At 35.8% G+C, this 72,089-nt stretch overlaps 1 protein-coding gene across 2 annotated transcripts; it reads left to right on the forward strand.

The window, feature by feature from the left end:
- Window positions 1-10,261: 10,261 nt before the first annotated feature.
- On the forward strand, window positions 10,262-37,963 carry gabrg2 (gamma-aminobutyric acid type A receptor subunit gamma2). Of its 2 annotated transcripts, XM_041266493.1 has the most exons (10): window positions 10,267-10,846; window positions 17,182-17,330; window positions 18,618-18,685; window positions 20,323-20,543; window positions 21,217-21,299; window positions 22,445-22,582; window positions 31,497-31,649; window positions 32,630-32,832; window positions 34,245-34,268; window positions 37,157-37,963. In XM_041266493.1, exons 1-10 carry the CDS (start codon window positions 10,731-10,733, stop codon window positions 37,433-37,435), a joined length of 1,434 nt encoding a protein of 477 aa, XP_041122427.1. In that variant the 5' UTR covers window positions 10,267-10,730; the 3' UTR covers window positions 37,436-37,963. The 2 variants fall into 2 exon arrangements, with proteins under 2 accessions (XP_041122429.1, XP_041122427.1); XM_041266495.1 differs by lacking the exon at window positions 34,245-34,268 and having other exon boundaries at window positions 10,262-10,846.
- Window positions 37,964-72,089: the final 34,126 nt, after the last annotated feature.

The following is a 72,089-nucleotide window of genomic DNA, read 5'->3' on the forward strand; positions in this document are numbered from 1 at the left end:
AGGCAGACATATCCCATGTTCCTTCTGAATATGATTCATTTAAGCAATCTGCAATGTTAGTCTTTTTAAATATTTATCTTAACGTCACTTTTAAATGTAATGCCAGTAAGCACTGAACTTTAATCGAAAATAGCCTACATTACATTCAACCCTATATAAGAAATAACACTGCATGGATTCCTTAATGTATTACCTTATCTCATCTCAAAATCTCCATTAGGGGGTGCTCTTGCAATATTTGGCAGTGTACTGGCTGAGCCTTTAAAGGAACAGAGAAATAAAGCTATGAACCTCGTCTGTTCTGTTTTCAGAGCCGTAGCTCAGTGGAAGTGCTTTATGGTAAATTAGCAATCCATTTTCCAGTCTGAAATTTGCAAATACTGGACACCTCTGTGGTACAGACTTCAGTGGCTGTCTCTGCATTGAAGAGCATATAAGTTGTGAACTATATGGAAAATAATTTTTAAAAATGTTTTTAAAAATGTTTTTTTTAATGACATGTCTATTGAGAAAGGGCAGCATGCAGTGTAGATGATGGGTATAGAAAAAGAAAAGAGCAGAGCTACACAAAATTGTTTTTAACATTGAAGCAATATTACATAATGTACAGGGTTCTAGTTAGAAGACATGCTTAAGCTGTAATAGGCCTGCTCCCTTCTTGTGTCTCAAGCAATTCCATTAGGAACAAATATGGTGCCACCTGTGTCAGTTATTATAGAATTGCTTAGCAAAGAATGCTCCTGATTACAATCCCCCAGTTGCACAAAATGCTGCCACAGATTCTTTAATATGACATGCAGATTTAGAGATGAGGGACCCAAGTTTCTCCTGTTAGCAAAATGCTCATATCTTAAATTCACTGTGAAAAAAGACCATTTACCTTCAGTGGAAATATTCCATGTCATTAGCACCACCCTACTGTTGGAGAAAACCAAAAATCCAAAGCCCATGTGGTGTTCAGTTATCTGACACAATTCAAGTGCTGTGTTCAGGCATAACAACTGCATATAATGTAGCTGGTTTGATGTTACCCAGTGCTCCTGGTTCACAATACAGCAACACTCATTTCAAAAAGCATCTTTCATGACATTTTAAGTTTAAAGGTCCTGTTTAACTTCTGAATAAGGAGTCAGAATCACAAGCCCTCCTTAGGCAATGAGTTTTACAGTCAGGGTGTATATAAAGGTATTGGAGCTGTGCTCACTCACTGCAATATGGAAAGAGGATAAATCAAGAATCACAGTACGGGAACCTCAAGGTGTGTCCAGCTACATAATCGATGGCCAGATCACTGAGATCTGCCGGAGGTATGCCAGAGTAATGTTAACCTTATAAGATAAAAACATTGTGTTAACATAATTTGTAGCAAGCAGCCTATTCCAGGATTGGATTAGATTAAGCATAGTCATACTCTTCAAGTATGTAAGACCTCATGGTGGTGTGTTTTTTACAGGACTATTTTGTTCTTCTTCTTACTGAAAAAGTAAGCAGCAGGGTTGTGTGCCGATAATGTAAGGATTACTGCCCACATTGTCAAACAGGTAACAGCAAGAACAATCCATTATGTGGTGATGTGTTTTGTTTTGTTTATATTGCTCTTCCTGCAGTGATTATGAAGATAGATCTCAAACCCCCAGTGCGCTAGAGCAGACATTTTGACAGAGCTTTGTGAAGAGAAGGAGATGTGATACCTTTTATTGGACTAACTAAACAAAAATTAACCACAAGTTTTCAAGTTATTCCATTAAAAGGTTTCACCTCTCCTTCTTTTTCTGTATCATCTCTGCACTAATACGGCTACCATTTCATCTATCAATGAAAAGAGTTTTGAAACAGACTTTAATGTTATAAGTGCAAAAAGTTGACAGGTACGTTATTTAAACAGTTGTATCATCACATGGGGAGGTATAACACCCTATTTTTTGGGCCCCTTGACTTACACATGTTGTCAAAGCTTTGAGTGTTTTACACCAGATAATTAAACTCCATTTAAGTTTCCAGTGATCAACTCATACATCTATTAAACAATTGTTAATTGCGATATTTTAAATGAGACAGGCAGCTTTTAAACTGAGCCACAGTCCTACACCACTGCCTTGTGGCTGCAATCATATACTAAAGCCTACCACAAGGTATGTTAAACACGACAAGCATTAAGACGTGTTTCTGAAGAACCAGGTACAGTGTACAGTATACTGTGGTAAGACCGAGTTGCCTTGTGTTGTATAGAATGCTTGGGATGGCTTCCAAACCTTTAGTCTCAGGGTTTTTCATATAGTGGCAGAACTCATGCATATTGTATACATACAAATAGTGCCCTTGACCTTTTCAAACATTTTGTGGGTCTGTTTTGGTTCAGTAAACTAGCCCTGACACCATGCATTGTTAGAATGTAGCAGCTTAGGTGGCTAATGTGCACCCAAACGGACCTGTAAAGTAATGGCATATGACTTTTGATGCAACTGGAGACATTTCCAGATTTAGAATAAACAAGCTTACAATGTCAGGTAAATAGGACTGTTCTGACATGATGCAGCATGCTAGCTTTGCACACACTCTCGGGAGTTGTACTTCTATTCGCTTATGAAAAATTGTTAAAAATGCCAGGCATGTTCAATGTGACTCGGCCGCTTTCTGACTCCTCTATTGATTACACCTAACACTGTAACAACAGAACATTGATTCTCTGCCAACAAGAATGCTAACCTCAAGGGAAAGTCAGTGGGGAAATTTGTCATAGCAACTGTGCTCTTCGAACTATTAGACGCAGAAGCTTCCTCTGCAAGCCTTCTACTAATGGAGTTACTGTGACAATATGTGTTACCTTTTTAACAACTCCCTCCGAGGTTCTAATGCACCCATTGTTAAATCAGAAACACAAACTTTCACAGATTTCACTCTGGCTTTCATTTATCATTTGGAGCATCGCTAAACTTGATCTGTTGTTTTTCCTTTATAAGAAATACTGAAGTTCCTATTTAGCAACTATGTGCACAGCCACTGTCGCTAGGGCAAAAAATGAATGCGTTTGTGAAATGCTGCGATAGCACATGAAAACTTGATTTAGAAGTCGGGTCTCATGCGTGGGCTAACACATATCAAATAGCGAATCATGTGCCCAGCCAATCAAAGCACAGTGGGGGGAGTAAACTTACAACCAATAAGGATTCAACATTCCCTTTAAGAGGATCTGTGCGTCTGCGATAGTGGGAGGAAATTTAGAAACCAAAAAAAAAAAAGAAAGACACAAGCGCCTCAACAAGGCTACATTTTTTTAGTAGTCTGGGGGTGGGAAAGTGAATGCTTACAAAATAAAAAAGTGATCTATAATTTAGTTGCATAAATATTTTTTACTGTTTCACTTGCTGAGAGAGCGAGCAACAGGGTCGGGGTCGGGGTCGGGGTCGGGGTCAGGGTCTGGGGGTGGGGGCAAACATTTTTTAATCAAGAATCTTCCTTAAGTTAGGCATGTATACCTTTGAACCATGAGCACCGTCGCTACCTTTATTATAAATGCTTTCCTGTTAAAAAATATACTGACGGTAGGCCGATGTATTTGCATCTACAACAATAACAACTTTTTTTTATTGGTCCGCATGCGTACCTGTGAACCCCTGTCTAAAAGACTTTGTCTGACCTGCCTGCCACCTGCAACCTCCAACACTGGTGCTTCAGGTTCAGCATCTGCTTGCTTCAAAACCTGTAATCTTTCTCTGTAAGTTCAACATCCATTACTGGTAGCTATGGTAGTGTTCCTCCATAGACATCCAAACATCGGAATCACATTCTGAGGATTCCAAATGTTCGCTCAATTACATTACGAGCACATTTAATGGTACGATTACACCTTCAGCAGTGGTCGTAAGGTTGAGCAATGGTGTCAGTAGCCACCGCTTCAGTGGATACTCGTTGTCCCCTATGAAACAGCTTCTCAGACTGTCATACCACTGAAACACAGCTGCCACCTGTGAATTAGCGAGGATAAATATATATTTTTGTGTTCTGTAAAATAATTTAAATATTTTCAAATAATATTTGACTTTGCGCAATTAATATTTGAAAAAAAAGATTGATTTAGTTGAGTATGTATTTAAATATTTCAACCATTAAAATAGTTGGTGTTTACAAATAAAATATCAAATACAACTATATTTGTCCCAGGTCTGCTCTGAAGGTACTGTTATTTCCAGATACAGTACTGTATCTGATGTCTGTGGCTCAGTGGACATACAAAAACCCAGCTGATCGTTTAGATTTGACTGCTGATTAGTCACAATAAAAAACACATTTACATATTCTGCTGAATACTGCAGCAGCTACCTGTGTTAGCCTCTGCACTGTGGATTTAGCTATGCTAAATTAGTTTCCAGTTGCTTTGAGTACCACTGGTATGGAAAATACAATTCTGCCCTTACTTGCATTCTAGAAATAGAGAGAATGGTATCTACTTCTTGCCTCATTTTTCATTTTCCAAACTAGCTGAAAAATATCCCCTGGCAACTCACAGCTGTATTACTTTTCTATCTTCTGCCAAAGTAATATTAACAAGAAACAGTTATAACTGCATTTTAAGTACTGAAATAAGCTACTTTATGTCATGTCATGTTGTCGCTTATATTTGCCAAGAGTTTACTTCGGTACATTTGCTATTCCAAATGGTTAAATCTGCCACAATGGACATTGGAGTCATACTGCAACCCCTAAAGACCAGTATATATCATCACAGTTAACGTAGGGTGGGCACTGTAACAAAAGGAAACATCTTGTATCTCTTATTTTTATTGCTGTTTGACAACATTTTTACACTTCAGTTTTATCATGCTGACAAGGAGGCAGTGAGGACCCAGTGGCATATTGATATTGTTTATATAGTACTAGGCTGTGACATCTGCTATGCTCCTTCACAAAGCTTGGATTTATGATGTGATGCAGGCACTAGCAAAAGAGCTACACCTGTGCTTCAGTAATGATGAAAGTCTTTTATTGCTGAATAACTGGGAAGAGTGTTGTGGCTACCAGTGTCTTTATTCATTTGCTGTATGGTATTTTCTTTTCACTGAACTGGTTGGAAAAGGTAACCATTTTGTTATGAACTTGTCTATTTCTCTAGTGACCAACACTATCAGTTTGCACCCACAGGTTTATTAATAAGGTCTGTGCATGCACTTTTCACACCCAGGACCATACAAGTGAACATATTCATTCCAACTGTATAGTTATTCCTCAGAAGTAACCAATGTGCACATGCTCTCAGGTATTCTGCGAGTTATGTTAATTGTAATAATTTAAATACAAAAAATATCATTGAAATTGTACACTATGAAAATGTCTGCAAATGTCAAGACTCCTTTTTGCTGTGTGGAATTTGCAATAAACCAGCATGTAAAAGTAAATTACACCCACCTCCCCCCCTCCCCGCAGTTTATTCAAACACTAGAGACAGACAATTCTTTTATTTTTAGGAAGAACTTTTCTTTCATGGTTTAAAAACTCATGCTTAATTTATTATTTATTATAGTAATTCTTAGAGCCATATTTCCATTAATAAAATGCTACAAGGCACATAAGCCTTTGTTAAACACATGGCTCAAAGTTCACCAGTTTAGAGCAGTTCTGTTTTTTTTTTCCTAATACTTTCATGTACCTTAATATGCAGTACTAAAAAAAAAAACATTACTGTCTTATTAAAACTGGGGTCATATGGTCATCCTACACATCCTTTTTTTAATAAGGGAACGGGGAAATTATTTACATCAGAACCAAAGAATTAGTTTAACTGAAGTAATTAAAGTGTAACTGTATGTAATCCTTGAAACCAATCTGTGGCCATACAAATGATGCAAACTGAAATGAATGCGTTCATAGGTTCTCCTGCATGTGTTTATAAAAACAGAGATGCATGTCAGCTGAAGAGCCCATATTCTATTTTAAAGGTGTCAGCAACTCATTTTTCAATGTGACAGATTGACGCTCAGTGGGTTGTACTGTTCTGGTTTTTCAAAGACTTGAAATAAATGTATAGAAAGAACACTCTGCTGTAAGCAACATTTAATCATCCCTAAAAATAGTGCATTCCGGACATTTTCAAAAACTCTTGTGCATATAAAAAACTTGTGCCAGAAAATAAACATCTGGTGACTGTATGTGTGACAAACACAAGAAAGGAGGCAGAAAGCTGAAATAGATGTCGTGAGTATTTTCACAGGAAAACAAAAATGTGCTACAGTTGTAGTCTTCCTTGGTAAACAGAATAACTTAATAATCTGCCTCCCCAAGAGAATATATAGGAAGGGAATCCACTTCTCTTTTTTATAGAAATACATTTTTGCTTTCACACACATGCACACACACACACACCTTACTGTCTTAATACCTTTCTTTCTTAACTCCATTGTCGTCAAGAGCACAAATTTCACTTTTGGATCAAGGGGGGTGACATTTATGGTGAGAGTGAAGAATTTAGAGACTAGAATCTTTTTAATGCCAATAAGATACAATGCACACAGACTACTTCTTACTAAACATATTTGCTATAATATTATACATTTAAATAACAGTGACTGTAACATGCATTAAGTACAGTTATCCCTGTGAGTCAGAATAATAAATTGACCCCAGTTTTTTCTTCTGTGTGCTGCTCTAATCCCAGTATCAGATGGTGAGATCTTTGTGCCAAATTGCTCACCAGCCTTGGGTAATCAGAAGTCTTACACAGCTGTCACGGTTGGTCACATTCAACAAATGGATGGCAACTAAGGCAATTGATCAATTGGACACCAGCCCTTCTGTAAGGGAAAATACAGCAAGCTATGTGTTACTAGGATTGCTCTTGACACTGTCCTTTTATATTATGACATGGGTTTACACAAAATTCTAAGGGGCGTGTCAGTGGATGTCATTTTATGGTAATTAGGAGGGGCTGTGTGTGTGTGTGTGTGTGTGTGTGTGTGTGTGTGTGTGTGTGTTTGTGTGTGTGTGTGTGTGTGTGTGTGTGTGTGTGTGTGTGTGTGTGTATGCACACACACACACACACACACACACACACACACAGTATAAAGAGATTAACCTGTTTTGAGATTATTCAGAGCTGGCTGAGAATATTTGAAAGCCTCACTTCAATTCACCCACTATCTGACAATTGGCAGTACAAAGAATGTTTGTGTGAAGTGCAGTCTTGGAAAAGCCAACTTTTTTCCTTCTAAAATGTTGGTTTCTATGAGATGGTTTTGTCTTTCTGCTCTGCCGTGAAAAAAAAGTAAACTTTTTCCAACAACCTGGCCATGCTGAAATGGATGGCTGCTCTTATCTTTTGTGGAGAAAAATCTACATGCATTGAAAATATAATACTGAGAGCTGTAGGAGTATAATCATAACCGATTAAATGGGGTTAGCACTTTAGCATTCTAGACAGTCATTATTATTTTATGCAATCAATATTATGATAAGAAAACAAACAATGGCCTTTCCAGGAAAATAACAACGCCTGCCTAGCTTAGAGTCAATTAATGCGCGCTCATGGAGGGAGCATGGAGTTAGGAATGATTAGGCCTAGAGGTCCTCCTCAGATGCAATGGAGTCACTCTTGTGAAGAGGTGAGGTGTGACTTAAGCCTCCCCACCCCCAGTGGAACATTGCAAATATGGTGGGGTGGGGTGGGGGGCAGCATAGGAGCAAAGTAACACAGGCAAAAATGGCCATGGCTTTTGCTAGGGTTAAATAGAGAGCCTGATTGAATCAGTGTTCCAACTTCAGCAACATTACCTGGAAGATTCTAATACTTGGTGTCCAATGTGGTAATATGGAGATGGATGTTCTTTGTTTTAGCCTTTTCAGAATGAACTTTAGACTTGAAAGTTCAACTACACAATGTGAAAGGGGTAACCGTGGAAATGGTACTGAACCTAAGAAAGGGTAGGAAATTGATTTTAAAACCTTAGGGACTGAGCATTTAAGACTCATTAACATTAGCAATGGAGCAAAATCTATATAATTATGTATCATGTTCTGCAGCATTCCTTTGGGTCACTTGATATCCGCTAAAATATAGATGTATTAAATTATATGTCCAAATAGATTTTAATTTGTAAAGCTGTAATAGCATTTTGACTGCCAAAATTATAAAGCTGTAACATAAGTTTTCTTCAACCATTATCTCATACAAATATTCGATTTTTATGAAAGTCAGATAATATATTAAAAACTTTTAGGGTCCACCCAATGTTAAATACCACTCCGACGACCTGGCCCTTTAAATCTTTTTACTAAGGCACTGTGCGATACTGTGCTTGCATAATTGGAAAGAGGATATTCAGGCCTTTAAAACAAGGTTCTACTTGTGTATATCCAGTAGATGACGATATTAGGAGATAGTCTTGAATTTGAGAGCTTTGGAATGTTTCTGCTGGCCTGAAGACAGACCTACCTCGATGCAGGAAACAAACATTTTCACACTAAATCTTTACAAAATAATGGCAATATCATAGTTTAAGTATTCTTGAATATAAGAGATATATAGATATATATATATATATATATATATATATATATATATATATATATTTATGGATCTGATACATATATATATAGACATCTGATGCATGAGACCAGAGCTGTTTAGGGTTATGTTGCCCTGGTCCACATCTTGCTGGCTACTCAAGCCACAGTGAACAGACCCGTCTTGGGTGCCCGGGACGAATAATTTGAATGTTTTTTCTTCTTTTTTTCTTCTTCTTTTCTTTTACATATTTATATTTGATCTTTTTTTTTTTTTTTTTTTTTTGGTTGGTTTTGGTCTCTTTTGTGTATATGGCCATAATTTTTTTTTTTATCCAAGTTGTTCAGTTTCTTCCAGGTTCCCATGATTTGAGTTGGCCATGCTAGAATATTTTTTACAAACAATAAATGTTTTTTTTTTTCTAAAAAGCGTCTCTCTTTTTCAATGGTTTTTCCATGGTGAAATGGTGAAACTCAAAGTACTGCAAGAACTGAGCAACAACAAGTAGCAGCTCTTCAATCAAGAGTATTTCTATTCAAACAGTGTCCCCTAAAATGGATGGATTTTGTCCAGAACGTTTGATAAAGTTTGAAATAATAACCTTCTAGTTTTATGAGCAACCAGGCTAAACTGAACTTTTACTGAGGCTCAATGGTTTGTTTTGTTTAAAAACATAAATCAATCTTCTGTATAGCTATTTAATCTCTTATGTATGAATGTATGTATGTATGTATGTATGTATGTATGTATTTATTTATTTAAGTTTTCACAAAACAGAAATCGGCTCAGCTAGTATAAATGTTGTGAATGCTTTCTTTTCATTCAATGAATTTTCATCTGTAGAATAAATCAAAATTTAACAAACTGCTACCAGAAAGTGGTTTGTAATATAGACCCTGGTTTTCTGGCAAAAAGGGTACATTGCTGAGTTGTTCTCCACTGTACTGAAGCTGCCTCTGTCTAACAGAAATTTCCATGGTCCCGCACAACTTGACAGAAGAGAAGTTTAAAACAGATAACACACAGTCTAGAACCACCCAGATTTTCTGATCTGTGGACGCCTGAACTACGTGGCAGTTGATTGGTTTTGCTAAATTTCAATGCAGTCTGAAAGCTTTCATTTGCAGCAGGTGAAGAGTGTCAATTGTGTGTCAACAAGGATTTGCACTTTTAGTGACATGGGATGCACATCCTATCAACACCAGTGATTCTGCAAACAATGGGCATATTACTGTGCAAAGTAGCAAAATGATTGATTATTGTATCAGAATTGTTTTCCACCTCAGAAATGGCATATGTATAATGTACATTCAGTGTTGTATATTTGGTTTAGCTTAATTAAATTGACAGCAATTCCTGTATGTATATGTGTAATAAATATAAACTAAGGAATATATACAGTACCCTCATAATATTAAAATACACCAACAGCCATTCCACTGGGTATTACATGTAGGCCCAATGGAGCTTATGAAGACCATCATTGTTTTTCTAACCAACATGAACTTAATAAATATAATGAATATTGTTACAATGCTAACTTTGATATGCATATCAGTATAAGTAAGGAGTGACTAACGCTGCTTTGCAAAACACACTGGTTTGGCCTTTTTGAGCAAATTCTACCATTCTATAATCCTGAAATCCACTACTGCTTTACATCACAGAGTACTTTGCCTGTGCTGTAGTTGTCATGCTTTTCCGTCGACAAATCAGAATTTTGTGGTACACATACTGTCTGAATGAACATCGTATATCACTCTCGCGGCTTGGTACGTAAGGATATCAGAAACGCCGCTGTATATTTTGGCCAATTTAACTATAAATGCAATCTAGCTATGGTCAGGTATTAAAAATAGAAGGTTTATTTATTTATTTATGTATTGTCTCTGTGTGCGGTGAAACCACGCATGTGTTGATCTGTGCTGCAGCAATGTGTATCAGTTCCTCTTTGACCCTAGAGATAATCTGCATTCAGACAGAAGCTCCGAGATATTTGCTAGCTGCTGGATTTTAAGGTTTTCCTGGGCTGCTACATTTATGTCATTTGTGTAATGATTTCTTAAGATCTGAGAAGCTTGCTTTGATTTGATGAGTTCTGATTGCACCAGTGCTGCAGATCTTATTTCGAGCCCAGAATACTAATACGACCTGCTATGTGTGTAACGTATCACAGTGAGGGTACACAGTAAATACAGGAAAACATCCATATGCAATAAAAAAGGGGGAAAAGAAGATGGTGACCATGGTTCTTCTAAATTTAGCATCCAAATGCTCGACTGCGATGGCGAAGCCTGCTTATTCTTTAAGAATGATTCTGTGGTCCTTTTTAATTGCTAGTCTTCCTACAAGGTAAGCAGAAAACGTATTCATCTGTTATTTCATTCCATGGTGTGCATCCATTCTTTCGCTCACCCGTTCGTATATATTTTTAACACTTTTTTCTCTGAATTGTTGTTTTGTCATTTCTTACCGATAAACAGCTATATGTTGCTAAATATTGCTACACCATTTATAAGATTACCTTTGACAAAAACCTACCGTCCAACTACTAAGATTTTGAATATATTTTTCGATTAAAAAAAAAAAAAAAAAAAAAAAAAAAAAGAACGGGCTGTAATAAAAAAAGCTTTCGGAAAAATTTTACGAAAGCCTTTTTGTGGTAATGTTATCAGTACCTACCTATATGTAGTGAAATAGATGAGTCCGAAACAACAATAACACAGATCGATAAATTTGGAATACGAAAGATTTGTCTCCCCGTTTGGAAATAATCTAACAGTCCACACACATAACGTAACCAAAGCACAAAGATAACATTTGAGTACTTAAAACTTAATAATTTTAATATATAAAATATATATATATATATATATATATATATATATATATATATATATATATATATATATTATATATAACACACACACAACCTTCTCTAAATATGCAGAACAAGGGCTCTGTTTCCAAATGTATTGATGAGTTTGCACTTCCTGGTAAACTCAAATGGAATGCCACTGCAGTGAACCTAGCGAATCTATAGTTAGAATCGGTATATATGTATCAAATCTAGAACAGAATACTCGTATTTATTGTATCATTGATGAGTTTTTGATTTATTGATAAAGGTATATCATGAAGTATGTGACCTCCTAACATGTATCTCAGGGTTTTGGACTTGGGCATTTTTACCCTAACAATAGGAACTTATAAAAGCAGAACATAAATATATTCCATATAAATATAGATAGAACAATAATATTATCAAACTTTTGCTGTGGGCATGATATAATTACAAAGATCATTGTGTTTCCTTTTAAACATGCACAAAATAATATTATCTCAAGGTTTTCCCTACATAAGTCTGGTGGTGCCTTAATGGTAAAAATAGATAATGATGGATCAGATGTTTATTCCCTTTTATTCAGGCTAACATAGTGGAAAATGCTGCCATACTGAAACATGGCCACACATACAAAAAAAAAAAAAATAGCATAATATAAATGTTAATATTAAACATACTAACACTAGCTACCAACCAAATAGTATTTTCATTCACAGGTCATGTTTTATCTTTAAAATTTCTAATACTATTGATTGATATGGTTTTATTTAGTTAGACCATGCATTATTCAAGAATGGTGTGGCCCAACTAACACACCATGAGTGAAGATGTAATCATATTTCTTATTCCTTAAGCAAAATATCCCCAAATCAGTTTTAGCAACATTCTAAAATGAAATGCTGTTTTTGTAACCCCTTTGATCAACATGTATTATAATATGTTGTCTTTCTTTCTCTGTCTATTTCTTTGTGTCATTTTATTACTTTAGAAACAACACAGTGTTACTAGTCCATCTTTGATGTTCATTTGCATACTGCTGGATGCTATTTTTAATCAAATACACATTAAAAACATTACATACAGTAAGTGATATTGTTTGTCAACTGTGATTGGAGGCTGTTACTGTTCACTAAAGCTGGTTGAATTTTTATTTTATTTTGGATAACAAAAGCTGTGTTTACTGGGTTTCATTTTTGAAAATATATGCTTTGGTTCTGTATTGTGTAATCTGAAACACATCGCCTGTGACTAATCACCCTTATTGTTTCCCTCCACTCTGCTTTTGCATTAATTTAATAGATCCAGTAAAGGAAATATGACAATTTACAATGACACTGATGTACAATTTCAGTTGTGATATATTTTGTTTACTCCTAACTGGTGATGGATAACTCATATATTTAAAACACGGTCCTTGGTTTGATTTGTGTTGGTCACCAGCCAGTTAAACCCTAAAGTAGACTTCTGCACATGTCTTGCAGCCACAAATGTTCAGTCGCTTCAGTTTTTGTTGTATCTGTAAGAAGGGGCGATTTCAGCTCATCCATGATTGAGAATGAGTTTTCCAAATCCATCAAGTAGCACAAAGGATTTTGATTAAAATGTACCTAACTTGAAAACTATTCAACATACCAAGCCCACAATGCACCATCAACAAATAACCATGGCATATAGACAGCATTTACATCCTGACTCACACATTTTGACAATAAAAGTGACTTTTACTTAAATACAAGAGGGTGTCTCTAATTCAGTTTGAGCAAGAATCAACATTCACTGCAATTGTGTGTATTTGAAGGCATGTACATGTTTTAAAATAAATCCAACAAGTCCTTCACAGTTTATTTAATAAATAGTGATACAGAAACAAACAGCCATATGTACAAGCAAATGTATAAAAAAACATATAATTAGTGATTAAAATGGTATTTTACTACATTATGTGTATGATGACTGAGCTGCATGCCATGCCACTTGACTGCCATGTATAGACACATGTTTGTTATTCTTCTATTGAAACAGTTTAACAAGGCATACAGTAGCAATCCGTCTGCACATTATTGTTGTTTCTGTTATTGAAAATTGTTAAGTGTATTTAGTTTCTAAGACAGGCAGTTATATAACTTGTTTCAATTATTTAATTTAAGATCCTGGCAGATAGTTTTTAATATTGTTACAAGTTTACTGTGTAATATCTGCACTGTTTAAAGCAGAGTCACCATATCCAGGAGTGACACACTTTATATTTAATAAATGGCAATTGTGTGGTGTGAGTATAGTCCATAACCAAACACTATTCTCTTAGAGTGAAACAAAAGGTGCACGCCCTTCTCCATCATTCAGATAGATGAAAAGGGAATATTAATGTTTCTTCAACATAATCTAATACATGAACGAGGCTGGTTCATGACCCTATTTTTTTTTTATTGGTACGCTTAGTAAATCATCAATTTATGTACAACAAAAATGAAAGCTATGACTGACCTGTAGACCCAGGTAATATAACCGAAGTGTATGTCATAATCTGACACCTGCCAGCCATTAGCTAAAATGCTGATTCTTTTCATTTGTATTTTGCTTGTACAACAGAAAATCTGAAGACAACATGCCTATGCATCCTACAACAGATTTTTTTTTTTTATAATTGTTATGTATGGCTTAATTAAAGAAGCATGTCATCCTTCTCCTTCACTGTCATCTCATGAGCACTGCTCACCTTGCTTACAGTCAGCCAAGTAGCCTCTCACAACCTAACAAACAGTCCAGAAGCAACAAGCCTTCCTGTCAGAACGCATTATTCTCAAAAGCACAGCCAAAATGCATGGCATGCTCCTATTGAGTTTCTTTTGCAAAATCTCTTCCAAAATCAAACCTAGATGTTTTAAACTGAAATTCAGATATCAGTCAGATTCACCAGCCTTTATCAATACAGTATTCTGTTGAAAGATTTTTTAACATGTATGACCATTGATTTTAAAACATGGAATAATCAGATATAATTGAACCTAATTGAACCATATTCATGTGACTTCAGATGGATATCAGATAGAAATATCATCTGAATAGCTCTAGATTACATGTGAATTGTCTAGTGATGAGCAGTAGTCTTATAATGGCTAACACTATTCCAGTCAAATTTATGGGTTGTATTCCACATGGGTTTGTCTGCATGTTTTGTGGTGTTAGCAAGAAGCAAGTAAACTGAAGAAAGTGCTGAGTAGATATGAAAAAAAAACATCCTTAAGGTCTTGCACAGATACAGAACACCACTAAATATCCTTGCTGGTGAAAGGCATTCCCAGTGGTTGTAAAGTCAGCTGTCATTTACTTTTCATGTCTGTTGGCAAAGATCACTGCACTCCTAGCAACTTGGACAAAGACCATCTTTGCTAATTAAAGTATTATAAATGTGTCGCCTAAAAGTTATTACAGAAATGTACTTAAAAGGCATGGCGATTTCACAGCCCTGAATCATTATTTTCCTAATTCAACGAAAACATGTTGACAGTGTTAAACAAAATGAGGTTGGAGAATCTGTCCAACAGCTGTGATCAATGTATACAATGATCATCTGATCTTGTCATTTGAATGTAAATGATGTATAGGTACTCCACAGTAGATGTAGAAAGTACAAGAAAAAATATAAATACTTTTTTATTAACTGAATCAAAAAGTCATTAATGCACAAAAAGTTTAGGATTTTGGTTGGATTTTGGATTTCCTTTACTGCACCTTATCAATCAATTGTCAATTATTGTAGTTCTAAAAAGTGTATGACGATGAACCGTGGTTTTTTTTAACCAAAGAGAATGTAATCACAAGCAGTGCTTGGTTTGTATCGCTATAGAGTTACATACAGTAGTATGGTATGTGTGGCTGGTAATTGCCTCTACAAATTAAGCATCTGGCTGTTTAATCAGGAAGGTGTAATACATGGAGAGGTTCTAGATGTTCATTTCTAACTTTGAATATAAACAGTGTGCCCAAATCCAGCACTATGTAAATACCAAAAGCCACCTTGTCACTCCTAATTGGCCTCCTTGTACAAAAAACAAAAACAACTAACTTATTTCTTTGTCTGTCTCCAATGTTTCCCCCCGTTGCTTAATTCCCAGTTTTAAAATCAGTGAATAAACAAATTAATATTTAGCTGCAATTGTGGTTCTGGATTGTTGAGTACAATTTAGTCAACAGCATGAGCAACAAGGAACATACTGTAGCAATAATGGAATTTAGATTATTATGCTCCTGATTCATCACCGTTGTGCAGTGTTCTTCTTTGCTGCTGTACATGTGCTGCATTCTGTTCCTTATACTGTTTGTAATTGTAGTGCTTAAGATGTGCTGCATCTGTCTATAGTTTTCCATTGGCTCCCTGTTCCATTTAATATGTATTCACACTGTTGACATTCAAGTAAAAAAAATTGATTTAAGCAGCTTTGCTTAACCATGATAATATATTACAATACATGACTGGTTTATATTATACAAACAGTGCACTGCATCATATTCCTTTGGATAAGCAATGACATGTATCTTAAGTTTATGCATAGGTATCATTAGTGGGTTAGAGACCAAAGACCTCAAGCTCATTCCCGCTAATGATGTTAATCTAAGTAATACTGTATCTATTAAGCCATCATGCTCAGCCATCTAAATTAATTAAAGTAATTCACACTGTTGACATTGCAACTGCAGGATCTTTATAGCAGTAACATCAAAAGTATATTGAAACCATTTTGCAAGTGTTTCCAGTACTCACAGTTGCGGCTGTATTTTCTGGGATCAGAAGGACTGTGAACCATTTTTGCAAGATTGTTGGGATCATGCATGACCCATTATGACCGATGCAACCTTTAAAAGTTCACTCAAACCACCTGAAAGAATGCTTAATGGCTAGGCAGATATCTTATGTTGAAGGACTTTATACCAGTCCACCAGCTCTGCTAAGTACATGCCAAGCATAGCTGGTTGGTGTCATAGTTAGGCAGCACTAACCCCAAATATATTTGTGAACCAATGAAAGACTATTGTTGGACATTATAAACTTTGGAAGACATTTTTTTAAAATAATATATTAATGGTATTCCTTTCATGCTGACCTCTTGGTTGCACTACACATGGGTGCCCTCATTTATTTTATTGGACCCTTCCCTGTGCTAGTGCTGTTTAATAGTTGCTATCTAAATAGCAACTGCAATTACAAAGGCAATTATTCTGCACAAGAGAGATAGCTTTTGGGCAACTCTGAGGGAATGGTTGCATTAAGGCTGCTTGGCACATATCACAGCAATAAAATCAAACTCATTTTCTTTTAAATCAGCTTTTTCCTTACCGGTAGTTACGGTAACCTGTTTGTAATGTTACATTTTCATAACTGCAGGACAATTCAGTTAGTTCACTTGTGCATCATGTTGATTCATTATTAGACTAGAGTGATGTTGGCCATGCTGCCTTCATAGCTTAAGCGTTGTTTTCAGTTTAGCTTCCAATGGGCCTAATGTATCCCATTTAATTATACCCTATTGAACCTTTACTGGAGCAGCATAATAGGACCAGAGTTGCCTAGACCTGAGTTTACCCTAACCCAAACCCAAATGCCCCTTGAACAAAAAATATATATATTTTTGTCAACATTTCTGTTGGTTTTGTTTCCCTTAAGAGTTGGCAGTTTAGTTGTACAAGGGGGGGGGGGGGGGGTTAGGGTGAACTTTCCTCCCCCCCATCCCCCTTCCCCATTAGGACCCCAAAAATCCATATCAGATATTAACAACTTAGGGCTAATTGGTCAGCTATTTAATGGTATCTGCACTTGCTTTAAAATTGTCTTTGTTGTTATTAGCTCTCTACAAAAAGAAGATGATGACTATGAAGATTTCTCATCAAACAAAACCTGGGTGTTGACTCCAAAGGTGTATGAGAGTGATGTCACTCACATTTTAAATAGCTTGCTGGATGGATATGACAACAAGCTGAGACCAGATATAGGAGGTGCGCGTTGTTGTTTTTTTTCCTCCTGTATATTTAATTTTTACTGACAAATTAGGCAGTGAACTGTAACAGGGATTGTTAGAACTCTTTTTGCGTGATTGAGTTTCTTGCTGGGACACCTGCCCCCTGACTTTGAATAAAAGCATCTGCTAAATAACTAATTAACATTGGACTAAGTAAGAAGCCTACCCTCTGACATTCTCTTTGGAGGCACAGAATAAAACAGGAGAATATTGAAAGTATAAAAGAATGTAACATTCTAGCATGATGTTGATTTATCAGGGCAAGGCATGACAGAACTCATGGTTCGCTCTGCATCAGACATTTCAGACATAGGGAAGCTGAGAGCTGTGCGTCTTCAATGACAAACCCCTTCCTGTCAAACTTAGAGCAGCAGCAGCAGCAGCAGCAGAATGACCGGGGAATCTTACACCATCACTGACCCTTTCTTGTTTTGTGACAGACTACCTTAAATCGGCCCATGTTTTACTGTAAGATGTTTAAGCCATCCTTTACAAACAGCAAGTTAAGGCGCGTACAGTGTAGCTCACAAAAGTCTGGCCCAATGTGCTTCTATCATGAAGCTAAGCCCATCCTCATTGGTGCACATGAAAGCAAATGTCTTACTGTAAGCAATATGAACAATTATAAAGGTAGATAATGTTTGTTTTAAATAGTGAGGGCTCTTATAGGACTTCTCTGTTAGTGAAACACTTCCTAATTGTTTTAGCTACCTGCTTATTTGATTGATTTAGCATTGTCTTGCAGCCATGCCACCATAGATTCAGATCTCAGAAGCTAAGCCTAGTAGGGCCAGGTGAGTGCTTAGCTGGGTGATCTCCAAGAAGACCTAAGTGATGCATACTGTGTGGTGGAGGTACTTTACCAAAAGAAGTGCTGTCCATCATATAGGACATTAAACTGAGAGTCTGCCCAGCGTTACAGACATTAAAGATGTGTTTTAGAAGAGATAAGGTAAACACTGTATAACTAGAACAGGTCCCTCTCCCTCCCCCACTAATTCTCAGACAATTCCCCAACCACTGGGGCAAGCCATCCCTGCAAATTAGATATTGCATCTGAGTGGATCAGTCCTGTTTAAACATCTTCAAACAGGCACTGGGTTATTGCTGGCAATGCATTTGTCTTTGCTAAACTAAGCCGTTATTGTCCATTAAGAATGCATAATACAGACCTCAGTTCCATTTGACGTTTTAAGAAAGCTAATTCTTAATGGGTCTGCCAGCATTGCTTAACTGTAAAAACTTATTTTGGTTTGTTTTTCAGTCAAACCAACTATCATTCACACAGACATGTATGTGAATAGCATTGGTCCTGTGAATGCCATAAATATGGTAAGTGTTTAAAATTCACAAAATATTTGTTATCACTTCTTTATTACATATGCCACTGAGTAGTGCTTGTTTTCTTGGAGATGGCACATTATAAATTCTCACTATTTTCTATTTTATTTTATTTTTTGTAGTTTTTTCTAAGCACACAAAATAAATATCTCTGGCTATATGCACTGTACATGTTTGTTTGTTTTTTTGTTTGTTTGTTTTACTACAGTATATTATCCAGACTTTCTAAACCTGTTTCAAGTAGCCTTGCTTAGCCATGATAATATATTACAATACATGACTGGTTCATATTATACAGTGGACTGCATCATATTCCTTTGGATAAGCAATGACATGCATCTTAGGAATATGCATGGGTATCATTAGTGGGTTAGAGACCAAAAACCTCATTCTCATTCCCGCTAATGTCTTAATCTAAGTAATACTGTATCTATTAAGATGCTCAGCCATCTAAGTTAATTAAAGTAATTCACACTGTTGACATTGCAACTGCAGGATCATCATAGCAGTAACATCAAAAGTATATTTCTTCTAATTAGCATTGTCGGTATTTAACATTTAATTTCCATTTTAGGAAATACAAAATGTTTATTATGAAACCAAATGTTCCATCACTGAGTAACAGGCAGCTCAAGCACCTCCAAAAACACAATGTCTGTTGGTACAAATGGATTTGATGTTGTGAGGCATGTTTTAAAAAATGTACTCTCTGAGCATATATTTTTACAACAGGCATTTCTGTTGACCTTTTAAATACACAAAAATAGAATCACATGTGAAAGACTCCATCCAGGTTATTAATATAAACTTATATAAACTTTTGTAAAAGTTGCCGTGGATACACTCATGTGCTTTAAAGGCGGAAGCTTAGATGTATGTTTGGGATGTCTGGAGGCAATAAAAAAAAGCATCTTTAGTCCATTCTGATGAGGACAAGCCTTTGCTGAGTTCCTTTTCATTTTAACACTAAAGTTGAAGTTGTACTAATCTAACTTGCCTTAGCAAGTCTGTATGCACAATTGTTATGCAGCAGGGACATTTGCAATTTAAATGGGATTTTATCTTAAGAAATGCACTGTAGTTTGCTGTTTTCCTACAGAGGTAATAAGAGACAACACCATGGAAACAGTTTATACATGGACACATAACACGCTAACCACATTTGCATTGATTTGGCCAAGAGAAAATTATTAAAATAAAACTTTTATAGGATTCTGTATCTTACCCACTACTCATTAACAGAAGGTATAGAATGACCCTCTTGGTATGTGTTTACCTGGCTAGTATCAGTATACTGCTGGCTGCATTGAAATGAGTTTGTAATAAAAATGGACAGCAGCTTGCATTGGAGATGGTTTGCCAGATCTTAACCTCATTTGTGCCTACTGTGGATTGTTTCATTTTCTGAGTTTTCCTTGACAAATCAGTTGACTTTGCAAAATGAGTAATATCAAGCTGTATTTTTATGGGAATGTTTTAGGCACTGGGTACATATGTAAAGACAGGTAATACATTGATGTTAAACATAAACTAAAAGAAGAATGTTCAGAGATCTATGAAGAGAGAAAGCAACACTTTTCTATGATTCTTCATGTGTGACACTTTTTTTATGTACCTAATTTTGACAGGAGTATACAATTGATATATTTTTTGCGCAAACTTGGTATGATAGACGTTTGAAATTCAATAGCACAATGAAGGTGCTCCGGCTTAACAGTAATATGGTGGGCAAGATTTGGATCCCTGACACCTTCTTTCGGAACTCAAAAAAGGCAGATGCTCATTGGATAACAACACCCAATCGAATGCTTAGGATCTGGAACGATGGGAGGATACTGTATACACTAAGGTAAACTCATGCACTCATTCATACTTTAAATATATTGTCAAGATTGCAAGAGTATCTTTAATGAATAGGATTGTGTAGTCTGATAGCTAGCTACCAAGAAAATGTGTCAATGCAAAGAACCTCCCAATGACAGAGCATCATTTTGACTTTCTATTTGGAGGTAGTAAATTTGTTCGTTTAACAGGAGGTAAGTAATATATTATAAAAGAAATCTGTCATATTCTCACAATTCCAAGATTTAAACATTTCAACATTTTATTTTCAATCTCTTTCGCGTTGAGATTAAGATGCTTGCTTGCAGTGTGCAGGGTCACAAGTTCGTGCCCAGTCTCCACCTGTTACATTGGTGCCGTGATACCAGATCTGAAAGACTGGCAGCAGCCGATCATTGAGGTTAAAGGGGGGGACAAGTGTAATGGACAGTATTGTGTGGTGCACTGTCCTTACAGATTTTGTCGCCTCTCGATGAGATGAGATGAGGCTAAAAGCACTAAAACCACGAATGCAGACAAGCTCGGTTCCTTTGTATTGGGGTTAAGACGCTTGCTGAGTGCGAGGTCTCCAGTTTGCTCCCAGCCTCCGCCCTGTTACACATTCATGCATAAATACATTGACAAGTGGACAGAGGGATGATATTTGAAATATAACTGATTTTTGGTATTTGTATTTTTAGGTTAACTATTGATGCTGAGTGCCAGTTAAAACTGAACAATTTCCCCATGGATGAGCATTCCTGTCCTCTGGAGTTCTCAAGCTGTAAGTCTGAGCATATGTTCATTTTATATTAAATACCATCAGGGGAGAAAATTAGGATGCACAGCGGTAGCATCACCATAATGTTTAATTTCAAAAATCACACGTCACATTAAATAAAGAGACAAAGCTGTTTTCTGTAGTTACTTTATAAATAAAGAAGTCTGATAAATGCTTATCTTTTCTTAATTGTAAAGACTGTGTAACTGATGTATTCCTACAAATAGTCCATGATGGTTTTGTATAATTCTGTGGGGCTATAAAACAGAGTAAAACAAAAAAGCACTTTGCTTAAAATTGTATTATAGCAATCAATCTTTATTTTTTATATAGTGCCTTTCATAGTGGACCCCCACAAAGCCCTTTATAGTTCTTATAACAATTTACAACACTTTCTACATGAGTTATTTTTTTTTTTTTGTTCTATAAATGTATTTTAATTAAAAACATCACTCAGAATAAACCCACTGCAATATAGTAGGCAAGTGCACCAGGAAAGAAGAAAGTAAATCTTGTTATAAAATTGGCATGTGGGAAAAGCAAAAATCAGAAAAGCATAATAACATGCCTAAAGGCATTGTTGGTTCAACTGCATTAGATATGGTAGCAAAGTCTAACATGTAAATTCCAGGCTCCCACATTACTGTACAAATTTTTATTTTTTGGGGTTTTCAAACATTTTACTTGACTGATCTTATGAAGCTCTGTAGCAACTTCTTTTTTCTTTTTTACTAAATAACTGTTGATTTTGGAAAACAAAAAGATGCAATATTTGTCTCTAAGCATCTTTAAGAAGCTGATATTTGTTTAACTCTTGTTAAACATATATAGCTTACCTTGCCCTGCTAAAATATTTAAATGCTAACCATTCAAGCATGATAAACAATGGGTGTTAATTGTGCTTAAATGGTAAGACAGTGGGAGTGTAAGTGATATTCTAATGGTATACAGCTCTGGCCAAAGGTTTCTTTGATTGCATGATGTTTACTGGAATATCTAAATTATGTTCATAGCCATAGCTGTACAACAAAATACTCTATTATTCATCACAAACCTATTTTAACCACATTCTCTACAAAGTGTTGAATATCACCATCAAATCACAGGTTCTGCATGTAGCTCAATGGTAAGTGTGTTTTTACATTTAGATGGCTATCCAAGAGAAGAGATTATCTACCAGTGGAAGAGGAGCTCTGTTGAGATTGGAGACACTCGATCATGGAGGCTTTACCAATTCTCCTTTGTTGGCCTGAGAAATACAACTGAGGTTGTGAAGACAACATCAGGTAAAGCGAACCTTAAAGCATCACAGCAAAGCAATCTGCATTCTGGTCTTAAACGAAAGATTCAGTGAGCTGTGCTGATTGATTGTAGCAGAGCTGTATGTGTTTAACATATTAGAGTGTGAAAGTCAACAGAGGACCCTGCTATAGACCAGGCATCTCAATTACATAGGAGCTCAAGTGCAGGGTGGCGTAAGAACCATTGAAAGGGTTCATGCCTGCAGCTCACCATGCTAATTTGAAATCTGAAACCGGCAACACGGTTTTTTAAAAGTGGGCTTGCCTTTTACTGACTGAAAAACAATATTCTTTTAATATAACCTTAGCCTGATGCTTTCTTTTTGCTAGCAGTAGTGCAAAGGAGATAAGGTAATAAAGTTTGTTTTACTAAATTTCAGGATCAAATGTTGCCAGACTATTGATAGAACTCTGAATGGTGCTAGGTGCTTAATAGTCCTAGAGCAGCTACCAGTTGTAATGGGATAAGAATCCATTCCCATTATTATGACAAATCACCTCTCTCCATCAGAGGAAGTGCAGATTGTTTGAAAAGATGCAGTGTATTATGCCAGTTTGTTTAAATGTTTATTGATTGTAAAAAGGGATCTTTTGGCTATGGACCAGATGCCGCTGGTATGAGGGGTTGATCCTTTTAGAGGAATCTCAATAGTGCAACTCATAAAAGCCAGAAACAAGGCTTCTTCTCACTACCTTTTTGTTTTCGGTTGAACTCACCCTCAACCAGGCTCCTCACACACCAGCAGCCCTGAACAGACTGGCTGCTTTCTTTAAATACCCGGCACCTGGCTCTAATTTACAATAAACACCAGGTGCAGGGGATGACTAATTAAACAATAATCACAAATCGACATTCTCAGATGTATTTAGGTAGGGAACCCATTAACCACCTCCTTGCCGTATTACTATATGTATGTGTGTGTGTGTGTTTGCTATATATAGATTACAGTCATGTAATCACTGTATGCAAAGTATACAAAGTGAATCTAAACAGCAAGAAGAATGCATTTGTTGAACAACCTTCTTCAAAGTCATATAGTGAATGTACTGTAACTAACAACCAGCTGAAATAAATAAAAGCAAATATTGGATTGCAAAAGCTAGCTACAAATTCTAGTCAGTCTTCCATTGCATGTTTTTAGATGGTGAGCTGAGTTTCGAGGATCCAGAAACAAGTAGTAACAGCTACTGCTTCCGATCAATAAGACTAACGTTTACAGAAAGGAGAGCAGTGTTCTGTACATTCCTGGTAGTGTTTCATGTCTGCAGGGTTCCCGTTTATTCAAGCTGCAGCCTGGTGAGAGAGCTGTGTGTGCTCATGCAATATTTAATTTGTTTAAGCAAGAGCGTTGCTTTACTCAGGTAAAAGTCAAACCAAACCAATATAATAAAGATGATTACATCAGTTAAAAACTTTTTATCTAAAACAAACTTGTTCTGTACGTTATTAATATGATGGATCTCTCATTGGCAGGTCTAGAAAAAACATAGAAACACAATATGTGAACAGTAAAGAAGCCAGATAACACTATGTAACACAATTCTTATTCCTGGGTAGTAAGTGTTATTTCCTAATTGCTTATGCCTCAAAAGTATAGAAAATGGCTATTATTCCCCACAGACTTTGTTTTTGTGACCAGGACAGTGATATTTCAAAATATCACTATTTCCAATGGGAAAACGGGCAAATGTGTGTCTTTTCGTTCACATAAAGTCAGAAAAAAACAACATATGAATCCAAATTAACATGTATTTATACTAAAGTAATACAAAAATGACTACAAAAGATTTAGAAGTGAGTAGTTTTTCGAGATTTACGATTATACTGTGTTTACATTTTTGTATCACTTTAATATGGTGCACCATCTGCTTTCCAGACAAGTTGAGTGTGATGTTCAGTAGCTGGAACTAGCCCTAGCATGCTGGTTATTGTCATACTATAACTTACATAATAAGACTTTTTGGTATTCCTTTGGGTATTTTATTATTGGAGATGACAGTGATGGAATGAGAATTGAAGGAAAAAAATACATATTTTCTGTTGCTGACTCCTGCGGGCACTCCCAGAGTTCTCTGCCAGTTTCAAGTCAGACAATATTAAAAAATAATAGTAATAATAATTCTTCCCCTGTTATGTAGTACAGTAGGAAATGTAAAATTTGGCTATTTTTTATAGCTTCAGTGGCTTGCACTTTTCTGTTGTTTGACTGTATAGTTCTGTATGATTGAGCATTGAGAGCCATAGGACACTTCACAGTTTATGGAAGCCCACACTTTCCAGATGAGAAGTTGACAGGATAAATCTGGAGGCATCATGTATGAAATAATGGACCATCTCAGTGCCAAGTGTAGATGTGTGTATGTGTATTTTTTCTTTCTTTTTCAGTCTGTAAAGTCTTTTTTTTATATAAAGTTAGTGGTCCAGTACTGTGAATGTGAGCTTCAAGCAAACATGGCAGAAGAATATGGCTATCAAGTTTCCTTCCATTCTGAAGGATTCATCACTTAGGTCACGGTTGAAATGGCTAAAGGTTAATGGGCTCAACCCAAGTGGCCAGTGATCTGCATCAAAAAACTTTGCAATTCAGCACAGTTTACATAGGCATCTTTGCATGTAGTCTCAGAAATAGTAGCCAGTCATTGGATGGACCTCTAAGATGGACCTGCTATGCAGGCTTTGTGGGGTTAGATGTGATATGCAGTGTTCCCTAGCTGATTCTGGCCAAGTTTAACTTTGTTATGATGATTCCAAACTGCCTCACTTAATCATGTATAGAAGAGTAAAAGGAGTAGGTACAGCAGTACAGTGATCAGTGATATCAACAGTGAAATGTAAGTTCTTCACTTCAAGCAAATTCATTGTGAATGGACTCGATCAAAATGAACTATTGATACATTCTTAAAAGCAGTCAAAAATGTAACAATTGAGTCTTGTGGAGCTCTGTACATACTTCCTCAGTTTAAAAAAAAAAATCAGCAGATGGATGTTGAGGGAACAGCAGCAATATCTGTCCAGTGCTAGGACATGGCTTACTTACACAAGCCAGGCTTCAGCAGTGTAGGAAAATGATTGCTAGTTTTCCCCTCCATTGAACACCACCTGCACATTAGGAGTTCCTGCAGTTTTACCAGAGACCAGCACACTGGATTTATTTGCAGCCGTCTGGGCCAGTATATTTACATCCTATAACCTTTTCATTTATCATAACTCAAGTCACTGTATTTTGTTAGAGATGCAACCGTACCAGTCCCTGACAACCGTAGTGTAGAAGGTTTTCTGATGTGAGCTGATTTTAAAAGCACTGGAAGCTTACATACATACATTTTTAACCCCCCAACAGTCCAGTTAAAAAACTCCATTGCATTGTATTCAGAATTAAGTTAAGAAGTTCAATTTGCTGATAAATCCTCAGTGGCAGAATCACTGTAATCAAATACTGTAAAGTATAGTAAACCATGTTCAAGTTTGCACTTAAATATCAGACAGTAAGCTTTGTTGTTAGCCCATAATAGTAATTTTAGCACTAGGACACATCTTTCTCCTCCATTAATACTGCTGCATACCACTTGGTCAGTCAAAGCCAAGTAGACCTGCACCTGCTTCGTATGACTGTAGGAGGTTATAAATGACATGTTCAAGCTGTGTACAGCTCTGGCCAAATGTTTTGCATCACCCTGTTTAATTAACTAATTTTGCTTCATAAAGTCGAATGAAACCTGCTGAATAATGTTACGTTAACATATTGAATTACGTACCGCTTTGTCGTTTTCTATGTACTTAACGAAAAACTGACATGAAATACTGTACTACTAATATTTCTTCCGGAAGACGCATGCGATATCATTTTGCAGTTTCTTGATGTTAAAAAAAAGATCAAACATTGTCTACCACAGGTCTCTGGTGTGACAGTCCATTCTTTGCCAAATACATTCAACCTGGAGGGTTTTTAGACAATTAGGAAAATATATATTTCTCATAAATAGGCTTTTAACAGTGATTGTGTGTGTGTGCATGTGCCTGTCTGTGTGCATGCGTGTGCACGTGTGTGTGTGTGTCTGGGTTCCTTTCTCTTTAATATGATCTCTGGCCAACATCCTAGCTATATTCCGTTCCAGCTATATTGATTATGTTAGAAATGTCAGACAGACACAGAAATCAGATGCTGTTCATTCACTAACGGCTCTCAACTGAAAATTAATGCCAAATTCACTTGGCTATTTTCACATAACCTACGTTCCATTCCATTAAACCAAAGTACAAAAAAATGTATGAAAACTCAGTCAGATAATCTGAAGATCTGAACAGTAGGAGTGCCCTACGCTGGGCAACAGCCTGAATAGAACTGTATTAAAGGGAAGAGCATGAGGAAATTCATAAACACACCCTCTGGATTATCTAAGTCAATGTCCAGTATTCTGGAAACAATTCTTCATTGCATTGAACCTTGCATGTTTGTTTCCACCAATATTACACTGACAGCTGTCCATGAGAACTACAGGAATACATTTGAATAAGAGCTGTATGATCTGTGGACCTGATACAGAAACAAACCAGAAAGAAAACCTGGACACTGCTGGGTTTAAGTAAAACCTGAGCAATGTTATCAGAATGTTTGTTGTATGAATGCAGGATAAGGAAGAATCTCATAACTTACGAAATCAGCTGCATGGAAACATTGCAAAAATATACAAAGTCAGCAGGGAGCGTGTGCTGTTTATTCGTAGCTGTCCAGAGTGCTGATTCAACATACATGTGTCAGAGGAAAGCTGGTATTGTCTATGGTCCAGAAACTGCAACGAGTGGCAAATCCTTTGTTCCCTTTGTTGTTATTTTTGTTGTTTTCAACAAGGCACTGCAAAGTGGTTTAAATGTTTCTACCCTGGTCCCTTATCAGTGACTTGCACACTCTTACAGACCTGCTTTTATGTTTTTATTCTTAAGGTAGTTATAATACTTCCTTAGAAAGTTATCTTTGTGTTATGTATGAACATTACTGCCTCAACAAAATATATAGCTATTTAAAATTACTTCTACTCAGAGCTCGAACTGATGGTTTTGTTGTGTGATTATGCCATGTGCCAATCTGTTGTCTACTGTAATTAGAGTTTGTCTTTTGAAGTACAGATTATCTTTTTTTTTTTTTTTTTTCTCAAAACATCCGGTATTAAGAATTGTTCAAGGTAATCTTGTATAAACCAGTTACAGAGACCATGGAAGATTGGTATGAAACTCTGTGATTAATACACATTGTACATTGTTATGCAATCAGTGTAACCTGTCACTTTCAATGTACATAAGAAAAGAAAACTGGAACTGGTTATAGACACTAAATCTCACACTCCATTGGTTGATTTAGAAAAGCAAGATAAATCAGTGTTTCATTTGAACAACACAAAGTTCTTCAGGTTTAGTTAAGACTTTCTAACAACAGAAAGAAAATCAGGATGAGTTTAAAATGTATGTTTTTGTGTACGCTTAAATCATAATGATTTATAGTCTGTTATGAATATAGACAGGTAGGACAGCTAATAGAGACTTAGATGAGGGAGCTGCCAGCTCCACTGTACTTTAAAAACCTAAGGCTTTTACTAAGGCAGACTTAGTATGTGCTGGTTTATATAAGCACCTCTCTTGTGTTGAGGTCTGCAGTCTTGCATATTGCAACTAAACTAGGTTAAAGCATTTATATATTACAGAATACTTACATTAAGTGGTACATGGCAATTATTACTGATGTGCATTTCCAACTTCTGTGAAAATATAGTATATCTATATTTTTTACCCTCTACTGCATGATGTCTTAGCGAAAAGGCTTTTAATTATAATACCTTTAGTCAGAGTGAAGAATAATCATTCAGCTTTGTTTTTAAATGCAGCAAAGCTTTAAGTATAAAATTACTTACTACAAACTTAAAGGGAAATAGAAAATGACAAGGTTTTGCTCTGTAATGGTTCATGAAGTATCAATGCTAATGCTAATTTCCGGTACAATGTAGAACGGCTGATTAAATTTGTTTTAAAGAAAGTCCGACATTGCCCCTGACCCCGAAACCTAAGAGTTGTAAGTCCTGTTTTGGGATATGTACTGGTTCCTGCTGTTTTGGGATGTGTACTGGTTCCTGCTGTTTTCGGATGTGTACTGGTTCCTGCTGTTTTCGGATGTGTACTGGTTCCTGCTGTTTTCGGATGTGTACTGGTTCCTTCTGTTTTCGGATGTGTACTGGTTCCTGCTGTTTTGGGAGGTGTGCTGGTTCCTGCTGTTTTTTCAGTAAAGCACCACAGACTGGTTTAAGCTACTTATCCCCCATGCGGCACGTAAAGACATGTTTTTGTATTTTATTGAGAGTGAAAAGTAGATCATTTACTTTAAAAAATAAAATAAAATACACATCCATTTGTTACCATAACAGGTTACCAGGGATCGTGTTGTCTTATTGCAAGTTTTAAGGCCATTGACATATGAGCCAGTTTCAAATGGGTTGTGTAGTACATAACAGATAAAATTAGCTATTATACATAACATTATTATGTGTAGAGAAATGCTGCATTTCCTTGAAATGCTTAATATGTGAAAATAAAAAACCTCCCTCATGCTCTCCATCATTTTGTGCTTCGTCCTCATTTCTCCTTTGGGATATTTGGTTTATTTTTCATGGGTATGCGGTGGTCATTGAAAATATTTGATGTCTTCTAGTATATGAAAACCTAAACCATTACATGGAGGCTGAATGAGTGCTCCCTGTAGTTCTGGAAATTGCCCTGTAACATGCTGTGTGGAGCACTGTAGAAGAGGTGTCTGCAGCTAATTCAGCTTGACATCAGTGAAATAAATATAATCAATTACTATAGACAGCAGCGTAGAGCTTTACCCTGGCTGACAAAGCCCAAGCTGTGCATTAACCTGAAACATCAGCAAGGAAAAGCGCCTTATGTTTTTACACATATTAAGGTAATTTTGAAAAGCATTAATAAAACAGACGCTATGGCTATTTATACAAATCCTACAAGTTGTACAACTACTAGGCCTTTTCAAGACTTATTAGCAAGGAATCGGAAATTAGACTATGATACTATGATATGAAGTAGGTTTTGTTGTATTTATTTATTAAGCTTGAAACAAAAAACACAGTGTAGTTTTGGGTGGAATAAGCATCAGAGTAAATGAGTAATAAATGGCTATACATTCCTTCAAGGGAGTCAGGGGTGGAGATCTGTGCAAAGTATGTTGCCGGTAAAATTTAAAATTTTTTATCCAATGTAATTCTGGATCCAATGGCAGAGATTGGTTATCATAAATTAAGTTTACCAAAGTATTACTTTCATTTTATAAAAATAGTGATATATAGGACCTTGATGAATCTGGTCCTACAGCTATGGCCAAAAGCTATGCATCACTCTATAGAATTAATTGAGTTTGCTTAGAATGAAAACTGCTGAATTATGTTACCTTAATGGGCAAGAGGTGAAGAGAGGCCATTTTGAAAACAGCTTTGAAACAGACTTTAAAGTTATAGGTGTAAAACATTGTCAGGACGTTAACAATACAAATAAAAACTACCGGTACATTATTTAAACATTTGTAGCAACACACGGGGACGTGTAGTGCTATATTTTTCAGAAACCCTCTACTTACTCTTTAACATGTTGAATTGCATACCACTTTGTAGTTTTCCATATACTTATTCAAAAAACTGACAAAAATTAAAAAAATGTCAAAATCAAACATGAAACACTGTACTACTATTATGGCTTCCGGTAGACTTTCGAGGTATCATTTTATAGTTTATTTGATTACATTGTGTTAAATAAATGACCTAACTATATATGTCTCAATCCTAAAATTCTAGGTAATGGAAATGTTTTGGCTATAGCTGTATATATCTTCGTCATTAAGTTCAATTATAAATTGATTTTCAGAATTAATAAATACCACATGCCATGCATAGTTAGTACACCACACATGAAAACTAACTTATTGTTGCAATCCTCCAGGCTACCTCTTGGCAATGTTCCTGACTTGCATTCTTCGAATTACATTTGTGCCCTTCTGCTTCTGGGCTGTGGAATATGAATTTTAGACACGCCCTATGTGTCATGGGTACTGGGAGCACAATTTATCAGTTAAGAAAATACAAAATAAATCAAAACTGTCAGCTTGATGCTCTGAATGTGGGTTCTACTCTCCATCTTGAAGTGCATTGCTGAAAGGCAGATTAAATAGTGCACATACAACAGGTACATCGCGGATGAACTGACTAATCAGGCTGCTGGGTTAAGGAGGCGGTGTGGTCCAGTGGTTAAAGTCCAGGGGCTTGTAACCAGAATGTCACCAGTTCAACTCCTCTGCCACTGACTGACTCACTGTGTGACGTGAGTGAGTCACTTAAACTCCTTGTGCTCCATCTTGTGGATGAGATGTTAAATCATTGTTCTATTATAAGTGACACTGCATATAATGCACAGTTCAGTGTAAAGCCCTTTGTGATGGTGGTCCACTATGAAAGGCGCTATATAAAGATACTATATTATCATTATCTACAGAAAGGACAAGAAGAGGTAATCGGACCGTCTTACTTTAGGACAGATGCCATACATCTTTTCAGTTTGTATTTAATGGGGACAAAGAAAAGACAGCACAAGGAAAGCATGAATGAGTGAAAGAAAGAAGACAGATCTCAGTGGAGCTCGAATGAGGTCAATGCTTTCTAAGTAGGTCATTATTCCACTGTATAGAGTTGGGGGGGGGGGGGAGAACACACAGGAAAAAGAAACATTAATCTAAGAATTGCTATGTGTGTAATGTTTCATATGCAACAATGTGGTTTGCAGACTTGAAAAGGAAAAATTCTCTCTCTCTCTCTCTCTCTCTCTCTCTCTCTCTCTCTCTCTCTCTCTCAGGAGATTATGTGGTGATGACAGTCTTCTTTGAACTAAGCAGGAGGATGGGGTATTTTACAATTCAAACCTACATTCCCTGCACTCTGATTGTTGTGCTGTCCTGGGTGTCTTTCTGGATTAATAAGGATGCAGTGCCTGCCAGAACATCCTTAGGTAACGTTTTTATAATCAACCAACTTAATGCAAACATGCAATAGACATCAGTACAATTAGTGAACTGACTAATGCTAATGAATCATGAAGTTGGTGTGAGCTGACCTTCTTCTAGAGCAAACATATTATAAAGTTATGCCTTTTTGTTTAGAATACAGCAGTGAAAACACTATACTAATTTCCTGTTTGGGGGGTCAAAACACCTGAGGGTAAATGACTGTCAGTGGGATGGATTAATGGCTGTGATATAATTTGTAATCCTCAGTGCTATCAGCCAGAAGATCACAATCATACAGTGCCCTGCGCTGAATGCTGCAGCATTAATCTTGATTACTGATGTTACGTTCAAGTTGTTGATTCCAGCATTTTGACGATAACCTCTGTATAAACCAATTGTGTAGGTCAATCATTATGAAAAATCTGTAACACTTAAAGTTCAGTACTTAAACAAATACATGCAGACTATACTTTGTTTTCATTGAAGACCTGAGGCAAGTGTAAATGGACTTGCTCTATATTCAGAGACAAGGTATTTGAATAAATTTAATCTTAAGGTAGAAACATTAACAAAATGTATTTCTACCATTCTCCCCACACACACATAAAAAAACAACGCCAGATGGCCCTTAGTTCTCATCTCTTGAGCTTACCCTAACTAGACCCAAACATGATGGATCAGGGAAACGCAGCAGTTGGTTCATTTATTCAGCTGGGAAATCTCTCCACATTTCCTAGTCACATTCCTTCAAATATAAATACTGTATTTTAATCAGATGCACTTAATCCATTGCGTTAATATGATAAGAACTATTTTATTGTTTATTTATTAATGTCATTAGTAATGTCATTAATCTGTTTATTTGTCTGACAGTCTTAAGTTGATATACTGTACTACTCCCCATCAATATCTGTATATTCTATTTGTCTTTCAACATGTATTGTTCTATGGTTTATATTTTTTTTCTATTTTCCATTTACAGGAATCACAACTGTCCTGACAATGACCACACTGAGTACAATTGCTCGAAAATCCCTTCCCAAAGTTTCCTATGTGACTGCGATGGATTTGTTTGTCTCTGTTTGCTTTCTTTTCGTTTTCGCTGCTCTGATTGAATACGGAACATTGCACTACTTTATCAGCAACAGGAACCCGAGCAAACCGGGCAAAAAGAGGAAAAATCCTGTAAGTACTTTAATTGTGACCATTTATTTTTCTGTAAATGCAATTGCCAATAATCAGATTGCCTAAATACATTTTAAAATACTATAGCAATGTTGTATACTGTAGGTGTTAACATACTTCATCAATATTGTATTATATAGCAATGCTAATATCATTTTTTTTAATGAGCCATTTATCCAAGGTGGATTGAATGAACTACAATTAATAGAGCTAAGATATTGTAATATACTATGTACATTTAGTTAATTAAACTACATATTGTTGTATGTTTTCAATAGTTTTATTAATTCAACTGTACTTAAAGGGTACATAAGGACCTTTTTATTTTATTGTGTTACATGTTCCCATGTGTTGCTACAACTGTTTACGTAAGGTGTAGGTGTTGTTCAGTTATTTTATTTATTTTTTTTTACATTTTGACCACTTTTTTAAACTTTTAAATTGTATTCTCTGCCTCAAGATGACTTCACATGTACCCGCATGGACCTCTCGGAAGTATATTTCCCACCATCCTCCTGCTCACTGGTAAATCCATCTCAGTTACATATGTGAGCAGGAGGATGATGGGAAATGTAGTTCTGTGAGGTCCATGTTGGTCCGTGTGAAGCCATCTTGAGGCAGGGATTGCAATTTAAAAGTTTAAATGAGTGGTCAAGATAGTAAAAAAATTAAAAAATAAATAAACAATACACCCACCTTACATAAACAGTTGTAGCAACCCATGGGAACATGTAACACAATAAAATAATGTACCCTTTAAAACATGGATGGTAGCTATATGCAGTACATTCAAAGTGCTTTACATTGAAATAGGACACTTACAGCCCTCTGCTGTTTATTACTACCACACAACTTGCATGTTAAGTATGAATCAGAGTATAAAACTTAATTTGGGGTGTATGGATTACATCAGTTTTCCTGGAGGAGTCTATGGACTTTTTTGGTGTTTACAAATCATTATGTTTTCATGACTACCGTTAACATTCCAACCATTTCTGTATTAAACCAGTAGTAAATGTCCAAGTCACAATGGCGTTAAATGTTCTGATATTGATGGTTATGTAGGTTGAGTAACATAACAATGACACCAGGTTTACCTTGCTCTTATAAATACCAATATGACTATTGTAATTCTTTATGGAATTGTACCAATTAAGAACATTCAGTTTCTGCTTTCCTGTTAAAGGAATCCCCTGCAGAAGACTTATGCATAGGCAAGTATTAATACAAACAAGGTAAACCTGTTTCTGAATCCTATGTAAGTGTTACATTTTCTTCTTGTTTTTGTCTGTGGTCTACTACCTTCACCTGTTACTCTTAAGCTATATGAGTACTATCTTTAAGTTAAGTTATGTTTGTTTTACATCTGTTCTTTTTCTTTCTTTATTACTTTGTTTCCTGTTGGATAAAAGCTCCTTCGGCTGTTTTCTTCAAAGGTATATTGCTTGTGTCTGAATATAACATATTCACTGCATGCTACTGCTGCATTTTGACTATTAGATGCACATTCTTTTACAGAATGTGTAGAAGTTATATCTTTCCTATTTATTCATTTAACTAATAATGATTTGTCAAGGATGGCTAATTTAGTCTTTATAGTGACACCACTGTGCATTTTAAAAAAAGCATTGTATGGACCAAGTTTTTATTACTGCTTGCGTCCCACATTATTAAAACAGTGGCAGCTCCTGCTTTACATCTCATCACAAGCATGGAAGGCTTTAAAACTGCTCAGAATTACACAGCCAACAGTGCATTAACAGATTGAAATAGACAACCATATGAGGTAAGAATCATATCACTAACCATTGAGCAGTGTAAGCATTACAGAACTCATATCTAATTAAGGTCATCTTTCAAGACACAGTCTTTTTTTTTTTTTTAAGATGAAGCATGCAGTCTTTGCCCAAAGTTCCCTGTCCAAAAAAAAAAAAAATGAAAGAACATAGCAGTATCCATTGCATGTAGATGGACTGAGCCTCCTCATTCTGTAGCATACAGCAAATTCAGTTGACACTTGCCTTTTACTGTATGTGCTCTGCTCCAGAATGAATGGCTCAGCAATCATCTATTCAACTTCCTGTGCATGAAACTCGGTGGCCGTTATTACCCCCCTCTTCTCCCTATAGTGGAGTCTCGCATAGTTATTTATGAGCTCTTTCATCTCATTGGTCGGTGAGAAAGGCAACAGGGTCTAGTCAATTGATCTAAAAGTGGCAAATGTAACATCTAAATGACTGTAGCTCTGTAAAGCGATGCACCACTGTTAAATCAACTGAGTAGACCTGAACAGGTTCAGGACTGCTTACACACATTTGTCTTCCTGCAGACATTTATTGTAATATTCTGTGGTTATAGGTCACCACATCTGATTGGCAGAGCTACTGGTATCTTGGTAACAGCTTGTCCAGTTGTGATGAATAGTGGCATTTTGCGACGAGACTCTATTCTACTCTGTGGCCTAGGTCATGGTGTTATTTATATCATTGTTGGGAATTGTTTTTACTGATGCCTTGTTTAAAAACAGGTTGCAAATATTCTCCAAACCAGCTTTAAAATGAAAAGCAGCCTCTGCAGTTGCTGTACCTTTCATTTAAATACTTGAAAGAGACTTTAAACAAAGTGCCATATTTAGGAAAAAGGGTGCAGTAATTCTTTGTACATGGAACAGTCTGGGGTTTTCCAAGGTTGTCTGCTTTCATCTGGTTAAAGCTGCTGTTCCACTTCATGTGAATACCTGCATAGGCCTGTTCTTGTTCTGTACTTGGTCTGTACTCGCTTAATGTGTAACTCTTTGAGAACTGTCATTAAAATACAGACTGTGTAGAGCTTACTAAAATCCCAGGTTGCATATTTAATCAGAGCATTATGTACAAAACTCAATTGAATGGTGTCCTGTTCTAGTTTTCAAAGGGAGGTATAAACACAAATAACCAGTGTTAGGCAAATCTGGGGGAAAACAGACAGAAAAGCAGACAGATTCTACAGACATCTATAGGAAATAATGTCAATAGATTCAAAAGTTTCACTGCAAATGTAAATGTCATACAGAAGATAACAGTTCAGGATAATATTGTTTGGAAATGGTTTGAAATGACATGCTGTCAGATTCAGTAAAAAGGCATCACAAGTTTATCATAATTAGGATATGTAACATGCCAGCAAGAGTCTAGCCAGCTAATTTGTCGTTGTTCAAATATTTTTATGCTCTTTCATCTAATTGTGCATAAACTGATCAAGGCTGTGTAAGATGCATTTATTTATAATAAACCTTACATATGAATTTAATCCTTACCAAGCTCCTATGTAGGTGGTCTGTAGTTTAGATTAAAAACATCCTTCCAGTGTGAATTTTGAATATTAATTTAATGGATGTATAATTTTTAAGTAGCTTATATAACATCGCCGATACCTCTGCACTATTAAAAATAGATATGCATAAATACTGGAAAAGAGCACTGCACCAGTAGTATTAAAAATGTAAAGAAATGTGAAGCATGGAATTAAATATTAAGATGTTAGTTTTAAAGCAGGTCAATGTTCTTTACTTCTACTGCAAAAAACAAAACATAAAAAAACTACATTTTAAAATGAAGTCTCTTTTATAGTATACGGGCAGTTTTCAAATAACAGTAAATATAATTTGTGTACCTTTGATTTTTGTGAAGGATTCCTGAGAAGGGATCTAAAGGCAAAATGTGGAATTTAAATATAAAATTTTATATTCTAAATATATTCCATTTTATAAGAAAAGTTGAAGCTCTCTGCTATGTTCTTTCATTGGTATTCTAAACCCTGCTATCCTTAGATAACACAACATGGTACAGTTTGAATAAACAAACCTCGCAAGGGGGCCAATAAGCCGGCCGCAGAGTAAAGTGACTGATTCAGATGAAGTGAGACTCAGAACAGAAACAGCACATAATTGGCTTAATTAAGATCCAGGAACTTAAACAAATAAAAGACTAAACAGTTGTCATATAATAGCTGTACTTGTTGACAACAGTCTCTCTTGCTAGTATGAAATGCTCACAGATTATATACACGGTGAAGAGTGTGTTCTCTTCGTACACTCGATGTCCCATGCACTTAACACTTAAGTTAACATCTTCACAGCCATAGCTGCCTTGGGGACCATTGTTGTCTATTTATGGGAACCCTTGTTAAAGCAGTCAAAGCCTGGATGCATAGTGATGGATTGCCCAGCACTAGCATGATCATTTGCTTACAAAAAAAAAGTTGCTTCTGCATTTCTTAAGAACCGTGTGCATCAAACGGTTTCAAAGGGACAGAGCCTTAACACTCTTTGTCTTTGTAACAACAGACACCCACCGTTGATATTCGCCCACGCTCTGCCACAGCCATTCAGATGAACAATGCCACACACCTTCAGGAGAGAGATGAGGAGTACGGGTATGAGTGTCTGGATGGCAAGGACTGCTCCAGCTTCTTCTGCTGTTTTGAAGACTGTCGGTCAGGGGCATGGCGGCACGGTCGAATACACATCCGCGTCTCCAAAATTGACTCCTATGCCCGCATCTTCTTCCCTACTGCCTTTGGTTTGTTTAACTTAGTATACTGGATCTCCTATCTCTATCTTTAGGGTAATAGATGTAGCTGGCCTTAATATTAAAAGCCACTTGCAAGACCATATCTTTTTTGGCCTACTGACCCCTAGCAAAGTAGTGTCTGTCTTTTTTATTATATAAATTGTATTGACATTATTATTATTATTGCATTATTATTTTCTGAGTCTTAGTTTAGAACGAACAAAAGTGTGTACCACATTTCAAAAAGAATGATATCATATTGGTTTAATTTATCAGATATTTGGGCCCTGCATTAAGGAGCTGAATTCTGTACAGACTGCAACACTGTCTCATTGATACCTCCGTGGCTAGTACAGGTACGGATTGATGAGACACAGATGCTGTAACCTAAATCCAGTGCTTGTGAGTGCAGCTCAGGAGGGCATAGTGTCAGGCTTTCTCATGTACATTTCCATTCTGTTGCCTTTTTCTCTGATGGGCTATCCTTGAAAGTAAGGATTTTCTAGAGACCCCTAAACACAGGCTGCTGTGCCATTGTCTGATTAGCTTGTGGTCAAGAAATATAAATCACAGTCAATAAATCTGCAAGATGATTTTTTTCGATATATATATATATATATATATATATATATATATATATATATATATATATATATATATATATATATATTAAAAAATGTAGTGTATTTATAAAAATATGTGCAATTGCCAATTGAAAGAGACTACTAGAAAATGAATAAAACAGTGTAATAATATTAATCAGGAAGTCGTGCCTGCTAATATAGGCAGCTTAAGTTCTTTTACTCAGTTCCACAATTATATTGGGATTACAGACCTGACTGTAAAAGCTTAAAGTGATCACTTCTTGTCTTTAATGGTATGGACAGGGCTATAAAATATATGGTCTGTAATAAAATGTAAACATGTTGTAAATATTTGAATAGAATGTAGTGGTTTCAATTTACTGCATGCATTTTTCAGGCCAAAAAAAAAAGGAAAATATGTACTATGGTCTTTTGTTCTGTTGTCTATGAAAAATTCCTGTAAATTAAAATTGATTCATTTTTAATTTTTTTTTTTCTCTGCCTGTTTCCAATGTGCATGAAATCTGATCAGGTAAATGCAGCATCAGATGCAAACTGTTCAAAGTGTTGTTTTAAAAAAAAAAAAAAAAAAAAAAAAGATTTGCAAACTAACCCTAGGATTACATTTTAATCATGGCATCTCTATCATTAGAGCAGCTTTAAAAAAAAAAATACAGAAAATAAAAACAATGATATCTGAACACAATTACTTGTATACAATTCCACAATTGTTATCTGTATCGCAAGTGTTGCTTGTTTTGTAACTTGATGCTTTACAAAAGCTGCGAAAAATAAATATAATCTTAGGTAAGTGGCCATCAGCATACTGTATATCACAGTATATCACAGTCTATCACAGTATACTTGTACTGAGGCTGCAATGTTGGACCCAACCCCACTCTAGCTTTGCCTTGTCCTTCCAATGAATTTGTCCCTAGCGGTCATTTTCTCATTGTCCATATCCCTTCATGTGTAGAAATATTATTTGCTATGGCATGGCTTAAAGTAATCTATCATATACATGTTGTTTCCTAGCATTGCAAGACTATACCTGACAGAAACAAACGACCACAGGTGCAAAGGGCCCCAGAGCAACAAACTAATAATACAGAGAAAGCATTTGAACTGTCAAATCAGTCATGCGATGAAAGGAAAATGATCAGTTTTTGGGACAGGTGAATAGTTATTTGCACCACCAAAAGGTGTGCACTTTTTTTCTTTATTGGTATATCTACCAGTACAACATCTTAAATCCCAAAGCCTGGGAAAAGCATTGTTTTCATTGGCTTTGATGGCATGGATGAGTTGGGTTGATTCTTTAGCCTTATTTTTTACAAGGAACACAGTGTGGAAATGATCATCCAATTGGAACATTGTAAATTAGGAACAGTACATTATACACTAGTTTCCTGTCATGCAGTATGAAAGCAAGATTAGTTCTACTGTATAATATGCATAATTTCTAACCAATATTTATACCCTATGAACTAACAAACCTCCTGTTTAATTCCTATTGGAAACGCACATAACTTCATGGTACATTCCATATATTTGTTTGGTCTTCTCACTAAACTCATCTTTTTTATTTGAAGCAATTGGAAGAGGGCAAACATTTTGTGATTATAAAGTTTTATGCATTATATACATTGGGATATGAAAAGCCTGCAGTCCAAAATAATGAATGTACTATTACATTTATTTGAAGTTTTCTTTTCTTTTTTTTTTCTTTTTTTTTTAGTCAATCAAAACCTTATTTAGCTGTTAATGACTTCTGTGCATGGCCTGGGGGAGAAATCAAGATCCACCAATAGTGGCGAAATGACACAGTAATATCTATGGCATTGCTTGTTTTGTGTAAGATATTACTGTTTGCCACTTTCCAGCACTACTACAGTCTGGGGTAGTCTTCTGAGTGGGAAAATATAAATGTGTGACCCAAAAGAAATATTTTTGTTCCGCAATTGTGGGTTAGAAGAATTGATTAATTGAATCCAACCTGTCACCTACCAAAGTAGCATTTTCTCAGAATATGTGGGTTTAGCTGCGTCAGATCCCGCAGTGCCAAATCCAATGGAATTCTGATACTATTTACTAATGATTGTTCAATTCTTCAGTATATACTGTATGTACTTCAAAACCTTTTCACAAGGAATTGCACTCAACTGTGGGATGTTACAATAAAATTGTCACATTAAACAATATACTGTCTCTGTGGAGTTGGAATCAGAAGGCATTAGAAGTCTGGGTTTCAGAATTATGTATTGTTCTACTTCTTTCTTGTGTTTTGGGGGTCACATTGTTTTACTGACCGAAGAACAACCAATAGAATCGTGAATTCAATTTTGATAATTGCACCACAGGCACAATGTTCTATAAAGCCACTGTGCCACACATTACAGGAATTGCTATGATTGATGCATTCTATATAAAAAAGAAGGAGCATTATAACATGATATCCAGTACTATTTTAGAATCATATCGTCTGTGGTTCAGTATATACCTAATTACCAAAAAAGGAAATTTGTTTTCTAACACACTGTGATTTTGTCTATTGGATTGATGGCACAAGATGTATTTTTATTTTAAGCTTTTGATGTGGGTAATGTATGCTATTTTATCAGAGAGCACTGTAAACTACACCCGCACCAACATGTCCCTCTAGCAAGAGACCAGCTGGAGAGGCAGGGATGGCTTTGAGAAGCCCTGGAGATTACAGGCTGTGGTATCAAAGGTAACCTTTCATCTGCTGGGGTGGACTATCTTCAGAGGAAACCTGAAAGTACAAGGACTGTGTATAAATTATGCAATAGTGTGCCATTTCATGGATTATTTGTGCAACCTCTTGCCACATTTTTAAACTAAGTAACCAAATGCTAAGAAAATGCTTGACAGTGTGTCATAAAAGAATACTTAATGTTTCGATAACAAATACTATTCAGAAGTAGGTATTATTATTTCCCTCTTTCGCCCGAATCACAATAGGAGTCTGCTATTACTGAAATGTACTGAAATCCACCAAAGCATTTTCAAAAGCATGTCACCTGTACTTCATTGTTATAGTTGTAGCCATCAAATAAGTTAAGTTGCTCATGAGACCTCAGACTTTATACCTAGTCTACTATACACAGAAAATACATTAGACACAGATAACCCTTCCAGTCATGAAGTATTGTTGTCAAGCTGAAGAACAAACTCATTTATTGAGTATATATGAGAACAGAACAGCTTTTTTTTTTTTTTTTTTTTTAAAAAACATATTGACATGCTACCTCAGACTGGGACCTTGGAGTCCCGTGAGGTTCTAACTTGATTTCAAATGGCATATTTTAACATACAGTACATAATAATATATTATTATTATTATTATTATTATTATTATTATTATTATTATTATTATTATTAATGCATTTTGGCAGGTTACGATGCCTTGGATAAAGGTGTCCACCAAATAATAATAATAATAATAATAATAATAATAATAATAATAATAATAATAATAGTAATACACGACCAAGATAAGGAGAGAGCTTGAGGTCCCACCAGGACTACAATTTTGTAACTGATTTTATCTCCTTTTCTAAATGCAGGCACTGTCATATGGCTGCAGGCTAATTTGCATGTTGCATAGTATGAGTCAGAGAGTTTATAAATGCAGGCCTTGTCACCAGGGGGGTGTTGTTGCTGAGTATAAATAACAAGAGCCCCCTTTGGAGAATATATAATTGGGTTTCTTGCTTATTTAGACTTAATTGTAGTTTGGTTATTAATCTGTTAAACTACATTTTCCTACTATTTAATAGTATCTTATTACAACGAACATCTGATATCAAATTTATTTTATTTGTATGCTTATCTAAATGGAAATCTGAAGGTATGAAGAAGTTGCCAGGGGCAACAGACATATCGTATGCACAAAAATAGTCTTTCAGTGTTATGGTGATACACAGGCCTCGTAATACAGACACAATACAGTCAACATTCCCTTTTACTGCAGTACAGTTTTTGTTTCTTGTCTCTGTTCAAAATCAGTTGGGGATCGTGGTGGTGTACTGTAAGTGGTCTATTGCAATATTGTGATAACAGTGCAGCTTGGGCTCAAGATGGTGATCTTCTCCTTACCAAAGTATGTAGAGTAGCAGGTTGCTTGTGCTTAAGAAACAATCTTACATAATATATCCTCCCCTTGGCACCAAATGGTAACTGTGGTTAAAACCAAACTCCTTAAAACAGTTCTCTAAAGCACCAACACCTTGGGAGAAAGATGTCAAACAAATCAGTCAAGTTAGTGTTTGACATTAACTGATGTTTGCTGTGATAAACCTGACTCCTGCAGGTCATCCATGTAGGCCTAGAGATTTATATGGACATATTTTTCCTTTTAATCACTGTATTGGAAGTATTAAATTCTGCAAAGCAGAGGCATGTGTGGTCCATAGCAGTTAGACGTGACATTTTTAATAAATTAAATCTGACAAAAACATTTTTTTTTAACTCTTCAGTGAGTCATTCATTATTTATATTATATTGTAATAAATGTTAAATGCTATCTCCTTTAATAACATTTTTAGATAATTATTCATGGAATTGTGTTCCACTGAATCATTCTGCTATACATTTTGAGGCTTTGTCATTTAAATAAATAAATCAATAAATAAATAAATTAAATATATCCAGTTGCAAATAGAATGAATCAAATATGAACTTCATTCAGATTCTGTTAATTATGAATTAAAATGTTATTAAAATCCATGATACACCTTTGAAGTTAACCTACCGTTTGTGATTCAAAAATGTATTTTACTGCCATGTATTATTCAAGACCATCTGCATATGTAAGGAAATCTCCATAAAAAAAAAAACTTCATTAGCAAGCAATAAAAGATGTAGAAATGCTCCAAAAATGTGCTCTTGCCTTATCATACAATTATTCTTCATATGATTTTTAAAGTAATATCCTCAGCTCTACAGGAAATGATGTAGATCCAAGTGAGTTAATGAATGTAAGGCATTCCAAGACTGTTTAAAGGTCTTTATTTATTAGTTTTATTAACATTTCCAGGGTATGGGGTTAAAAGGAGTGGTCACCAAACCTTCAAATATTTTTCTTACCTCGTAATTTGATTATCATAATTTTGTATTTATTATTATTATTATTATTATTATTATTATTATTATTATTATTATTATTATTATTATTATTATTATTATTATTATTAATTCTGTATATTCAAATATTGTGAAATCAAATAAACAAAAATGCATAAACAGCAGATGCCAGACACTGCTGGATGTTTGCATAGAAATATTTACAGGCCTATGGATTGTTTATAGCAAATGTATAAATATACTTTCAGCTTGTGTAGCTGTGAGTCATTGTGTTCAATGATCGTGTACCAGCTGCATCTGTAAGGTTGCCTAGTTTTACAGTGCTGTGTTTTGAAATATTTGTTTTTACATTAATAATAGACAATTGCACATATTAAGTATATTTCATGAAATAAACAGTACAGTATAACAGATACCATTAAGGCAAACATGGAAACATTTTTTTTTTTTATCTAACTCAGAGAAAAACAAAAATTCATCATTTGTAATTTATTCTCCCAGAGACCTCAAGTCAGATAAAGTGGCTATTTGTAAGATAATCACACTGAGGCAAACATCTTTTTTCCCTGAAGGGCAATTCCGCGTTTGAACACGTGTCAGGTGAGGAAATCTCCAATAGCTTCAATTTGCCCATTGGAGTTTGATTTCTACAGTGTTTTGCATGACATCGCACTGGCAAGTCCTTTGGGAGAGAATCAGCAGTATCGACACTATAGTACTTAACAAGAAAGAATCTAAACCAAGTTCTACTGTTTCATATTAGCATTAAAAATTCATGAAACATTCTGCACTGAAAGCACACTACATAGACAGCAGCGCTTTACCAGGCAAACTGAAACTCTGGTGCTTTCAGTTTGGTCTACTGCCAAGACTGCTGTGTCTGTGTATGAGGTTTCCCTGACAACAGTTGAGACGCTGGAAGCTTTAATCAGTTCATAAGTCAGGAAATGGTTTGGAGTTCCACGCTGCCTCAGCAGAGTGGGACTTTATGGTAAAGAAATACTGCAGCTACCAATCTCTTCTCTAACTGAAGAGTTTAAGTGCGCCAAAGTCAGACTGGAAATAACATTAGTAGATTCACGCGACAAATGCGTAAGGGAGGCCGCACCTGTGTTGAAAACTGGAAGAAAATGGACTGCAAAGAAAGCTGTGGAAGATGCTAAGGCTGCCCTTCGAATAGGAGATATTTTGGGGCAAGTTCAGCATGGAAAAGGAGGTTTTGGTCTCAGTTCAGTTCCTCCTACATGGCACAAGGCAACCCCAGCTCAACAGAGGAAGTCAATGAGGTGCAAAAGCAGGAGGAGAGGATCAGGTGTGTAAAGGCCATTTCCCAGGCCAAGCAGGGAGAATGGGTGAGATGGGAGAGTGTGAAACAACGCAAGATCGGCTGGCAAGACCTATGGACAATGGAGCAGAGCAGGATCAGTTTCCTCATCAGATCAGCGTATGATGTTCTCCCATCATCACAGAACCTAAACCTCTGGGTGGGTGAGGATCCCTCATGTCCTTTGTGTTCATCACATGCAACATTAAGGCACATTTTGACAGGATATAAGGTGGGTCTTAGCCAAAGATGGTTTATTTGGCACCATGACCAGGTGCTGCGATGTTTGGCCTTAGCATTGGAAGACAAGCGTAACTTGACCAATAAACTGCCACCAGTTCCATCAAAGCATTACACACAAAAGACAATATTTCTATGTCCAGGAGAGCAACCACCAAGAAAAGGTGTTAAAACCAAGCCTCGCCCAGGACAACTGGAAGCTGCTAGAGACTGGAAGATGCTGGCAGATGTTGGTCAACGGCTTATTTTTCCATCTGATATTGCCACCACTAACCTTCGACCAGACATTGTCTTGTGGTCTGGATCAGCACGCCTTGTTCATCTGGTAGAGTTAACACTGCCATGGGAAGATGCTGTGGATGAGGCGTATGAGAGGAAGAAACTTCAGTATGCTCAACTAACTGCTGAAGAGGAGCAGCGAGGATGGATAGTCCAAGTTTACCCAGTGGAGGTGGGTTGTCGAGGATTTGTGGCACACTCTACAACCCAGTTTCTCAGAGACGTCGGGTTCAGTGGCCAAGAGTTGCGTCACACAGTGAAGAACTTAGCTGAAGCAGCAGAAAGGAGCAGCAACTGGCTGTGGTTGAGACGGAAAGATTCTGGATGGGAATCTCAAGCACAATAGAAAGAAAGCAACGCTGATGTACAGGTAAGTAAGCTGGGCTGAGCTAAGTGGGGGATGGAGGGAGGTGATGCTGGGACACCAGACTCACTGCTGAGCCCTCTTGAGGTGTCGTGGAATAGTCAACGAAACACAGAGGATGGAAGGTGCCCACTTGAAGACCCCAGAGATGTACCCTACTTAGCTCAATCCAGACGGTTGTCATGCTGATGCGCTGGGGAGACTGCACTGGGTTTATCTCCGGAGCCAGCATCGCAGCCGTTGTGTGTGCAGATGCGCTGGGGAGGCAAAATGAGCGAAATGATCCCTGGAGCCAGCATTACACTTCAGCAATCAACACCAGACAGAAGGATGTCTACATCATCAGATGGAAAACAACGCAAATGGATGGAGATGCAGATGGGTCATATTCGTTTACTGCAAAGTTGGTGCTTATCTTGGCGAGAGCCGAGCTCAAATCAGCATGAAGTTCAAAATATACTTTCATGTAATGGAACTCAAATCCAACTTCAATCCAAAGACTGCTACACATTAAAAAAAAAACTGTAATTCATCTACTGTCCCACCTTCTCCACAAAGATGTTTGTAAGTAATTGAAAATTTGCCTTGCAGGTTCAAGGACCAAAGGACTGATATGGTAAAAGAGCCAGGTGTTATTTGAAAAGATAAATTAGTCTTTATGTTACTCAGCTGAATCTCAGTCTTCAGATATGAGACAGACACACTGACTCCTAAGCATAATGCATTAATCTACGGTCACTCTTATTATGCCTGGAAAGTTGAGAACAGTGTGCTGTCAGTACAAAATAGTTGTACAGCCCGACGTTGGTTCATCTTGTCCCTTTACACTCTTAGTTTAAACTCTGTGAGTAGGTTCTAATTTCTACCATAGTTATGATCTAATGTCAACTAGAATTATTGCTAACTTCAATAAAAGGGATTTTGCTTAGACTCCATAATAATTAAATTGATTATGTGTCTATTTTTTGGTCATTGCATTGACCAGTGTTCAATATGATATTTAGTGTTTCAGAAAACAACCCAGATCGCAACATAAAATGTATTTGTTCATTATATGCCTTACGGCCAGTACTATCAAACGCTGTCAGGTGAGTATACCTAGTAAGCTGATAAATGGCTCATCGCACAACAAAGAAACAGAACTAAATTGAATATATAATTATGACTCTATCTATCCATGACAAAGATACTAATACCACAGGCGGAAACATGGACACTAATTTTAGAAAGTTCTTATTTGTTGGAGTTAGTCAATTAAATTGTAAATTAAAATATCCAATCATAATTCAACTTAATGTTACCACTATGGCAGACGGTAACCTGTTAACTGTACATCACCTGGAAATAAAATAACATTTAGTTTAGAGCACACTTTAACAAATGCATTGTTTGTTTTTGTTTTTTTTTCCTTTTTGAACCAGCAGCTTACATGACTCTGTAAAATCGTAATTTCTCATTACCTCATATATAGGTAGGGCCTTCATAATAGTGGTTCCTTTTCACGAGAAGAATAAAACAATTAGCAGAAACCTTACATTAGACACGCATACTAAAGTATATTTTAGGTTTTGCAAAGAATACACAGCTACATACTTTAAAAAAATATTTAAATAAATGTTTCCAAGATTTCCCAGAATGGTAATCAACTATCATACGCAATGAGAAATCATTAATCATGAATGTATCATAAGTGGTTTAATGCAGTAACCTTGAAATGAAAGTAATTTCCTGTAACTGGTTCTTAAGAGTCAAGTGAATGTAATGGAATTACAGGGAGTGAAATGCTAGAGAGTCATTTTTGTGTGCCTTTCTGATATGGTAATCACTGAGCACTGATATTGTTTTTTTTTTTTTTTTTTTTTTTTGTTTTTTTTTTTTTTTTTAATGACTGACGATAAATGCAGAATGCTTCTTAATTTATTCAAGTAATACAGTTTGGTTGGAGATTCACAAAACTGTTCCCCAAGAAGTAAGACTGAAATGTAGCTGTGAAATCAGCATTTCATCTCAGTCCTAATTCTAGACTATGGAACAAAACTTATCTAATAATGTGTTTCTATAAAACAGTTAATGGTAACACTTTACATTACGTGTCTCTAATGACTGTGTATTTACATGTTACAATGTACTTAATGTGTAGATCTTTTTTGCACAATATATGTAAGTACATAATTATATGCAAAAACGGTTTAGGACAGGGTTAAGGATGGATCATACGATAAGATTTACACATTAAATTCATTGTACTTACTAAATACATGTGTAATTATAAGCATATGAATTTACTAAGTAACTACTATGTAAATTCACTGTAATTAGATACACAATGTAAAGTGTTACCCAGTTGATCTAATAAACAATATCTACCAGCAATTGTGACAGGCAGACTGTAGTGGTGGTGATGTCAGTGCCAGGAACTGAACAAGAGACAGGTGAGTTATGCAAATTGCACTGTTGCATGTTTTAATTAAACAAACAGAAAATAAAAGGTTTGTACAAAAACACTGACACCAAAAAAGGAAGTGGCACTTTAGGCCAAAATAAATTGATGTACAAAATGAACAGACGCTAACAAACAGGGTGGACGAACACTACACAAAACAAGTACGGTCATCAGAAAGGTGCACAAAAATGACTCTCTAGCATTTCACTCCCTGTAATTCCATTACATTCACTTGACTCTTAAGAACCAGTTACAGGAAATTACTTTTATTTCAAGGTTACTGCATTAAACCACTTATGATACATTCATGATTAATGATTTCTCATTGCGTATGATAGTTGAATACCATTCTGGGAAATCTTGGAAACATTTATTTAAATATTTTTTTAAAGTATGTAGCTGTGTATTCTTTGCAAAACCTAAAATCTATTTTAGTGTGCGTGCCTAATGTAAGATTTCCGCTAATTGTTTTTTTCTTCTCGTAGCAATTGATTGTTTTCTATTATTATAATTTCTCCTCTATCTCACCCGTTTCCGTGCATCTATATATACAATTGTGCTGGGATTCAATTACCAATTAATTATTCACTTTAATCCCAGAACGTGAACTAATCTGTGCACTCCCGTGCTCACATACTATTAAATACTTTAAATGTGAAGTAATTTGTGCAATCCTCATGCCTAAATACAAATTACACTTTATAACACTCGTGCTCAAAACCCTCATTATATTGCGTGAACCAAATAGAATACACCAACACTAACACAAACACACAACATATAACACACAAATAAACACAGGGGCAGGGCACATTGCCACACAATACACTGATAATTGAGTGTGTGTATGTGTTATCTGAAGAGAATATATTGAGCGATATAATGACAAAAAAATAATAGGGCATTGTTTTCATATTGCCTTTTATTACTGGTAATAAAATCATTCCTGTTCGTTTCCACAGGCAGCAGCCCAGGTTAAAACGGTTTGAACAGGGAGGCTGTCAGCCTCAGCTAGAGGTTCAGTGGTAGAAATTGATCACTCCAACTTGTTTTGATGGAGAAAGGTACCATTGTACAGTAGTTGCAGATTGGGCTGTAGACTGCAGTAAGAACTGCCAGCAGCCAGCAGCTTGATTCACTATTAGAAGTCCTTTACAGATCTCTGCAATTGCAGTTCCAACTATAGTTCTTCACAGTGCAATTACAACAAACTGCTTTTAGATGAGTGAACTCAAGCTTTCTACAACATGCCTTAGTTTACTGATCCCAAAGAAGAAAACAATGACCCAAACACACACACACACACACACACACACACACACACACACTCATAGCATGTTTCACAGGATATACTGCAGTGCATTAACTTCATGGAGTGATGTTATCGATGCACTAATACATTACCATCTGTGAGTAAAGTGCCACTATTTTAAACCACCTAAACAGTGCTCTAAGATAAATGGTTGCTAAGACACCTAGGTACTACTTTCCTGTTATATTATTCAGCAAGAAGAGAGAAAACTGCACCACTGTTGCAGCCTGAATGCTGCAGAACTTCAGTGCACAGACAGAATCCATCACTACAAATACAAAGAACATGGATAGGAACCAACAGAGATGAAACTTTTTCTTTTACTGTCTCCTTAGCACAGACATTTTAAAAATCGTTTATGAATAAACTGCTTAATTGTGTGTGTGTACAGCATCTAAGAAAATTCTTCATAAAAGTATTTATGAAAGTAGAAATAAGGTCATTTTTGTCATGATATTGCCTGTATCATTTCTCAGAGGACCTCAGCAATGCCCGATACTGTTTAAGCAGTTGAAAAAAGTAGCCCACCACAAGATTAGCAGAATGATTTTCTATGGTGTATCTCTATAAAAATGAAGATCGATATGGCAATTCTGTTCTGCTGTTAGCATGACTGACATTGCATTGTGGTAATTCTGTAAGGCATATAAGCATTGTAAATAACACTGAAATGTGAAAGGACTCAGAACAGACAGTATTATTTAAATAGCTTTCAAGAAAATCAAAGGGGACTATATGAAGTACAATTTAAATAAGCAATAAATACATTTACTCTCAATAAATGCAGGTAAACCAAAAAAAAACAACAACATAGTATTTAAGAAAAATAAATAAATAAAAACAGAGTACCTAAATGTCTGACTCTTAATTGATACCTTTATAATGATCACATGGTAATTAACTAGATCCCATTTGAGAAAAGTAGAGCAACTGCCTAACACATTGAACTCTAGAGGCAAGTAGACATTTTGTTTTAATGTTTTTGCTTCATTATTTGTCCAGTTGACCACGTTCGCCCTTTCAAGTATAAAGTGGGAGGTTATAATCCAGACCTTACCCTCAGTAATTTTGACCTATATTGATTATGAGTGCAGATAGCAGTGCAGATTAAAGAATAAAACAAATGTAATTACTACAATTATTAATGGTTTGAAGACAGCTGCTAGGAAACTGAGTTTGTTTTTTTTCATTGAAGATACAAATTAAAATGTGTTCATTTACTGTGTGTGTTTCTTTTCCATGAATCAGCCTAACATTTGTCCACCCTGCATAACTATTGTCCACCCTGCATAATTTTGCCTCTGGGTCCTTTTAGGAGACTGTGGCAGCTATATACTGTATCGGCCTACATTACAGATTTATATTTTTACATTAGTGTTATTACAGCACAATGACTTATAGATTTAAAATAGAGTGAAACCTATAAGTATATGTGTGTGCATTTTATTTATTTTTTATTTTTTTAAACCAGACTCCTCGATGTCAGACAAACATATCTGGTTTATCTAGGGGCTGTGCTATTATGAAAAGCGTTTTGAGAGAAACACATTTTTTATTTGGGGGTGAAGGTGGGGGCCCACTTTGAGAACCATGAAAATGCAAAATGTTTGCGCTTCGACTGGCCCATCTTAGTATCTCTAGTATATTTTATGAGATAATACATTAACTGTTCAATGATATGGCATGTAGTTAAATGGCACTCCCATGTCGCTACACTTAATTCAAAATAGTATCAGTCCTTCCTTATTTTATAAAATGAGAGTAGTGGTGAGGGACCAACCAAGACGCAGCTTCACTGAAATACATTATTATTTTATTATTATTATTTGATTGTTTAGCAGGCACTTTTATCTAAGGCGGCTTACAGAGGCTACAGGGTGTGTGAACTATACATCAGCTGCAGAGTCGCTTGCAACAATGTCTCACCCAAAAGACGGAGCACAAGGAGTTTGAGTGCATTGCTCATGGTCACAAAACGAGTCAGCGAGTGAGCCAGGATTTGAACTGGCGCCCTTGTGGTTACAAGCCCTTTTTTTACCACTGAACCACACAGCCTCCTAATATATGATCTATATGTGCTTTTCCTCCTCCAGGTAATGTGAATTTCCTATTGCGGCATTTTTGGAAGAAGTGGCCTGGCGTTGTTGGCTGAAGTGTAATGAACTGCACACAATTCAGAGGCCAAAGTTAATTAAGCCTGTTTCACTCCTGAAGAAATGCTTTTTATTCAAAAACCCCCTGTGTCACCCAGGCAGTGAGGATTCAATAGCATGCAAGTCGCCCGTAGTCCTTCATACATGAGTAGGAACCCTGCTGTTGCTGTCTGAAGCACAAACATTCCCAGTTGGATTCTGGAGAAAGGGATGCACCAGGGAGAGGCTGAGAGATTGCTTCCAGTGTGTTATGTCTGTTGGTCCTGGACAGCTCCTATTTTCTATCTAGATAGAAAAAGACATTTTGTCAGAGACAAATTATTTCAGGAAAAAAAATGTGTCCCAAGTCACTCTGTCAGAAAATAAAGGCAACGTTCAAGGAAAACCTTTGATTAAAATAATAGATAAACGATTAGACTGAAAGGAGGGATATCACACAGTTTTTTAAGTTATTTTTGAAAAAAACTGTAAACATTTTTGGTAGTGATATTTTATTTAAGATATCGAATTGTTTGTTCTTGAGTAATTGGTTTAACATCTTCCTTAAATTATATGCCCCACCCACACTGTCACCTCAAGCCTGCAAAGATGAATTCCTATCATTATACTTTTTGCAGTTGACTGTGAAAACTGTACCACATGGCTTATTAGCTTTCTGACAAGCAGTGCATGATTTATTTATACCACAGATTTTATTCTGGTAAAATCACATTATTTTGGTATTTACGTTGAGTGTTCCCAAGCTCAAAGAAACTAACTTCATATAACCATTGTTGCAATCATATTTCTAAACATATACTGTAATGCTCCATAAGCCCTACATCTGTAATACTGGCTAATTTGTGGGGTTGACAAGTGGTTTGGCTAACGTATGAAGACAGGTAATCAATTTTATGTTTTTATTTTCAAATTTCTGCCTAGTTACTATGGGGTAGATTTTCAGAGGCAACTAAGAGGTTTCGAAGAGTGTAACACATGCATCTAGACATTAAGACTGGCCTCTATTCAAAGAGAGGTCTTCCAAAGCATCCAAGTTTCCCCTTAAGCACTATAGCACCAAAACTACATGGCATGTTGTGTCATACTAGATATTCACTTGCTGCATCACGTTTGGTAATAGACCCTTAGATGTCTTACCACCACTGTTTAAAATAAGGACTATAGAAGACCCAAGTAAATCTGTTTAAAAAAAGAGTAACTTCAGCAAAACCTTTATAATATGTACCCCGCCTTTATTTAAATTTGACCTTTTGTCTTCTTTCAGCAACCTGCACAAGTAGTTTTCTAAAAGCAATAAAACCAGAAAGGGAAATTAGAAAAAAAAAATGTAAAACTATTTTACTTTATTTGATTTAGAATATTGGTTCTAACCATGCTGGACAGATTTGTTGTTCTTCTCTCAAAAAAAGGCAGATAGCAGACATTGTACTTTCAAGACTTTTAAAACCTGGTCTGGGAAGACATCATTTTATGCTTGACATCCAGGGACTATTAAAGATAATCAAAGCCCGATAAAGCAGGCTGACACCATTACTAACTGCTGCACAGTTTGGAGTTTAGATTAACTATAGCAATGAGTTTTGGCAGGATTGATGATGTGTAATGGTAGCAGTGGCAGACGGTTTTGCACCTCCTTCCCAAGTGTTTATCAGTGTAGAGGAGAGGTGCAATGCATTAAAGCAAGCTGCTTTTATTTTTCTGCATGGGATGAATGGCTCACTGCTTTGGTATGGGCCTATCATGATGCCAACAAAGCTTTGTTACTGATGACTTCCTCCATTTATCACGGATGATGGGCTACTCTGAACAAAACATTTCCAAGCTTGAATATCCTTATTTTGTGTTAATCATTTAAGACATTGACATTGATATTGAATAAAATCTCAATTTAATACATTAAATCTTATCTTGATTCCTAAAAAATCAACTGTTTAATTAAAAAAAAAACATTCAGCTTGCTGCCCTGGTTGCTTCGATCCTGATAGAAATGCAAACTCAGACAAATAGGTCATGTCTAATCATTTTGAAAAGATGTAACTCATTGGATACACGGAAGGAAAACAGGTTGTATTGTGTCACTTGGAAATACTGTACATTTGTAAAAGAAGAGTACCTCTTTAAATCTGCCCGGTTGCTTTGTAAGCACTATGTTGAAAAGTTGTTTTGTATTGTTTTAATCAGCAATGATTCAACATTTGCCTTGATGTTTTTATGCACAATAAAAATAAAAATGACAGGTAAGTTATTTAAACAGTTATAGCAACAAGTGGGGACGTGTAACGCTATATAGTTTTTGGAACCCCGCTACATACTCTTTTATATCTATGTAAATGAGATTCCAAGAATCTTTCTAGCCTAAATATGTTTAAATTGTACTTTTTACACAATGCTGCTGATTGATGAATTGTTTTGTTTTAATTGTTTGCTTTAGAATACGATTTCAACACACACTAAACTAGAAACTAAGCAGTGACATTTAAAGATGGTAGCCACAGTAGGTTTGTTTTTATGTGGAGGGAAATACGATCAAATATAGACAATAAAAAGGCTAGGGATGTTGTTTCCCTACATTTGAATATGTGCCTACATTTTCTTTTATCTTTTTCTTTCTTTGTAGAAGAAATAAGACCTAGATAGGTTGCACTTCTTCATTGCCTCGTTGCAGTCGTTAAGATTGCTGTGGACTACTTTTTTGTGAGGGCTTGGCCCCTGGTTTGGTGATGTAACTTAAGTAAAGTGCTTAACGAACCTATTTTTGAGAATTATATGTATTGCTGGTTTGCTTCTGCTCTTAAAGCCTTTGTGTTTCAACAGTATAGATCTTCCTTGTGATTGAGTGCAGAAGCACTCATGTAAGTTTGGATATTTTTGATCGCATGCATTTAAGTTCATTCTTTTTAAGGCAATGGCAACTAAACATTATTTGCCCCTGCCCTCCCTCCCAGCTCTGGTGTAAAGTATAATATATTGACAGACTGAATGCACTGCTATAAATATAGTGTACAGGATGTAGTTGTTTGCATTGGCCTGGCCGTCTTTTTGTTAAGCATGTTAAAAGATAATCGTATTAGAGATTGCCATGTAGAAACTGAGCCGTTATGCGAGAAAGAAAGTTCAATCCTGTACCATTCAGAAGCCTCTAGAACAACTTTGCAATGGAGATTAGGTATCTTTTGTGACTGGGGCTGAATATAATTCCTGCTGTGACATTAGTATGATAGAAAGAGATCAAGTTTATCAGAGCGTCACAGGCTTTTTCCATCTCACGTCTCCCATAAACTACTGCAGAAACTCAGCCCTCCAGAGCATTGCTCCTGTCTGCTCTTCCAGCAGATAGAAAGAGGGGCTGAGGAAGAGTTGGATTTTTTTTTTTTTTATGACACGTTGTGGGGCTCATTAAAGAGCTGGATTTGCAGCAGGATTTGTAGACTGAATTCCTCTCTATTTAACCTGGACAGCTGATGAGATTCCTTTCATTGCTCCCCAAGCATGTTTCAAGCAAGTAGCTTACAATTCCAATGTAGTCAATTTTGCGTAGCGACTTTGGTGATAAATATTTATAAAAATGTTCCACTGAGGGCTAACTTGAGATAGCCAAATTAATTTCACCTGTGACCTAAGTCAAATTCAAACCCAGGCTTTTCGAGGCAAACGGATTGTGTGTTGTTATTCAATATAATTTCATATATTTAAAAATGTTTGAAAATCTAGTGTTGGATAATTTTTCAACACCATAGAATGAATATGAATTCAGCTGTTTAGTATAGGTTTAAACACACTCCTCTTTTATGCAATATACTTTAATGAATGTACATGAACTGCTGTCTTTGTTACACTTAATAGAGTGGCTGTAAACCACTCTCTTACTCCCTTAGGAGGGTTTTTGATTCACTGGCCATCCCATAATGTCATAATAGTTTATTGCTAGATGTATTTAACAAACAAGCCAGCTACAGAGTCATACCTAACACTGGACCAGTAACACTACTTTATTAACAAGCAATGCTCAATGCTTTCCAGCCTGGGCTGGCTCAGAAGATCGCATTGTTTTGTTAAAAATTGCTGGCAAGCACTGATGTTAGTGAGATCAGACAGTGACTGAGATCAGATGGCCTTTTGACTCAAAACAAACTCCACACACAGATGCCAGAGAGCATTTTCTTACAAAGCTCTAGATCAAACTTGAAATCTGGTGGCTGTGAGAATGCTGTGAGAATATCTTAAAAGCGATAGCTTTTCTTTTTAACTCTGCAGCATTTTATGTTGCACAGATAAATTGTATACATTAATTTAGGGAAACTGAAAACAGGTTAATTTGTGAAAAGTCAGGACTCGATATAATATACAGTATGTGTCTGCTCTAATTATTTTAGGAACTGATTTGTTTTATTTTATATGTGCTGCTGTTCTTGATTTTGTTTTCTTTAATAAAAGTACAATTACTTAATTTATACAATACAATTCATATAATGTAATCCCTGTAAACAGAGACAGAATATTAAAATCAATGGGACAGATACTGTATGAAAGTGTTTACGCCAAAATGCAATTTGCACCATTTTTCATGGAATTACAAAGCAAGAAGAATATTGGGGCTAACTATTTGCATTAGTCCTGTATCGCTACATAAACAGTTGTAATTGCATTGTGGACCAATACTGTATGTTGCAGCACAGTGGATCTATGCTGCCTACATATCTTCAAATAAAAAAAGACAATTAATTTTGTGGTGAATATATATATGGTAGAATTACATGACTGTTTGCGCTTTCTCAAATTAGTAATACAAGCACAAATCTTTTTGCGGTCTGGCCCTCATAATCCTACCTGCTTCTATAAGCTTTCTGAGCAGAATATCAATGTTCCAAAGAATGTGTGTTGAAAACTTGAATTTATTACTGGGTACATTTTTAAATTCTGTGTATGTCACACGATGAGACTTATGAATGCACTGCATGATGCAGACTATATTTCTGTTTACCAACTAGTAATTGAAAAGGTCATGTTTTTCTGTTTTGGACTCGCTGTCGCATTACCATTTAAAATAATTTTTGTTCAGACTTTTATAGGGTAAACTTATGCTGTAATACAATAGCAATCTTTATCTGGAATGATTCTAACATTTCGTGTAGTTGTCTTAATCCTTAGTTTTGGCACGTAAGAACATTCGATCAATTAACAACTTCGCCCACGGCAAATTTTTCTGGATACGCTGACAGCTCCTGGGACATGCTTCTCAAAAAGAAAACTTGCTTTTTATTGTTCATTTTACTATTGTAATCATTATAATATTTGTCATAGAAATAGAGTTCTGTTTTTACTCAACTAGAATAATGTCTAAAGGTTTTGCGCAAATGCAAATTAACTGCAAATTTCAATATATTCTGTGGGCTACATCAGAAAGTAAGGTTGAAATATTTTGATGTAATCTTATCTTCGCTCAGGCAATAAAAAAAAATATAGCATAGAATTATTATGCAAGGGTAGAAAGACGCCATCATTTTCGTTGATCTGCATATACGGTGCCTATAGAAAGTCTACACCCCCTTGAACTTTTTTCACATTTTGTTGTGTCAGTGCCTCAGAGTTTCATGCATTTAAATGAGGAGTTTTTTCCTCTTATCTTATCACCATACTCCACACTGTTAAGGGGAAAAAGTTTTTATTGAGAAAAAGATTATATATTAATAATACAAAACTGAAAGATCATAATTGGATAAGTCTCCACCCCCCTGAGTTAATACTTGGTGGAAGAACCTTTGGCAGCAATTACAGCTGTGAATCTGCTGGGATAGGTCTCTACCAACTTTGCACATCTAGATTTGGCAATATTTGACCATTGTTCTTTACAAAACTGTTCAAGCTCTGTCAAGTTCCTTGGGGAGCATTGATGGACAGCAATCTTCAAGTCATGCCACAAATTTTTGATTGGATTTAGGTCAGGGCTCTGACTGGGCCACTCAAGGATATTTAACTTTTGGTTATTTAGCCACTCCAGTGTAGCTTTGGCTGTGTGCTTTGGATCGTTGTCATGCTGAAAGGTGAACTTCCGTCCCAGTTTCAGTTTTCTTGCAAAGGGCAGCAGGTTTTCCTCAAGGACTTCTCTGTACTTTGCTCCATTTACTATCCCTTCTATCCTGACAAGTGCCCCAGTCCCTGCAGATGAGAAACATCCCCATAACATGGGATGCTGCCACCACCATGCTTCACAGTAGGGATGGTGTTCTTTGGGTGATGTGCTGTGTTGGGTTTGTGCCAAACATAACACTTTGAATTTAGGCCAAAAAGTTCAATATTAGCTTCTTCGGACCACAAAACTTTTTGCCACATGGCTACAGAATCTCCTGAGTGTTTTTTTTTTCTTCAAATAGGATTCAAGGTGGGTTTTCTTGAGTAAAATACAGGCCAGATTTGTGCAGTGCTTGGAATATTGTTTTCTCACATGCATACTTTGACCAGTCTTGGCCATAAAAACTCTTGCAAAGTTGCCATTGGCCTCTTGGTAGTCTCTCTGATCAGTCTACTTCTTGCTTCGTCATCCAGTTTTGAGGGACGGCCTGATCCAGGCAGGGTCTTGGTGGTGCCATACACATTGCACATCTTAATAATCATATTGACCGTGCTCCAAAGGATATTCAAGGCCTTTGATATTTTTTTATACCCATCCCCTGATCAGTGCCTTTCAACAACTTTGTCCGGGAGTTCTTTTGAAAGCACCTTGGTGTTCATGGCTAAGTCTTTGCTTTGAAATGCACTACCCAGTAGAGGCAACCTACAGGAGCTGTTGAATTTATCCTGAAATCATGTGAATCACTACAATTCAACACCGGTGGAGGCCACCTAACTTGGTGTGTGATTTTGAAGGAGTCTGGTTGTACTTGAGCTAATTTACAATTGTTATTACAAGGGGGGTGGACACTTACCCAACCAAGCTATTTCAGTTTTTATTTTTAATTCATTTTCTACAAATTTCTAGAATATTTTTTTTCACTTGGAAGTTGTGGGGTAGGATGTGTAGATAAATGAATATATATATATATATATATATATATATATATATATATATATATATATATATATATATATATATATATATATATATATATATATGCATTTTAATTCCAGGCTATAAGGCAACAAAAGGTGAACATTTTGAAAGGTGGTGTAGGCTTTCTATAGGCACTATATATACTATCCAGTATCTTCTAAACATGCTAACCTTTAATCACTAACCTATGCATCAGCCAATGCCTGGTAGAAGGAAAAATGTGTAACGCAAGCATCAGCTCAATACATTTATATATGTGAGATCATTACATTTAGAGATCAATATGCTTATAAATTATATACACATGAATGTTTTATTTTATTGCTAACATGTTTATTATTTTTGTACAGTTTTTTTTTTTTTGTATTATTATTATTTTTAAGAGTAACTGCTTAGTATTGGAAATCTGAGAAAACACCCATTATTTTTGTGATGGTTTCTAAATATTTTAATAAAACATTTCACTAATATTCTGTTTAATATTCATGTTATTACTGTACAGATGTTTCACGATTTAATAATCTACTAATTGGGTAAATTCACAGTTAGACTATGTTAGATTAATTCATTGTTTCAAATTGTTTGGTCTATGTGTAACCCTAATAGCAGAATGAGAGGGAGCACTATATAATACTTTAGCGGAATGAGAGGGAGCACTATATAATACTTTAGCGGAATGAGAGGGAGCACTATATAATACTTTTTGACAATATACTGTAGCTTCTTTCTATGTACCGACCAAATGACATATGTGTTTAATCACGTTGAAGTGATTCTCCTCTGACCCCCTCTAATCAGCAGCCACTTCACAATAAACTTTGCACACACATCTATCTTTCTGTGGCTTTTTTTCACATTACCACCTTGAGCGCCAGTAAATGCACTCTGCTGTGTCTAATCAGAGTGGAGAAAAAAAAAAAACTTGTGGCACAGTGTTTCCAGTTTAGATCTCACTGGATAAAAACCGATGACATTCAGAAATGGAAGGGTAGCACTGAAGCGTGGTGAATGATGACCTCACTGGAGTTTAGTTTCTAATACTCATTAGATCTGAGAACTTGGTCTCTCGCCTCTAATCTTTACCATGGTTCAGCAAGTTGTGAGGTCCTGACTCATTTAACTTGGGTCTTCAGAAGTCAGCAGTTAGAGCTTCAGAATAAGCTTTATTTGCCAGCAACAGAAGAGACATCCACAATATGAGATACCAAGTGTAATCTCAAAACACAAATAGACAATTCTCACTAATGCAGAGACACTTGTTTAAATATTACGTGTCTTTTGGCCAGCACCTCACTTCGAAAAGAAACATTTGAATCTTATATACATGTTTGTTGAGATCTCTGTTGTCTATGTTTATAATTTTTGTAGCTATTCTTGAAACAAATGTGGAGCAAATAATAACCCTGTCACATATCACATAATCTTGTATTAGTATGTTGTGCTGTTTCAGCCATTTAGTAGACAGAATTATATTTTTGAGAACATAAGCTTCTCTTTTATTGGAGGCAAGAAAACATCTAAGTATGTCACAGAAACCTCTGGGGGTACAAGTTTAATAGCATCCAGAGGGTGACAGAACTAATATCACCCATCATTATCCATGTGTAGCAGTGTGAAAGGGTGGCTTGCAGTAGTGATGTCAGACCAGAAACACAGACTCCAAACAGTGAGGAAAGGCGGGGCAAACTGAGACGCTACAGCATCCAGCGTTTTATTAAATAATAAACAAAATATTTAAACAAACACACCAAAATGGCACAAGGGCCAAACAAACAAATAGTAAACAAATAGTATGTTGGTTGCGAAAACAGCATATATAGCAATTGTTTCTTTCTTTACAGACTTACATCTCTTCTCTCACTCCACCTTGAGCGCAGACAGCTGCAGGTTTTTATATTCTGGCCGAGGGGTTAACTAGCTATTAATTTAATTACCTTATTACCCCTCGGCCATAGTCTATAAGAGATTAAATAAGGATGTGTGACTGTCAGCTAGTTAAATCAGTAGCTGATCAGTCACGCATCCTCACAAGGTTTTTAAAATTAAAAACAATAACCTGGCGGACGGCGTCTCGCTCATCCAGCCAAACAATACATAATAATAATAATAATAATAATAATAATAATAATATTGGACCGCTTTCTCTGTCACATTAACAGATAAATCATAATACAAAATAATAATAAACAAAGGGGTGGGACACTCCACCATAAGCAGTCTCTTGACAGAGAAGAAAAAGAAAGTATACATGAAAAGAAAAGATTTTAAAATGATATTTAGATTGTTGTTAGTAAATGTAGAATCTAGTAGAACATATATAAAAAGGTTGACCTTAAAATAAGGTGTAACAAGAGTATCTCCATCTTCACGCGGCTTTACAAAAAACCGATACAAGCATGCATGTCAATGCTATTCAACTGTACTTTAATGCCATTTTAATGAAATACTAAATATTGTTATGACCATCTTAAAGGTTAATAAAATGAAAAATGTGTCTAAAATGTGTACCTTACTGATTATGTCTTTGATATGGATTGCATATGCCCTGCTGGAAAAGTCAATGCATTTTTTTTTTTTGTGGTTTGTTATTGATAGTGGGGTTGTACCTTCATCCTATAGTAAACCTAACATGATGAATATCCCCTGTCTGGCAGAAAAAACCTTTCGACCTTCTGCTGTGAAAACCGTGTTATTTCTGGACAAAACTGACCTGTTTAATTTGTGTATATATGTATATATATATATATATATATATATATATATATATATAAAGCTCAATTCACAAAACTATATACCATTGTTAAAGTATAGCAAACCTAGTAAAACGCAGTCACCCATACAAACAGGCAAGAAGAATAGTTAATGGCAGAATTACTTTGTAACATGGTCCGTAAATTCTGGAATGCATTTGGTTTCTGCTGTAAAAAGTAAAGATGCAAAAACTAGTTACTGCTCCTCACTGCAGTTCTTTAGCACATTTCATTTTAATTTCATTATCTTTGAAATAATATGCTACTGATGCTCTTTGATTGATTTAACTAAAGTTCTTCCTTGAGCACCATTAGAAAAGAATTAACCACTATCTAGGCTTTAAAATGCACCGTCCATCACTGTGTGACTATTTCTTTTAAGTGCACAATGTAGTCATTGAATAGGATGATGTGTTTTTCCCCCTTTTTAATATGTTATCAGGCACATGAATTTATTGAATTGACTTTACTCAGCGACAGACACAAAATAATTTCCAAAGGAAGGTCCCAATCTTCCTTAGTACATTTCCATGTCAGTTTAGGGACTCAGTAGTACCCAGGAGTAAGAAGTTGAACACCACAGTTAATTTGGTCATATGGCCTCAAAGAATATTTATTTTATGCAATCAATTTGTATAAAGTTTATACAGTTTTAAATGATACCATGTGAGGGGGTGGTATAGGGGTTGAGGGGGGAAATCCTAGCAGAAGTAGGTATCATTAAGTGACATGTCTTTGGGAGACATATTACAGGAGAGAATGTTCCATGGCAGTATGATGAATTACATCAAACTATAAGATAATCACGGTAGTCTTTACGAGCTGAAAGTGATCTCTAATCCCCAGTGAAGTGCAGGTCATTAAGCACAGTCTGCAGCTGATTACACATGCAGTAATATGATGGTTATATACTCTTTGAATGATCACAAAAAAAAACAGTTTTTGAGCCAAGATATTTGAAGGTGTTTCCCAGGTTGCATTCAAGTAAAAAATACAGCACTTCTATTATTTTTCTTTTCTATAGCGCACATTCAATCAAATTGTCCAAAGTTGCAGTATATTTAATTAAATTTTTGTACAATTTTAGCAACTTTGTATCACATTCGAGAATACAGTGCTGTGGAAATGTCACTGCTAATGGAAACCAATGCATAGTGCTGCTGTATTTTTTGTCTGAAACCACCAGTGGCAGTAGTAGATGATATTCCATGAGATTGTGTCTTTTGTTAACATTTAATTGTAGTTCCAGGTAAGAAATGTGGTCTTAAAAGTGCCTTTTGGAAACTTAGGAGTAACCCCAAATGGTTTAGAATGGGAGAGGTTTTCAAATATTCAAGCAACTAACAGTCTGAATAAATCCACTTTTAAACAGATGTGTATGCTTAATTAATTCATTTTTGTTATCACAGAAGGCACATCATTGGATTAGTTATAAAGACCATCTGGACACCTGTAAATGATTAATATATATATATATATATATATATATATATATATATATATATATATATATATATATATATATATATATATATATATATATATATATATATATATATTATTTTTTTTTTCAGTGAATAACACAAATTACTGTCCATGTATGTTCAAAATACTTTAAAATGGTTACCAACCACCATATGTCTCAAGATCTACAAAATGTTAACTTTTTGATATGACTTGTAAAAAACATTGGATTGTTTGGTATTAAACATTGAATTTTTTTAATACCTGGGGCCACTAGATTATATTGGGTTACTACCTAATACACTGAATTCGAGTTATATAAAGTAACCACAGCCATAGGGTCACGTTCAGTTACTTTAACAGGAAAGAAGTGGTTTGAATGCTATGTGTCTCTATAGAATATGTCTGATTATATTAATTATTCAATCTTGTTCCCAGAATACAATGTTAAAAAGAAATACATTTCTTTATAGAATGTATTTAGCAGAACTCCCTGACTGAATGAGAACTGAACCTTTAAGTAACATCCCTAGTGCTGGGAATTTTCCAGAGTGGAAGGTGGTGAGCTTTGCAGGACTATGGATCTAGGGTACGTATAGCCTGAATGAGCTACGCTTGTACCTACATTCTGGCCTGGATTCTAAAACCACCAGCCAGATCATCATTCTAAGCAGTATAATATTTGCAGCATTGATGCCTTCAAGGTGAACAACAGCAAGGAAGGGAGCTACAGTACTTGCACATGACATAACAATGAACTCTCATTTATGTTCCGTTGTCTTTTGCTTTAGAGCTATCATCCTGACAAATATATTTTGCAAAATGTATTTTCCCAGAAAATAGGCTTTTTATTACCGAATGTCTGTTGGCCACTTATATTCTTTATTTTTTTACAAATACAAAATTGTTTCTGTTGACAAACCAGATTTTATTTTGCGTCGGGGAGGGGCACATTTGTGGTATCAACTCACTGATGTGTTTTGACACTGTCATCCTATCCTGTGCGGCTTGTTTATAAATAGACCTTCTGTTCTGTTCTTGTTGTCCAGCTGTAATGTTGCCACAAATCCAGTGTCTTAAACATGTGTACAGTAAAATTACACAGAATCTGTATGCTTTTGATTGCATGGCAATTCTGAATTTAGTGGGCAAGGTACCATAAGAAGTGTATATGTTTGTTAAATTAATATCTGTTGTATGTTAAATTTGGATATTACTATATAATTTGTTATATGCTTGTTTGCTTGCTGATACACTACATATAAATACCTCCACTATAATTTAGCACTACTACCTTAAAACATCCTTATGCCAGTATCCCATGTCATAACACATCTTGACTAATGACAATAGCATCCTATGGTGACTTATGCCAGCAGAAATTGCTAACATTGCCACAAAGCAAATATTTTAGATGCATCCAGTTATCAACGCCATAAACAGAATGTAAAAATGTAAAATATGAACGAAACATATAATCAAGCTGCTGAATAAATACATTTACTACATGCTTTGAGGCCCATGGTGTTTTTCAAGGAAATCGGTCTCACAAAAGAATATCTTAATAAGATGTGTTATCTTTGAATGTTAGCAGTCAATGTGGGCACCATAACAATAATAAGGTAAGGTTTTTTTCATTGTCTGGACTGTATAACTGTAAATAGTTTTTCAGGGTCTTGGGGATCAATCAGTGGAGCATCTTGACTAAGGGCATATACAGTAACAGGGAATCTGGACTGTCAATCAAAGCTTGATAGTCGAGACTATACTAGTATACTTATACTAGTCGAGATTATGCTGCAGATTCACGAACCAATGACTTTTTTTTTTTTTAATTGTCAATTTATAGTAGAATTTAGAGTATTTATAGCTAAGAAGCAAGTACTTCTATAATAAAATCTGATTGATCTGTAATAATACAATAAGGTAGTAGTCAAGGTGCTGCATTGTAGGTGTACTGGATTAATGTACTGTAAGATGGGAACATAAAACTGTTTATTTTACTGACCTTTCAAGGGCTGTAGTGAGGAGTGGAAGTGAGAAAAAGAGAAATGGCACGTCCATAAACTAGAATAGAAAATGTCAACAACAAAAAAGGAAGGAGAGAAAATACATTATCATACAAAATATATTCTTTATAAACTAATTAAATATTTGCTGGGTAAGTCAGAGACATACTCAAAACATAAAAGTTCTCCTAGAATGTCATGTTATTTTTAGAATTCCTGCATCAAGCACTGATAAAACTAACATTTAACATTTAAGTACTTTTTTTTTTGTTCTTCTCAGTTAAATTACAAAGTTAGAAGGGCAAATCCTGTTTCGCAGAGGAAATAAGTGAAAGCTGCCGAGGGCGATAAGAAACAGAATTGCTTAAATAATGAATATCCAAGTATCGCAGCTGAGTGTTCTCTAAGGGAAATAGCCAATATAAATATGTGTGTTATACCAGTATATACTGTACATAGTTCCAACATGGACTGCACATTTTTCATTCTCAAAACTGGTGTGAAACCAATTATGGTAAAAAAAAAAAAAGAATAATGCAGAAAATGTTATGTTTCACTAAGTACAGGTGTGTAGTTCACAGTTACACATTAATTGCACTGTACTTACTTACTTAGTAAAATGTGATTACATATTACTGCATTTTTGGGGATTTAGATTAGAGAAAGCACATAATGTATTCATATTTATAATAAATTATAAGTACCTTACTAAATAAATGTGTGCTGTGCATAACGACTGTGTAATGTATGACCAGTGACTATTTAAAAAAAAATGCATGCAATTTATCAGTGGAAGTGGGTTTGTTAATTTCATATCACCAGTACTCTCAGTTTAGTTTTTTTGAAAATAAATGTTTGAAGCTTGATGCAACTATCTTTTATCCCAATCCGGAATTTGGACATCCAGTTCAATGTCTTTGTTTGAGTCAAGAAGAAATAAAAAAAGAAAACCTGGGTCTGTTCCAAAGTAAAAATCTGAAATGGTTACTTTAGGACCAGTTATAAGTCAACGGTTGGTTACTTACACTGCCTTCTGTGAGCGTAAAAGGCATGGTTCTGCTCCCATCTCTAACTAATTATTTCAGACAAACCACTGACGTGGCACTGCAATCTTTTAAATGAATTGATTCCTGCCTTTGTCTTTCTGTCTGGGAAGTCAAGAAAGCAGCACAGAAACATCTCCCCAAGGGGCAGCTCTGTCACACTGACAGGAAATGTGCTGATTGCCCAGTAATCTGTGGATGCCAATAGCTTTCCACTGCGCATCTGGTAGCATTTCCTTGAGAAGGGTTCTACAAGTTTCAAGCTTTTTTTAACAACAGAAAAACTTGGTATGGGTATGACATATTAGAATGATCTAAACAAAGGCATTATTTTTCTTGTATAATGTACAATTAGGCTTGGCACACACTCATGCAAGTCTGGGGGAGGTGGTGCATTAGTGATCGTGTTTTTTTCACACATGCTAGATCTGACAGCAAGAGCAGGCAGTTATCCACAAAATGTATCCAGGTGAAAGATCAATCCCCATATCTTTCTTTTACAGTGTAAAACAAGGATTCAGCACCTTGGGCAGCTCCCAGTAGAACTCAATTACTGCAACCATACAACTTTGAGACTATTTGAAAGTGTTCCTTGAATTATGAAATGAAGTATTTGGTATTCATCTTTTCTTTTTTTTTTTAAATGTGCAAACACTCTTAAAATGGGTCAAGAGCTTAACTATGTACGACTTGTTTTTTGTTATAGTTCTTGTCCAAAGCAGCAGCTATTACTAAATGACATCCCATTATAATAATCTTAATTACAAGAAATTGACTTACCATTTCTAGTTTCCATAGTAACAGTTTCAAATCCAGTAGCAACTGAATCCTTTAGGTTAAAGCTTTGTGAATAGGGCCCATTCAATGGAATATACTTTGTGAAAAAACACACTTTTAACAAACTGTGGGGTAGATGTACTAAGATGGGCCAGTCGCAGCACAAACAATGCCACTGTTTGCATTTTCATTACCACAATTAGCAAAGTGCACATTTTGTTATATGTACTAAGAAAAAATATGTTTATGAAGAGAGCAACAATATACCAATTTAAATATAATTCCTGTCATCTTAACATGCTCACTAGCGAGAGTTATGTGACATTTTTTTGAACAAAATAATGGCAGCTGAGCTGTGGTTTGCTGCAGGAGAGGGTTCCCTGAAGGATAACTACTAGGGTGCAAGAATCAATGCAAGGATACAAGAATCAAAATAACATTGTTCCTGTTAAATGTAAACGTCATCTGTACAATGCATTCTGCTCCGTCTTCATTTTATCTAGTTTAATACTGTTATATATATATAAAGATAAAAAATGAAAGGCAGTTTAATCCCATTAGATTCTATAGTGGGGCCCCAACCTTCACCCCAAAAAGCTTTCAGTAGCCCCTCGCTAAAGCCTCTCAGAGATGTTTGTCTAGCATAAGGAGGTGTTGGCTTTAAAAACAATACAATAAAATCACACACACATGCATTTACAGTACTCAATGTATTTTAAATAAAAATCATTGCGCTGAAATAACAGTAACGTGTTTTGGGTAGGATAAGCATTACATTATGTAAAAATATAAATCTGCACAGTAGGACTATACAGTATACAGTACAGCAGTAAAATCAAATGAATACCTAGTACTTTGTACTTTAGCCTACTGGTAACACAATATAAATCATGCTGCTGCATTATATACACACTGGTGTACAATGCGAATATATATATTTTTTTTAATTGAAACTAAATGATTTTAGGTTTTCTTATTTTTTATTTTAATTATTATTATTATTATTAACTTGGTCCACTTAGTAGCCTAGGCAATTAACACACAATAGATCATTGTCCTATACAGATGCTCAGAATGAGCTGGAGGGGTTAGTGGCACATGTGTGCAGTCTATTACTCCCAACATGCTATAAAAATCAGAAATGTCATAGAAATGTTTTCAAGGCTTGTAAGTACACCCTGACTTTAGTGAAAATTAGGTACTTGGGTGTTTGTCTCAAAAAATGCATTGAGCACAACTGGCAACACACAAGAAAAAGCAGACTGGGAAATGCCAGCAACAATTGTGACTGTTTAAAACATGCTTTCAAAAGTTCTTAACACATTGATGCAACTGTAAGTGTCGCAATTGCCTGCAGCTTTAGTATATCTCATTATAATATTTTTGATCCCTCATTTGCACTGTCTCCACCCTGCCTGTCTAATCCTACCCTGACTGTTAATTGTAGTTCCTGGATTAAATATTTTATAAAAATCTAAGACTGTAAGAGAGAAATAAATGATGTTCATATATTCTTTTCTAAGTCACTTAACTGGGGTGCGGTGCAATTAACTTCTGTGGAAATAAGTTTTGTAAAATGATAAACTCAATCTAAAGGTAGCAAATGCGCAGCAATGCTTTTTTTGTTGATCAGTTCATTTTCTTTAATTGAGCGTTATTGAAATTGCAATGACTTCTAGAAATGCAGATGTATTGCCACTTTGAATCTTCTCTAAACATGGCCATCTGTCTTGTTATATTGACTTGAAGAGCGTTGTCTATAAATTCAATCTCACTTTCTCCATCACATGGTGTAAAGTGTGGGTATGTGAACAAGTAAGGCTGAGACTGTATTGGCCCCTGCTAAAAAATAAAGGTTATTGCAATTTCTTAAGAAGAAAAGAAACAAAGAATAAGCAAATGACACGGACACCATTTCAGGGGAGCATTGCATAGCATTTCCTTTCTCTTTGTAGCAGATTTATCTCTTGTGGCAACTGTCACTCCTACTGCTTTTCAGTTGGTCAGTGATTCTTATGGCCCATTTTTTAAAGCTGCAGGATTTCTGCCAAAAGACCATCTGACTGGCAAATGTTTTTTGCACCCGGTTTCTTTGGTAGGAGCAGAAAGTGTTGCACAATGAAATAACCAAGTGGATTTCATTAACACAGTGTTTAAAGTAAAATATTTTAAATTACCTGTAGTTTTTATTACCATGTCTATGAAGGATAAAAGAGTAGCAAAATCATAATGCTAATATCTCTTTAAAATATATTATTTCCAAAATAAAATTTCAATTTAGCCCTTTTAAGATAGAACTGTTAATCTCAACAAACAAGCAAATGCAAAAATGGACAGAGAATTGTGACTGAACTCATATTTACATTATGCAATGACAGCCTCCCTATTATTATGGCTTTTAGTTTTTTGTCATAAAGGAGTGTTTGTCGGGTTACATCTGGGTAAAAACAACAAGCAGGGAATGTTCTGTCAGACTGTGAAAATGTTGGTCCAAAATAATTATACATTGGCAGCTGGGTACACCAGGTACAAGCCAACATAATTGAATCCTGGCAGCCAACTCATTTTGATTACATGCCTGAATATGGGATTTAGTCTATGCCGGGCAGGAGTATCTGTCTTAGCAAATGCTTCTCCTACAGATCTCCATGAGAGAGACAAGAACAAATGTCAGCATCTACAGTACATGGAAGTCAGCACTGAAGAGAACTATGTTTTGCATCACCTTATAGAATTAACTAATAATATTAATATATTTATTTTATATAGCACCTTTCATAGTGGATCGCCATCACTTTACAGAGGTAGGCTGTGAACTGTGCATTATATTCAGAGTCACTTACAATAAGAACATAAGAACATAAGAAAGTTTACAAACGAGAGGAGGCCATTCGGCCCATCTTGCTCGTTTGGTTGTTAGTAGCTTATTGATCCCAAAATCTCATCAAGCAGCTTCTTGAAGGATCCCAGGGTGTCAGCTTCAACAACATTACTGGGGAGTTGATTCCAGACCCTCACAATTCTCTGTGTAAAAAAGTGTCTCCTATTTTCTGTTCTGAATGCCCCTTTTTCTAAACTCCATTTGTGACCCCTGGTCCTTGTTTCTTTTTTCAGGCTGAAAAAGTCCCTTGGGTCGACACTGTCAATACCTTTTAGAATTTTGAATGCTTGAATTAGGTCGCCACGTAGTCTTCTTTGTTCAAGACTGAACAGATTCAATTCTTTTAGCCTGTCGGCATATGACATGCCTTTTAAGCCCGGAATAATTCTGGTCGCTCTTCTTTGCACTCTTTCTAGAGCAGCAATATCTTTTTTATAGCAAGGTGACCAGAACTGAACACAATATTCAAGATGAGGTCTTACTAGTGCATTGTACAGTTTTAACATTACTTCCCTTGATTTAAATTCAACACTTTTCACAATGTATCCGAGCATCTTGTTAGCCTTTTTTATAGCTTCCCCACATTGTCTAGATGAAGACATTTCTGAGTCAACAAAAACTCCTAGGTCTTTTTCATAGATTCCTTCTCCAATTTCAATATCTCCCATATGATATTTATAATGTACATTTTTATTTCCTGCGTGCAGTACCTTACACTTTTCTCTATTAAATGTCATTTGCCATGTGTCTGCCCAGTTCTGAATCTTGTCTAGATCATTTTGAATGACCTTTGCTGCTGCAACAGTGTTTGCCACTCCTCCTACTTTTGTGTCGTCTGCAAATTTAACAAGTTTGCTTACTATACCAGAATCTAAATCATTAATGTAGATTAGGAATAGCAGAGGACCTAATACTGATCCCTGTGGTACACCGTTGGTTACCACACTCCATTCTGAGGTTTTTCCTCTAATCAGTACTTTCTGTTTTCTACATGTTAACCACTCCCTAATCCATGTACATGTGTTTCCTTGAATCCCAACTGCGTTCAGTTTGAGAATTAATCTTTTGTGCGGGACTTTGTCAAAAGCTTTCTGGAAATCTAAATAAACCATGTCATATGCTTTGCAATTATCCATTATCGATGTTGCACAATAGGACAGTGATTTAACATCTCATCTGCATGATGGAGCACAAGGAAGTTAAGTGACTTATTCAGGGTCACACAGAGGTGGGATTTGAACCAGTGGCCTGCTGGTTATAAGACCTGGTCTTTAATCACTGGACCACACTTCCTCCAAGTCGCATGAAACCTGTTGAATAATGTTAAATTATTGAATTAAATGCCACTGCAGTTTTCCATATAAACGAAAAACTGACAATTGAAAAAAAAAAACATTTTGAAATCTAACATGAAATACTACTATTATGTCTTCCTGTAGACTTGTGCAATATAATTTTGTAGTTTATTTGATTACATGATTTTAAATAAAATATCTAAACTATATTCATTTTTTTTATTTATTTATTTTATTATGTCTCAATCCAAAAATTCAAAGTGATTCTAGGTACATTATGCACCTCAATGGGAATTTGGAAAATGTTACTAAAACTACAGTTATTCATATGTATATGTAATATTTTATTGTCGTGATAGATACCATATGTGTTTAACTTTCCCGTTTGTCATGCCCATGATGAATTTTGTCTTTGATGTAATTGCCAGTTTATACTCATTGATCATCCTTTTATGCTGAAATGGGAAATGTCAAAACATCTTATGCTGCAGGGCATGAAATAAGTGTCAAGAAGGAAATAAGTTTTACATTGCATCTGATTAATGTCATGCGTGATGTTATTTATCACCCCAACACACCTTCCTTTTAGCCTTCAGTTGCAAAGGCTGCCATTGATCTGTTTTAAATTTGACAGTTTTATTCCCTGGGTATCTTTTACTACCAAATGTAATAAAAGAAACATTCAGATCAATCAAAACAGCTGAGATTACACAAAACCCTACCGATTGAAACCGCTACTGTGGATAGTATCAGTGTAACACTGTAAATTATGCTTATTCCAGAACAGGATTGGGTAGGCCATACTTACATGTGTTATCATGTAACTGAAACATGCTACTTCATGAATAATATGGACCAATAGAAACTAACTTGTAGAATGCTAACATTTCAAGTATCTTTTGAATCAGTGCCAGTCAGGGTTAGAGGCCCAGATAAAAGTAAACTATTCTAAAACTATAATTTAACTACATAACCATCTGCCTCTGACATATCCGGTTCACGCCAAGTTCCAAAACAAATAAAATAAGAGTAAAACCTTGAACTAAAATCTATAACAAATTACCCTGTATAAACTGCAGCACTGCACATTAATTATGCATGGTCAAAACATTCAAAACACTTACATTTTACCTCATGATCAACATATTTAAGATTTCATATGTAGGCCATGTTAATTAAACATGTCCAGTGCATGTGTGGCAGTCTTGATAAAGGGCTGTTCGTCATATTTTGATTCAACTGTACTTTAATTAAACTTCTTGAATTTCTGAGCTGGCAACAACATCACTTGGAGATTATTGTCATTAATATTTATAAATTCAATGTTCACAATATTTTTATTTAGCAAAAGTACTCAGAAGTATTTCTCATCGTCCAATGATGCCCTGTTTGGCCTTTCGTGCCAGGGCCTCTAGTTGGTATACCCCCAAGTATGAAACTCTTACACCTGGATTACAGAGATTGTCAACAGAGCTTTTGATCACTAGTAACCTTGAGCTTGTTGGATCTGTATGTGCTCTGGAGTGCATGTTCATGAAGGGAGCTATATAATATAATAATATGATATATAACAATGGTATGGTATGGAACTTTACCATTTAACATTTCAAAATGAAATAAAATTTTTGTAGCTTT

Source organism: Polyodon spathula, chromosome 12 (assembly GCF_017654505.1).
Source record: "Polyodon spathula isolate WHYD16114869_AA chromosome 12, ASM1765450v1, whole genome shotgun sequence".
Classification (NCBI taxonomy): Eukaryota; Metazoa; Chordata; class Actinopteri; order Acipenseriformes; family Polyodontidae; genus Polyodon; species Polyodon spathula.

Coding starts and splice junctions, on each gene's coding strand:
- gabrg2 (XM_041266493.1), top strand. CDS start 10,731: ATGGTGACCATGGTTCTTCTAAATTTAGCATCCAAATGCTCGACTGCG. Junction 17,331..18,617: donor GCTGAGACCAGATATAGGAG/GTGCGCGTTGTT, acceptor TTTGTTTTTCAG/TCAAACCAACTATCATTCAC. Junction 21,300..22,444: donor TCCTCTGGAGTTCTCAAGCT/GTAAGTCTGAGC, acceptor TTTTACATTTAG/ATGGCTATCCAAGAGAAGAG.